This window comes from Phaseolus vulgaris, chromosome 9 (genome assembly GCF_051622355.1).
Source record: "Phaseolus vulgaris cultivar YP4 chromosome 9, ASM5162235v1, whole genome shotgun sequence".
NCBI lineage: Eukaryota > Viridiplantae > Streptophyta > Magnoliopsida > Fabales > Fabaceae > Phaseolus > Phaseolus vulgaris.
In genome coordinates, this window is record NC_143506.1 from 9,630,736 (window position 1) to 9,702,824 (window position 72,089).

Consider the following 72,089-nt stretch of genomic DNA (forward strand, 5'->3'; position numbering starts at 1 on the left):
TAGAAAAATGAGATAAAAATTGTAAAAGAAAATAAAAAAATAGTTAAAATTTCAATTTATATTTAATATATAAATTAAAATTTTAATCATGATTTTTTATAACCATTGAAAGAGATAAACTAAAAATGGGAAATGGATGCAGATGTTCCAAGAGATTCCCACACCAAATCTATTCAACTTTTAATTCACTTTAAACAATTCAATTAAATCTGTATCTATTATAACACAACTACGGCTACTCCCAACTTTCGTTTTTTTTATAAAACTGGTGGAATTTAACTATAATTACAAAAATGAGAAAAAAATTATTGTGAGATTGAATAAGTTAAGCACTCATCACATAATTTTAATCTTATATAAATACGATTTCATTTTCATTAATATTAAAACTGTGTCACTAGTATATTATTTTAATTGTTTTTTATTAACATTGTTATCCATGTACGATTATACTGTAATTTTTTAATAAGGTCGCTATATATCACGATACAATTTTAATATTAAATTTTATTATTATTAAAGTTATTTTGTTGATTATGATTTATTTGTTTTTTACATAAAATTGTGCTATTGGGACTCAACTTACCTAATTTTATAATAAACCATTTTTTTCATTCTCATAGTTAGAAATTAAAATTGAAAATTTTAGTGAAAAAAACTCAACTTTGTTGGACACTTTCATCAATTTGTTGTGCCATTTAGGACTTTCTTTTGTGATAGACATTGAAAGCAACTTATTCATTACAAGTTGGATTAAAAAAATTCAAATATTTTCGAACCGTTAATAATAATGAACCTTTTGGAAAAAGAAAGAAAAAGCCACAACTTCAATTGCGTGGGTCACTGCCACAGCAGTGATAAGACAGGTCCTTTGGGCCACTTAGAGGTTTTTATTTGTTTTATGTATTCAATCAGATTTATTATTCATTCTCACTTTCAAAATTCATAATATTTTAAATTGTAGTCATTAATTTTAATAATGCCATCTCAACACATTTAGGTTGAAATATTAATATAGTTTGTGATCCTTAGTTAGTTCTTCACTGAAAAGAATGAAAAAAATTATGGTTTCAAAGATCTTAACAACACGTTTAAATGTAAATGTAAATGTAAAATACAATTCGTTATATACTTCTCTTAGGTAGTGTAAGTAAATGTAAAATATAAGTCCTTATAAATTTAATTATTTTTTAAATCTATTTATATGATGATAATTTTTTTTTTAATGTTTACAAAACTTAAAGGAGTTCTTAAATAGTTATGGTAATATATTGAATAGGTAAAATTATTATATGATTTTTTTTTTTTAAATTTAGTTATAAAAGTTTAAAAAGATTAATAATTAATATAGGGGTAAACTTAAAATTTAAAAGTATAATAATAAGAAATAGTTATAACTTTTCCCAAGGAAAATTATTTTATATATTTACTAAAGTATAATAGTAAATTCATGTAATAATATTATATTTAAAAAAAACATATATAATTCTTATTTAACAAAAAAAATATTGAATATTAGAGGTACATGAGAAAGTACATGAATTATTTACGCTTGAATTGTTTTTTACTTTTTTTTCTTCGCTAAATGAAATTAAAATTAATGTCAACATTTTTAATAATTTAATTTTTTTTTCTCTCCTCATCTCGTACAAACAATTACAAAAATAATTAAATTAATAATAATTTATGTTTATTACACTACTTAAATCATTATTTATTTAATATAAACCAATTGATTCTAATATATTTTATTATTCAAAAATTCAAATCTTATTGTGTTTTCTATTATATTTTGTTACTTTTTTTTATAAATTTTTCTTCCCCTTTTAAAAAAGAATTCAAAGTAAACAAAACAAAACAAAAACGTCAGAATTTGGTTCAGAAAGCCGAATATCGATCAATTTTTTGAATTGTGCATTTTAGAATTTCAACTTTCGAAAGTTAAATTCTGAACTTACACAGTAATGAGATCTATCTTGGTAATTAAAGTTGAAAGGGTCTATTTTTTTTTTCTTTTAAAAAGTATATCTTGAAGAAAAAAAATGACATTTCTGGTTAATTACTTCAATTTGAAAATTTGTTATGATTATTACTGACTTCTGGATCCCAGGGTTTCATTTTTTTAGTTTCTTTTAAACATTGTTTTTCAGAAAGTATTATGAGTTAAAATATTTAAGTGTACTGGAACGCATTTTTTTATCTCTGTTTTATGTTTTTTATTTGCTCATAAAATTGTTTTATTTATTTTTTTCGCCTTTACTGGGCTCTGAGTTCGACTAAGTAAACTGGGCCTTATGTATGAGCACTCTTGGGTAAGATTAACTTAGGCAAATTCTTCCTCCATCCAATATTTTGAACCTGCACCCAACACAATTTTAAAATTCCGAAAATACTCTTCATTTTGGAAATTAAAATTCGAAATTTAAAATAATACATTACACAAAAATAGATCCGGAATTGCTTTTTGTGTTCCAAAAATAAAAATCCAGAAAAAAAATCAAAAACCCATTCTAGATAAAAAAACCCACAATACAAGAAGAAAAAATTAAAGACATTTTCGTCTTTTTCACTGGAATTGAGTGCATTTATATGGTGCTGCCATTAATTTAAGGGTAGGCAATTTCTTCGAGCACCATCATTTTTTGAAAATTCCAAAATTATTCTTGTTTTGGATTTGAAATTCAAAACTAAAAAAAGTACATTCCGGACAAAAAAAAATTTGGAATACAAAATTGAAAATGCATTTCGGATAAAAAATTTCATAATTTAAAAATGTGTTCCGAAAATTTAAATCCAAAATATTTCTAAATAAAAGATTCCTGAAGTAACACTCTCCTTTTTTTTAATGTTATTTTCATCATTTTAGAGGAACTTTTTGTCATTTTCAAAAGTAGTGCATGTTGGAATTGATATGGTACAAAGGAGAATTTGTCTTGGGTATTTTAATCTTTTTCACTCAGTAACCAAGGGGGTGGAGAACCAAAAGCCCAACCTAATTTTGGGTTTGAGCTACTCCAACCATTACATAAGTTGGGTTATGTTCTTCTAACACCTCCACACAAAACATGAAAATATTTTTTTATTCTTCTTGTATCACTTCCATATTTTGGATTACATAATCAGAATGGTATTCTGGATTATATAATCCAGAAGTTTGAATTTGAGAGTAACTTTCGGATTATGTAATCCATACACACATTTGAAAAAATACTTCCGGATTACATAATCCGAAGGCTAGAAAAGATTTTTGGATAATGTAATCCAAAATCTAATCATGCATTAGAAAAAAGACTTTTAGATTATGTAATCTGAAAGCTAATTACGAAGGTGAAAAATGATTTCTAGATTACATAATGCAAAATATTACAAAGGGACATTTTTGGAAAAACAAAAATTTATGGAGGTAGAAAAAGAATATATGGAGGTGCGGGAATAAACAGTCGTTGGGTTGTAAGGCTTTAATAAAGTTGGTTTGGGCTTATTTCCTGTATCTCCATAATATCTTACCGCACCCGTATTATTTTTAAAATGATATTTTACTCTTCATAATGGTAACTTTTGGATTACCTGTTTCAGTTCAGATCAAGTTTTATGGAACTTCTGGAACGTAATTTACAGAGAAGATTTTCTGAAAAATATTTCTAGAACAAGATTTTTGAAACATATGAGATGCATTATGATAAGTGTTTCTTAACAAGTTTTTTTTGGAATAAATTTTCCATAATAAATGAGATATTTTTCACAATGATCTTTTAAAAACAATTTTTTTAAAAAATTAGATTTCCAGAAAAGCATTCAATGAGGTGCTGGAAGAAAAAGCCGTTGGTTTGGTGTTTTATTTCAGCAAACGGGTCGAACTATTGGATCCATCAAACGGTATTTATACCTTAATACTAATTCACTTAACACCTACCTACAAATACTTTTTTTAAACCGTTATTCAGTACACTTTTTATTCGTTATTATCTCCTGAAGTCATGCATATGAATCACACAGTCTGATTCATCTTAATTTTGCTGTGATTTTTGTCTTTTACGAGTTTTTGAAGGATCTGTATTGAAATCATTTATTAAGGAAACAAAATTGACTTTAGTGCTGATCTTTCAATCATTATTTAACTAAAAGAAGAATTCATGGATCCAGAATTGATTTGAAGATAAAATAAAAATGTTCAATTATTGTATGAACTAGAGACTAAATTGAGGAGGCTAACTCTTCAAATTATTATATTTATCATTTTTGTTCTCGAATGGATTGAGACTAAGAGAATGATTATCTTCCTCTTCGGTTGAAAATTTTTGTACCTCTCCTCTTCATTGTCTCCTCCTTTCCTTCGCAAGTTCTCAGTTTTAGATGGTACCTGTAAAAGGCACTTTGACACTCAAGTTAGATATCGATATTCGGTACTCGTACAATTAATACGTGACGATGACGTACATTTTTCTCGAAATCTGTAACTATTTATATAATTATCATGAACTCTTTATTATTGGGTCGAATTATAATTTTAGATTATAATTAAAAGTGTATTATTTGGTCTTGTTAATTCGTGGTCAATCCTAACCAAATGCTGACACTTCCATCTATCTTTGGACTCAATCAGGTTTGAGCTACTAAGAATTCATATTTAGTTTTATTTGGGTGGCATGCTTCGAGAAGCAAGAAGCATGAAGTTTTGTAAGAAATTTATTTGGAAATTGACGTGGGGATGTTCCTTTTTGCGATGGGTGTGTATATTAAAATGTAAGTGTTTTGGTTAGAAATAAAAATAAGAGTGTTGAATTGGTTGGAGATGGCGACTGAAAAAGACAGAAAAACTAGATAAGCAAAAACATTAATTTTTTTTGGATTGGATTCGTTTATTCTATGACTTGGTGGTTTCAATTTTATCCCTTCACCACATCAAAAAAAGAAGAGATTATGACCCCTTTCAATGTTCCATCCCCTTTTTCATTTATAACTTTATCTCATACCAGAACCGTGTTAAAATCATATTATACAAAGCTCTATTTATAATTGCTTCAAATAATTATCAATCTATTTTCTCTTATACTCTTCTTAGATGATTCCATAACTCCTAAATTTTTGGAGTATTGGCCTTATCAAAACATCAATTTTGATGGTAATTGGATAACTGTAGAAGTAGTTTAAGAGACTAACATTATTGTTCCATTCTTTGATAGGAATAAAGCTTAAACTCTAAAATAATACATTACGCTTTTTTTTTCAATGAAGTTCTTATAAAAGAAATCAAATCATTACTTGATTTGTTATAGTGACAATTGGAGTTTATCCTATCTATTTTTATAAGATTAGAAGAGAGTTTAAAAATTCTTTTAAGTTTTAGAAATATCTATTTTTTTTCATGTAAAACAATATTTTTTCTTTAAACATTAAAGATTAGAAAAATCTTTACCCTTCTTCACTTTTAAAAGTAATCTTGATAAAGCAACAATATGATAAAGTTAATTGTTTTGTTAGGCTTCTATATTAATGATTGTCCAATGCTAATTCATATTAGATTTGATAAGTATGTAAATTTTGAAAATTTATCTATGTTGTGCACACTTATTTGGATTTAGTTTGAGATTTTAGTGAACAAGAGTTAAACAATTCTTTCATATTAGAAACATTTAGATTTAATGATCATATCGTTTATGTATGTTTTCACATTTTGACTTAATATTTTTTGGAAGTTTTTTAATTGATTTCACACTTAGTAACACGATGTTACCAGAATGTATCCGAAAACCCTATCCAGAGACAGCCTAATAACTTAAAAACAAATATAAAAAATGACAAACATATAACTTGGAACAACATAAACATAGTAGAAAAGAATAAATTAGGTGAAGTTCTATTTTTCTCTTAAAATAAGGTATTGATTTAAAATTTGTACAAAAGAAAGCTTAAAGAAAAGTTTTCAACTTAGTTTGAACTCTCTATCAATAGTAGAAAAGATTTATTGAAACTTAGTTTTTATCTCTTATCAAATGATTTTGAAATGAGACAATTATATTGATTTCAAAAAATTTGTTTTAATGGATTATAACTGCGTTTTAATGTTAATTTCACTAATTCATAAAATTAATCAATTAACTCAATATTTGAACAAATTAAAATGTAAGAGTCTAAAACATTCATAGAACTTAAGTGATTTTAATCTATTAAAAATTCGTTTTAACATATTAAAACAGAAAGTTCATAATTGTTCATGGTTTCAAGTGATTTTAATTGAATAAAATTAATCTAATTAATATCATGATGGGATCATCTTTGTGAAGAACAACTTCATTTAAATCATCACGAGATGATGACCTGATTGAGCAAGTCCTCTTAGAATGTTGTTCAGTGGAAAGTCTCATAGGGGAATGCAAGCATCACTTTCTTGTTGACCTTGTAGATCCCCTTCCCACGAAATCATCATAAAATGGATAGAAATCACATAAAATAGGAGTTTCATTGGCATTGATTTAGCTTCCTTATTGATCAAATGGAGGTAGTTTACCTTTTCTTTGACCCTCATCTTTAGTTTTAAGTTTGTTATTTATCCTCATTTTTTTCTTTCAACAATTTGTTAATTTTTCAAATCAAAGTCAATCAATTTTTTCGTGGCATGCCTATAAGCATGATAACACTTACGATGCATTTAATCATATTGAAATTGTTTCTCAAATATAGTTATTAATCTTAGACCCTTTGTAGTACACAATATAATGGTACTTATTATATATTTGATAACCACTCTCATTACTCTTAAGTAGAGTTGTCAATTTGACCCATGGCCCATGAGCTAATCCAACCAACTTTTAAAATAGACACCATTTTATTGCCCACCAAATTAGTGGGTTGAAAAATCCTCAACCATCAAATCCCTGACAAAAAGTGGGTTAGGGTCAAGGTCGACCCACTAGAAGACTTCAATTAACTCCCAAATACTTTTCGGGATTGAATGAGCTTAAAATATTATAAATTGAAAATTGATTCCTAAATAATTTATATTAATTATAAATTGGTTTTTACTTAATTTTTACTATTTACAACATAATTGAAAGGTCAGGGTCCAACCCAACTTGCCCGACTAGGTTGACCCAATCAAATTTGGGTTTGACTCAGCTTGACATTATGTGTCGTGGGTCTGATAGGTCATGTTTTATCCAAAATTAATAAGACCTGATTTGAACTTGGTTTGACATGGGCTCGAATCGACTTGGATCAAAGTGGACCTTACTCAACCAGGACTAATGTTACTCCACACGACCCAAGCTGATGTGGTTTGACTTGACTCTACAAGAAGTGAGATCGACTCTACTCAACTCGATGTGGAAATGACATGACTCGACTTGGCCAACATGGCTCCAACCCAACTCAGTCTGGCATGAGTCATCGTAGTCTTACCTGACTTACTCGAAATTAGACTCAATTAAAATTAGGCATATATTAAATACATATTCAGTTTAATATAAAAATTAAAATTGTATTTAAAAATATAATTTGTCCAATTTTAGATTTTTATTTTATTTTAAAATATTATATTAAATTAAACCATTTAAGAAAAAGAATCCCTTTTTCACATTGCTTTCCGTTTGAGTATTTAAAAATTTGAGTGGAAATAAAATTATGCTTTTTCCCATAATGTTTTTGTGCGTTTTAGAGTAAATGGATGATCCTGAATAATGTTTGTTGGGTCGTTAAGAAATGCTAACTTTTTTTCTGAAATTTATTATTTTCTCCATTGTTTATTAGTCTTGCTTTGCATAGTAAATGTGGGTCGTGAACAAGAAGCGAATTGAGGGAATGTAGGATTTTAGAGTGAAGTTAATTGTTTCACAAGCTATATTAAAATGAGTTCTGATAAAACTTTCTAATCAATTTTTTAATAGTATTTTTTATCTTTATAAAATATTTTAAGATAAAATATATAATCGTAAAGATAAAAAACATCAAATAAAGTGAAATGCGTTAATAAATAAAAAAATATAATATCTCTTATTTCAATAAGATTGAGGAATAATCAAAAGATCAAGCAATTCTCTAAAGAAAACTTTCATAATTAATCAAAAAGATATATGTGCATAAATAAATAATAAAGATGCATCAATGATAGTTCAAAACAAAATGAAAACAAAATACTTATATAAAAAATAATTAAAAAACAGAAAATATCAACAAAAATTTTAAACTATAGGACTTCAGGGTTTCAAATAATTGAAACTTTAAGAAAATTATCAAACTACAGCTAAATTGTAAATTTTCAATTTATGAGTATTGCTCTAAACAGTGAATAGTCCGTTAACCATGATAATTGTTGGAGATCCCACATTGACTAGAGATTAGAGCCTTTCATAATATATAAGTGGGTGCAAATCTCACCCCATTGAGCCGGTTTTATGGGGTTGAGTTAGCCTTAAAGTCCACTTCGTAATATGGTATCAGAGTCATTTCGAGTCTATCCTAACGAGTGTTTGAGTTGGGTTGGAGATCCCACATCGACTAGAGATTAGAGCCTTTCATATATATAAGTGGGAGCTAAAACCACTGGAAATAAAAAAAAAAAAACTAACATGATAATTTTTTTTTGTTTGCAGTGACTTGTTTTAGTAAATTAAATTTAAAGGATCTATTATTTATTTAGTGTATAGAGTTTTAAAATTGACAAGTTTAATGAGTATTATTTAATTTTGGCCTATTAAGAATGGAAGGGAATAACAACTATTTATACACTTTATCTACCTTCTAATCATCAAAATCCTCACAAAACTCTTCATACTCTCTGATATGAATAAATATCATATATTTTTAGTAATTACTGATTTGAGTGTGAGTTTTTAGGTGAATTTTTCTTCTTTTTTTATGGTCAGTCAATATCCAAAATTTCAATTTTTAGAGAAGACATCTTTATTTATCTTTGAAACTCTAACGCCATTTTTGAGGATTTTTTAGAAGGAATTCAAGTATTTATTCCCACGTCTTTTATTAGCATGCATGTAATTATTTATTACGGTGTGCTAAATTTAAGTGTATCTGTTTTTTAGTAAGTTACTAAGATTGTTATAAATGTGATGACTTAGAGTCTATATATTAAAAAGTTAATAAGTTACTTAGTAACTGATAAGCTAATTTATTATATAAATAAATTTTGTGTTTTAAATAAAAATATATTATTATTATACTTTTAGATTTTTTCTAAATAATTAAATTTTAATTAAAAACTTTTTATATATTTTTAAAAAAGTATATGTTTTTTATTTTAAAAGTCATTTTTATTTAAATTAGTTTATCTAATGCGTATTAATTAAAATTAATTTTTATTTATTTTTAACATTTTAAGTTTTTTTTTATCTTAGTTTAAAATGATACATTGAATTATTTTTACAATTTTTATTATATGTAGTTTTAATGTAAAGTAATGAAATGTTTAAACCGTATAAAAAATAAAAAATAACACAACAAATAATAATAGGTAAAATAAAATTAAAAATAATAAATAAATATATTAAAATATAAAATAATAAAATACTTTAATAAACTATAAATTATAAAATAGCTTAAGTAAATTCTATTTTCTAAATTATAAATTCCTAAATTAACTTACTTTGAAATATTTATGAAATATTAGTCAAACTCTAAACTAACAACTAATTTATTCACCTTGTCGTATAAACTCCTAATATCATTATGAATTTAAAAAACTTAGTAAATCATTGTATAAAGAGTATTTTGGTCCATTCTCTACCACATCAAATACTACTAAAAAAAGAAAGTTATAAAATAAAAATTATTTTTTAAAAAAAAATAATTAGTTGTTATAGTAACTAAATTAGTGACCATTTTATAGATTAAAAAAATTTTGGTTTCTAAATTAGTTTCTATTAATGTTAAATTATTTTTAAATTGATATTTAATTAACTACGAAGGTTTTGACTATTAAATTTAGAATCTTAATAATTGGTAGTTAAAACTTTTATATATAGTTAAATAATAATTAACTATTTTTTTTAAAATATTAATTTTTATTTTCTGATGATTTTCTTGTATTGTATTGATAGTTATTTGGCTCCCTTGTTAGGAAATAAAATGAGAACTCCGTTAAAAGGTTTAAGAAATGGTTGAAGAAAAGTCCAAATTCCCTGTTATCAATTGTGATTTGATTCGTCTAGTAAATCCATACATATTTTTTCTCTATTCTTTTATTTAGATTCTTCCCTCCTCCATTTATGTACATCCATACATATAATATATAACACAATATATATGTATATGTGTATATATAATATATAGTCAACTTTTCATATAAAAAATATTTTTAGTACATAAACGGTTAGAAAGATGGGATTAAAATCAATATATATATATATATACGTATTTAATATTTTATTTTCTATTTAACTTATAATTCTTTCACTCCAACCGACCTATTTATGTATGAGAGTGACAACTCTAATTGTAACTCTATTTTATAGTTAAATTGAACCTTAATATATGTTTAAGTGATACAAATACCAAATCACCAATGCTAACAATTTTCAACCCTTTATTTCTTATATAAAGTTAATGTAGGAATTGAAACAAGTTAATGATATATGATACTGAAATACTGAGTTAAAAATTTATACAATAATAATATAAGTCTTACTAATATTAATATTAATATTTGCTTGTGTACGTCAAATTCATAGGAGCTCTCGAATGCTTTAATTTTGTTCATTAAGTAAGTTTTTAAAAATTAATATTTGTGTACTGGTACTCGATCTTCCTGATTGAGACTCACCTAGTTGCTCGAGACCTGGTCTATCTGACCGAGACCATGGAAATCAGACCGAGTCCTGAAAGATTTGGTCGAGACCACGAAAACTTCGTCGAAACAAGGGAAATCGTTACAGTTTGTCTAACCGGCCGACCCATACATCCATTAACGCTCAAACCAAGGTCAGTGAAGTTAATCCGTCATTAAGGATTATGTAATACATTCATAAGTGAGATTCACTCCACTAATCAGACCCAATAAGGTAAGCCCATTAAAATAATATAAATAGCACACATCCCAAGGAAAAAGGTATGTCATTTATTACTGTACACCTACCTGAGTATCTATCACCCGCTTTACTGACTTGAGCGTCGGAGTGTCTTCCGCAGGTACCCCATTCGGTGTTCACCCGAGATCGAGAGTCGAAGGAGAAACGCGAAAACGAGGAGGACCCCTATCAAGCACTCAACAACCTGCCCGACTGAATGAGGAAGACGAAAACTTCAATAATTCTCTAAGTCTCATCTCCCTAACCGGAACAATTCGTGACACTGTAAAAATAACGTGAGATGTACTAGTATTTTTTTAACCTCATCTTGTACCTATTTATGTTTTTTATTTTAAAAGTCATTTTATTTAAATTAGTTTATCTAATGAGTATTAATTAAAATTAATTTTTATTTATTTTTAACATTTTAAGTTTTTTTTTATCTTAGTTTAAAATGTTACATTGAATTATTTTTACAATTTTTATTATATGTAGTTTTAATGTAAAGTAATGAAATGTTTAAACCGTATAAAAAATAAAAAATAACACAACAAATAATAATAGGTAAAATAAAATTAAAAATAATAAATAAATATATTAAAATATAAAATAATAAAATACTTTAATAAACTATAAATTATAAAATAGCTGAAGTAAATTCTAATTTCTAAATTGTAAATTCCTAAATTAACTTACTTTGAAATATTTATGAAATATTAGTCAAACTCTAAACTAACAACTAATTTATTCACCTTACCGTATAAACTCCTAATATCATTATGAATTTAAAAAAACTTAGTAAATCATTGTATAAAGAGTATTTTGTTTCCATTATCTGCTACATCAAATACCCACAATTTTCCTTTGTCTCCGTTAGGAAATGAAATGAGAATTCCGTTAAAGGGGTTTAAAAAATGGTTGAAGAAAAGTCCAAATTCCCTGTTATCAATTGTGATTTGATTGGTCTAGTAAATCCATACATATTTTTTCTATATTCTTTTATTTAGATTCTTCCTCCTCCATTTATGTACATCCATACATATAATATATAACACAATATATATGTATATGTGTATATATAATATATAATATATAGTCAACTTTTCATATAAAAAGTATTTTTAGTACATAAACGGTTAGAAAGATGGGATTAAAATCAATATATATATATATATATATACGTATTTAATATTTTATTTCCTATTTAACTTATAATTCTTTCACTCCAACCGACCTATTTATGTATGAGAGTGACAACTCTAATTGTAACTCTATTTTATAGTTAAATTGAACCTTAATATATATGTTTAAGTGATACAAATACCAAATCACCAATGCTAACAATTTTCAACCCATTATTTCTTATATAAAGTTAATGTAGGAATTGAAACAAGTTAATGATATATGATACTGAAATACTGAGTTAAAAATTTACATAATAATAATATAAGTCTTATTAATATTAATATTGATATTTGCTTGTGTACTTCAAATTCATTGCCAGCTCTGGAATGTTTTAACTTTGTTCATTAAGTTTTTAAAAATTAATATTTGTGGACTGGTATTCGGTCTTCTTAATCGAAACTCATTAAGTAGTTCGACACCTGATCTATCTGACCGAGATCAGGGAAATCTGGTTGAAACCACATAAACTTGGCCGAGAAGATCGAGATTAGGGAAGTCTGACCGAGACCTGAGAGACTTAGTCGAGACCACGAAAACTTGGCTGAGACTAGGGAAATCGCCACGATCGTCTTGACCGGCCGACTCATACATCCATTAACATCCAAACCAAGGTCAATGAAGCTAATCCGTCATTAAGAATTAGGTAATACATCCATAAGTGAGATTCACTCCACTAATAAGGCCCAGTAAGGTAAGTCCATTAAAATAATATAAATAACACACATTTTAAGGAAAAAAGTACGTCATTTATTACTGTACTACCTGAGTATCTATCACCCGCTTTACTTACTTGAGCTTCGAAGTGTCTTCCACAGGTATCCATTGATGTTTACTCGAGACCGAGAGTCAAAGGAGACGAGAATGATTCCTGTCAAACACTCGGCCACCTGTCAAAATAATGTGAGATGTAATAGTATTTTTTTAACCTCATCTTGTACCTATTTATTATTTTTATTTTCTTTATCCAAAAAGTTGTAAATAATATTTTATTTTTCAAGCCATCATAAACGCCTGCTCTTGCTTCAGTTGGAACGTGATGTCTCGAAAGGTTAAATCTGAAATGATCCATGGATGTTTTATTTGGTGGGAAGGATAGGATTGGTGAGGAAAGGACAGAAACAGATTTCATTGTTAATTTAAGAAGAAGAAAAGTATTATCATAAAAAAAGAGTAGTACTAATAATTAAGGATGTTTGAAAAACACATTTTTTGAATACCCACTTAAAATAAAAGCTTTTATCCTGTTCTGAAAACTTTCATTCCAAACTTAAACTTAGGCGCAAAGTCCATGTGCACCTTCTTTCTGCAACATCGACAACCTAATCATTAATTATTAGGAGACCCGAAAGAGAAGAAAAGAAAAGAGATCATAGGAGCAATCAGCGGCCATGTACGGTGGCTACTATTAATTAATACCAAAACCACCTTCAAATCAAACATTGAAATTCAACCTCATGACCACTCTCCCACTCAAACCCCACACCACTCTCCACCATGACCTTTTTCTTTTCTATTTTTATTTTCTTCTCCTCACACACTTTCCGCCGGCGGCCGCCGCGCAGCTTCCCAACGCGCTCACGCCACCGCCGCCGGACCGGCTATCGAGGCTGAAGTTCGACAAGTCCATGGCCATCGTTCTGGTGATCCTGGTGGCGGTGTTCTTCTTGCTTGGGTTCCTCTCCGTGTACACGCGCCAGTGCGCAGAGCGAAGGATGCGAGGGAGGTTCGACCTCTCCATCTCGATCGGGCGTCGGAACCGCGGTCTGGACCGCGAAATCATCGAGACCTTCCCCACCTTCGTCTACTCCACCGTGAAGAGCCTGAAGATAGGACTGGCCACGCTAGAATGCGCCGTGTGCCTGAGCGAGTTCGAGGAGGAGGAAACGCTGCGTTTGATACCCAAGTGCAGCCATGTGTTCCACCCCGAGTGCGTCGACGCGTGGCTGGCCAATCACTCCACCTGTCCCGTCTGTCGCGCCAACCTTCTCCCCAAACCCGACGACCCATCCTTTGTTTCCATCCAAATCCCGGATCCGGTTCAACCCGTTTTAAACTCCCCGGTCCAACCCGAATCCACGGATTCTCCGAAGCCGAATGATTTGATTAATCACAACCGTTCACCGTGGTCAAGGTCAACGGGTTTCAGCCTCGCCAGTTTGATTCCGCGATCTCACTCGACGGGTCACTCCCTGGTTCAACCGAGAGAGAATTGCGAGCGCTTCACTCTGCGTTTGCCCGAGGAAGTGCGGAACCAGCTCATGACTTCCACCACGCTGAGTCGCACCACGAGCTGCGGCTTGAACCTGGGTCTCACGCCCGAGAATAGTGGGAGGAGGGGTTACAGGACCAGAAGTGTTGGTAGCAGTCTTAGTGCTCACGTGAACAGAGGCGTGGGCAGCACCGGCAGCAGCCCTCACGTGAGGGGACACGACAGACGTTGGTTTTTTCAGAGCCCTCCCTCAAAGGACTCCATTAAGGAAGATGTCGGCGAACGTTCCTCGGATCGCCTTTTCTCGGAGGCCACAAAGGATAGTCATAATTAAATGTTTGGTTTGTAAGGTTCGGTGGATGAAGGTCGAAGATGATGATGATGATGTTGTTGATATCATTACTCTTCACTTTTTCCATTTACGGATTTACCAACCAGCATTGGTGCTTGCCAATGGAATTGCTCCTTTTACACATACACTTGTATGCATGTAAGTAACAGTAGTTTTTTATTTTTATGGTTTTAGAGTTTGGAATTTTTTGTGTTCTGGGTGGGGAAACAAATACAGAATTCTGAAACATTCATACTTTTTTTGTGTTCTGATCTTCTGCAGTTTATAATCATCTTCACTTTTGCAGTTGTAGTTAATGCCAACAAGTTTTAAAATTTTATTTGTAATATTTGTTTCAATCAACTCATGTTTTTATCGATGAGATCTCGCACGCCCTGTAGTTTTATATATGAACTGAAGTGGATCCAAATCGTTCTTCGTGCTGTGTGTCGTTTCTAGTATAAGTATCTCTTTTCTGCGCATATATAATGCCTGGAGTAATGTTCCGAAGAATTAATGTTGAATATTCCTCTATACTTTTTTTTTCCTAAGATTCTTTTCTAAATTTTTGATGAGTTTTGCTTATGTGTTTTAAGACTTTCAGTTCATTATTTTACTGTAAAAACTTATATTTTCATTATTTTCTATAGTTTAACTTTCATAATGATAAATTTATTTATCAAAAACGTTTTATTTTTTATTATAAAAGAATTAATTTTTTTGACTAAGTGTAATATTTACTGTGTGCTTTGGAATAATGACTTAAATTTGTAATTAAAAAGAGTTACTTTCGAATCTGATCATTTATAATTTGTGAATATTTTATAATAGTTTTTTTTCTTTACCGGCTTCATACAATTTTCTTTGATTTACAAACTGATCTTTTATATCAAAACAAAATTAATTATCTTAGAATTATCTTTAGATAAACTTATGGAAGAAAAAAACTAATTCTAATTATAATGGATCATAAAGGTAATTAATTATTAAAATAATATAAGTTTTACAATTGTTTCAAATCCTTCTTAGATGAAAAGTAACCATTGAAATAATATTTAATTTTAAAAATGTTAAATATACATTCAATGTTATTTTGTGATTAACAATTATAAGTGCACTTTTATTTTTTAAAGTATACCATTCTAGTTTAGAAGAGGCAAATAGAAAAAGAAAAGGTACATAGATAGAAAGAAAACACAAGGGATAAAGTAATAAATGTGATAATTAATGCAATAAAAATTAAAGATAAAAAAGTGAGATGAAAAATAAATAAAAGAAAAAGTGAGTGAAAATGGTAGTTTTTTCCTAATTATTTTTGGATTGAATAGCTATACAATCACTACTAGAAAATTATGACATAGAAACCAATTTTAGAGACCAAAAAATTATTAATTGTTATAGTGACTAAATTAGAGACCATTTTAGGAACTAAATAATTTTTTTGTTTTTAAATTAGTTTCTATTATTGTTAAATGATTTCTAAATTTGTATGTAATTAGAAACTAAGGTCTTTGCTATCAAATTTAGAATCTAAATAATTGGTAGTTAAAACATTGGTTGGTAATTAGATACCAATTTAAAAACCATTTAACAATAATAAAAACTAATTTAGAAATATTTTTTTTAGTTTATAAAATGCTCTCTAATTTAGTTACTATTACAATTTATTATTCGGGTCTTTAAAAATTAATTTTTATTTAATGATTTTCTTTTTAAATTTTATTGTAATTACAAATATAATTTTCTATGTTCTAGATGTTGTAATTACTTTATTTACAGTAATTGGAAAATATTAAGAGCATTCAAAAGGTCAACTATTTGTTTGCTTTTCACATGTAAGTTCCTTTTTCAAATTATACACACTTATCATATATAAGTATAACTCTCCTTTTTTGCTAATCTTTAAATACTCTTCAATTTTAATGTTTTGTATGCTTCAATGCAATTAAGATTTAAAATATATATATATATATATATATCAATTTTATAAAATTAAAATTAAACTTAAAATTCACTTTATAATTGTTAACAATAAGTTGAAGGTGATTTTACAAAGCAAACAATTATAAGGATGATTATTACATCTATAATTAATTTAACCAATAGTTTATTAAATTAAAAAAGTAAGACGACAATTACGTTACTTAATTTTTAACAATTACGTTACTTAATTTTTAACAATTACATCCCTATCTAATGAAAAATGTTTTATAGAATGATTAACAGGAAAGTCAGAAGTGAGAATGAACCTAGCCATATACATATTATTATATTAGAATGAAAAAATAATTATATAAAGACGTGTCACTCTTTTAACAGAATCATTGAATTGATCAAGTCATCACTTCTATCATTAAACCTGACGATAACAATGTGTTATACAATAAGTTTAAATATTGTAATATTTTATAAATAAGTATAAAGAACTCAAGAAATAAACTTGACTTTCCACTCTCGATTTTATATCTTCTCATTACAAATACCTACTTTGTTTTTCCTTTCCTTTTAATCTCTCACTTTCTTAGGAAAATTCTCCTTCTTGTTTATCTCTAGCACAAATACGGATACGAAAACGGACACACGGATATAAATACGGAGATATGTATAATCTCTAAAATGTAGGATACGGGGACACGAATCTATATATTATATAATTTTGAATTATATAAATTGAAAATAAATATTTATGTCCAAAAGTATGTTTCAGATTCTTTTGGGAGCAAAAAGATATTTTTATGACTGGTTCAAACGAATTTCTTCTTTATTTTTATAATCATAATAAAAATTTATACAATAAATTTGAGTTTTTAGGAAATTATTGTATTTATATTTTTAAAATTATGTTAGAACCGTGCTAGAATTTTCAAAAATCCAACAAATATTTTTTGAATTAAAAACTTCACCGATAAGTGTACTACGAGTGTCGTATGAGTGTCGACACCGATACGTGTGTCCGACACGGATACGTCAATTTAAGAGAAGTGTCTGAACCTCATAGCTTACACCTCTTATTTATACAGTAAAACATTAATTTGAATTTAAAGTATCTCTATGATCATATATAAGTTATTACACACAAGAATAATGTATGTTAATTAACAATGAATTAGCAATTGTCTCACAAATTTTGCCTTTTGTTTTCTTTTGATTTTGTAAAAAAAAATAATGCTTGGATTACATTGTTATTAATTTTCTCAAATAACTAAAATTGAGTTTAACTATGATGTTTATTTTCACCTTGTTAATAAAGTTGAATTTGTCACTATAAAAAAATCATTAAATAAAATTAATTTTAAATATTAAAATAATTAGTTATTATTTAATTAAATTAGAGACTATTTTATAAATTAAAAAAAATCATTGATGTATAAAGTAGTTTCTATTACTAATAAAAATTTATAAAATAGTTTTTAAATTGATATTTAATAATTAGTTATCAAAATTTTAGCTACTTACTACTTTATATTCTAAAATAATTTTAAAGAATAATTTAGAATCTAAAATATTAGAAAATATTAGTAGTTAAAACTTAGTTAACTAATTTAGATACCAATTTATAAATTATTTTAATTTTTTTATTAATAATAAAAATCACTTTTTTTTTATAAAAGTTTTCATGGCATCACTATGCAACTTGACATCCAAGCTAGGCTGACATCTCAATTAATTTAGTTTAATCAATATAATAACTAATTATTTCTTATCTCTAAATTTTGATTACTATTTAATTATTTTCTTGTTGTGGATATATCTCGGAGTTATTAAGTAACATTGAATTATTACGATTTTTTTTTGTAAATTTTTAACGATAACAACATTTAATTTAATGATCAAATTAAGGACAAATTTATGTCATAAAAAGATAATATAAATTATAAAAATTAAATTATGACAATATAAATGGATCTCCTTTGCTCTCTCTACAAATTAGCACATACTCTTTTTTTCAAACATTGGTTAATGAGATTTCATGATCTAATTGGTCCAAGTGGTGGCTTCATTTACATATTTGTTTCAATTCGCTTTATGTAACCATGAAAATGTGTAAGTTTAAAAAAATTGAAATAAGTAAATTGTTCATCGAGGAACAATTTTATCGTGAAGAAGTTGGACATATTGAAATACGATTTATGATTCTTTTATTTGTTTATAAAGTTAAATGAAGATATTATATAACATACGACTTTCACATTGGAATTAACTTTTTCTATTGCCAAATTGAAGTCTTTCCACGACTTCAGTTTTTCAGTTGCTTTTGTTGCTTGTTTATAAAAAAATAAATATCTAATATTTTTGTAATGACACTAACCTAATTTAAATTTAAAATTATTTTTAAAAATTTATAGTTGCCTAAGTTATACAAAATAATAAAAAATTAAAAAATTAAAATGTAAGATTTATTTTTTAATTTTCTAGTTTTTTTTCCAAAAAATATTGTATTTATATATTTTATTAAAGTATTATATTTTAATTATAATACTAGAAAAAAACTAAAATAAAAAGTACGAACTTGATTTTAAAAAAATTAAGAAATAAAATGAAAGTTAGTTTAATTTCACATGATTAAAAATAATAATAATCTCATAACACCTATTATTAAGTTCCTCTTAATACTTAATCTTCCTACTTCTTCCGTCTTAATTCATAAAAGGTACTTTTACCTTTCAATTATTTGGGAGTTCAAATTTTTAAAGGTATTCCTAAAGAAAACATTTGAGACCTATTATGGAAAAAATAAAACGAGCTTCCAAAAATGTAAAGGTAAAAATGTTGAGTATGATGAGTCATATTCAATTGGTTTACTATGACGTTGGAGGCATTATTGCATCTTCTTTTAATTGGGTTTATAAATGATCTCTTAGGGTTTTAAAAGTTATTGAATGATGGGTTTAAAATTTTATATGGACCAGTGATATATTACTTAAAAAGGTTTGGTAACAATTATTTGGCATAGAATTTGTACTTCCAGAAAAGAAAAAGGTGAGTGTTGGGTGCTAAATTTGTTAGAAGAGAATTAGGTCTCCTTAATTGGTTTAGATTGGGATTTCCTTTATATCTCCAATGTTTTGGTACCAGCTTCATTTACAAATTTAGTCATCAATTTTTGGTTTCATATTCTTCTTTTGTTCGGCTTTGTTTTAAAGGTTGGTTCTAGGTGATCATATATATATATATATGATGGTTTATTTAGAAGGGTGTTTTTATTGTGAACTATAAAGAGATATAAAAATAACTTAAGTGTATGAAAAATAATTGAAGATTTTTCTATACAAAACAAGAAAAAAAAACATTAAAAGTCTTAATTTCGTTTAAAAATAACTACTTAAAAAGTGAAGATGTTATATAAAAAATAATGTTATGCATATAAAATAGAAATTTTGAAAATATTTAATATTTAAAACAACTGAAAATATACATATATATATTTAATAACATAAAATTTGTAATTACGTAAGAATCTAAGAATTAAGCCTAAAAAATTGTTGATGCATTTTCATTACTAATCCCTTATTTGACAAAGGAGAGAGGGGAAATAATATTTGATGTTTGATTTAGGAAGCAAATAAAGAAAAAAAAATGGTGGAACTCATTCTATTATTTGTCACTTTTTTTTTATGTTTTATGAAATCTCTCGAATTTTCTAACTTTTAAGATATTTGTTAAAAATTATTATATTTTTACTTGTTCTTATATTTATTTTGGTAAATAATTAAATATTAAATTTAATTTCTGTTGGGTTATGGGTCTTGAGCCGACCCTTGGTCATTTAGGTAGAATACCGATGTAAATGGACGGAAATTTGGATTAATTAGCATTAATCAAGCATTAAAGAGAGAATCATAACGGCAGACACAAAGTTAAGACTGACTACATAGGTAAAACCTCACAGATAGACAGATCACAAATTAGGTTAAGAACACACTTGTTCTTTACTATCTTGAATATTCTGGGTTTAGGTCTCCAATTGGCCTGTCTAGAACAATTTCTGTCATATTTTGATTTTATAAAGTTATTTATTCTTTATTTTGATCTTACATATTTCCTTTTTATAAACGAAAAGTTGTGTTGGTGTTTGATGATTTAAAGAATTTGATGGTGAATTTGTTGAGGTTTGGAGGAACTGGCACGCATATCTTGTATAACATGTGAAGTGCGTTTTTAGGCAAAGAGGAAAGGAAGTTACGTATACAACTACATGTTCTTTTTGACTTTCTCTTTTTGGTCATTATTACTGTATTTGGGGAACTCTACGTTCACGACACTTGGGAACACCATTAGCACTCATTCTAATTATTCAACTAGTATAACTTTTCAAACATCACATTAATTAATCATAAGAAACCACATTAAATGCAAATCTAAACACTAATCGCAATACATTTTAATTTCACGACGAACAATATAAATGAACTGTGTTTCACACTTAAACATAAAATCTAAATCTAATACACCAAATATCATAATATTCCTATAATCAATTAACTAGTCGATAATCTATTCATCTCATATATACTCTAAATTTTAGGTGTAAAAGAAAAGTAAATTACGTGTTAAAATATATTGTTGAAGATCTGTTAAAAATAAATAAATTAAAAATAAAAATATTTTATAATATATAAATATGTATAATTTTATTTATTTATTTATAAATTAATTTTATAAGATTGAATTAAATTTAAATATATTTATTAATAATAATAATAATAATGTACTGTTAATGTAATATAGTCAAAGGTTGAGTGAAGTAGATATGGATGCCTTTTTTCCAAATTGAGTTTCCCTATACTTCCTCAATTAACGTTTGCTTATTCTCAGAATAAAAAGAAACAATGCACACTGTTAGTTCGTTACTTTCTCAATTTTTAAATACTTAATTCATGTTTTTCTTCGAATACTAATTTTATATCATAAATTACTTAATTATAATTAGTAATTAAAATTTAATTTCTAAGTATTGTATATTTACGTATTTCAAAAAATTAAAATTATTTTAATTTTTAATAATTTTTATTTTAAGTTTAATAAATCAATTTAATTTGTACACACAATAAAAAAAGTCGCAGCACGTGAAGCCACCTAAGGCCGGCCCAATCGAAAAGCAAACTCTTTAGTCCAAGATAGCTTCTTCCTGCACCTCCATGACTTTTTCTGCCACCCAATACTAAAAACGCATTTACTATTATACCCTTCAGTAAAAAAAATTTATTTTAACCCAATTCCAATTGTGTTTCACTGTTCCTCTCTCACTCTTCAGCTTTCACTCTCCACGCCGTAGCCACCCCCTCCCACCTCCTTCCAAGCTTTCTCCTTCTCTCCGTCTCCCTTTCTTCTCTCATTATCTCATCCTTTCTAAACTTCTCCTTCTCCATCATTCGCCAATGTCATTTTCATTCACAAGTTAGTAAGTTTAATTTTATTGATTTTGTGCATATTAGAAAGTGCTTGTGTGTTTGTGCTCATTCACAAAAATAAGCATTAGACTATGTATTCCGGTACATTTTAACAGCAAAATGTATTATGGATTATGTAATCCGTAAGTTAAATTTGAAGTTCTAAAATGACTTTCGGATTGCATAATCCATAAATCAAATTTTGAGAGTGAAATGAGTTTTGAATTGTGTACTTCGTAAGTCATATTTGAAGTTTCAAAATGACTTCTGGATTGTGTAATCTGTAAGCCAAATTTCAACATGAGTTATGGATTCTGTAATACGTAAGGCATATATCAAGTTCAAATTTGACTTTTGGATTGCGTAATCCATAGTTCATTTAGTACCAGATTACACAATCCGGAAGTGTGATTTTGCTACGTTCCAGATCCGATATACTTACGGTTTATCTAATCCAAAACACTCTTGTTTTATGCGTAAAGAACCGGATTATGTAATCTGGTGATCTAGCGACTTAGTAGAATGAGAAGCATTGTCGCCCGCACCAGCTCAAACAACACCTTAAGGAGCATGCACCACAACCACCACACCAAGCACCTTCCCTTTCACTTTGCACCACCACCACACCATGCACCTTCGTTTCACTCGCGGACAAAATGTGAAACAACTTTAATTTTTATCTTTTTACTGAAGGACAATTTTGGTATTTTAAAAGTTTATGTAGGTGTCCGAAGAAGTCATGGAGGTGCAAGAAGAAACTGTCTTAGTCCAATTATAAGTTTTGAGCACATGGCTAAGTTAAACTTTGACTATGCTTAGGCACTATTCCAAAAACCCCAATTGGAATCTCAAAAATTCCACTCAAGTCATCACCCTAGTTGATCTCACTATATATGTCTAAAATCTTTATGTCTTATTATCAATTTGTATGGATTTCATAAAGAAACTTAGGTAAAAAATTTGATCAAATCACACTCTAAAAGGTACGAGAAGTGGAATAAGAAAACACATAGAGAAAGAGAAAGAGGGGATATAAATTTCATTTGATAAAAAAAGTATATTATATGGAGAGAGAGAAAAAAAAAATTATATACGAAGAAAGAAAGAAAAAATGGAAAATCATAACAAAAGCATATTAGAGAAGCATGGTACATGCAATACATAAACTTCATGTAACATCATCCTGTAAACATATAATTGGATTATGCACAACCATGAGTTTATCCTTAAAAGTATGAAATAAAGCTTCAAAGAGAGGTTTGGTGAGAATGTTAACCTCTTGAAATATGGTAGGAAAATGAATGAATTGTAGCTACTTTTATTGAATATAATTACAAAAAAAAATGTAAATCAAGTTCAAAGTGTTTTGTTTTCGAGTGTATGCTAGGGTTGAACTCCAAGATTGTCTGAATAATTTTTTTTGTAACGAAAAAGACACACGAAGTTCATGAAGAAGATTTGTAACCCACTTGATTTTAGTCAAAATAGCAATAATACTATGATACTCGACTTATGTACTACTATGAGAAATCACTTTTTGTTTATGCGAAGTCCATGAGAAAAGATTTATTTTAAGGATTACACAGTAACCAGTTGTTGATTTTCTATCGTAGGGATCAGATCCCCAATCTACATCACTGAAGGCAATAACTATGAGTTCAGGGTGGTTGAATAGGTCAAAACCATGGTGTATGATGTCAACAAGGTAACTGAGAATTCTTTTAACAAAATTTTATTGATGTTCTTGAGGTTGATGAATATATTAGCAAATCTTGTTAACATAGTAGGCAATATCGGGACAAGAAATGAGTAAGATTGTAAAGAACCAACGATGGAACCACACACAGAAGAATCTTGAACAACATTTGTTCCATCATAAGTAAGACGAGAGCATAAAATCAATGGAGTCAATTAAGCCTTTGATCCAAGCATGCTGGCTTTTTGTAAGAGATCTTTGATATACTTTGTTTGAGATAAGTGAAGGCTAGCATCCTTGTTCCAAAAGACTTCTATGCCATGGAAATAATGTAAGTAACAAAGATCTTTTAGAGTGAAATGTTTGTTTAACATGGAAATAAGAGAATGAACCTGAAAAGATGAGCTACTTGTGATGATTATATCATTGACATAAAAAAGAACCAATAAAGAAGAGTGACCCCAAAATTTAATGGATAAGGAAGTGAATGTAAAATGAATAGAAGAGAGAAAGTTGTACTTAGCTTTTGAAACAAAAAAAATGGAGCTTGTTTGAGGTAGTATAAAGCCTTTTGTAATCTTCACACAATGTTAGAATCAACAGTTCCAAAACTTGGTGGTTGTTGCATATAAACTGTTTCTTTTAAGTCACCATAGAGAAAGACATTGTTGATGGCAATTTGATGAATTGACCACTTTGAAGAGAAGGCTAGTGTAAGATTAATGCAAATGATAATGGGTTTAACAACATGATTGGAAGTTTTTGCATAATTAATGTAGTAAATAAGGTTGTAAAACACGAAAAGTTGATTTCCTGATGCATGAATGGTCATTTTTGGTAAGGACTTATCCACATTGTGTTGCATAAGTTCTCCAAGACATAACAAAAACTTCTTGGATAATACCAAGGATCTCAGAACTAGCAAAAATTCTTAAAATCCTAAGAGTAAAAGAGTCAAAGATACCAAAAATATTAGAAAAAGAGAAAGAATGAAACAGTGAAAAAGAGTGAAAAATCGGCGAGAGATGTGTGTTATAAGAGCACTGCAGAAACACTTACTTATAGATGGAGGGGAAACCGCAAAACTGGTTGAGTGAAACCACATCTCATAGATGAGTTGTTGCGGAGAGAAAGGTAGGAGTGCATATGAAGGTAGCTCCATCAAGATCGACATCAAGATCCAGAGACATCGGAGGGAAGTAGGAGGTTGAGAACTGGTCATAGAGATTTTTGCATGTCATCCTTTTATATTTCCTCTGGAACGACTTCGGAGGATTGCGAGGCTTTTGCGATATCGATTTACAACAATTAAAACCCTCTATTTGATGAATTTTTTGTCAGCAAGTCTTGTTGTGTCATTGAAAGGTACCATCAACATTGAACTTTCTTTTGAAAACACATTTGTAGCTAATTACAGTTACGTGAGTGGAAAAGATAGTGAAAGTGCAAGTGTTGTTGGCAACGAGAGCCCTCAATTAATCTTTCATGGCATTGAATAAATAACGATAATGTAAAGGTTCTTTTATAGTGGTAGAAATATTATAAGAAGGATTCTAATAAGTTTATCTTATTGATTATGGTTAATAAATTCTCATCTTACAATTTTAGTAATTATATCGAATTGAAGGAGTTTGAAGCTAGCGTATAGTTTCCTTGAAACTAATGAGAATATTGAAAATGTGGAAAAGAAATGAGGAAGATGGATTTTTTATTTATTTTTTATTTTGTGTTTATTGCTTGCGCAAAAGATGAATAAGGCATTGAAAACTATCAATATTATGTAAAAGGTAAAAAAAAAAAAAAAGCTAACTGATATAAATTTTATTTGAAAAAACATATATTACATGCAGAAAAATAAAATTATATGCAAAACAAGAAGAAAAAACGTAAGAGAAATTGTGGTGTTATTAAGGATAGGTTTCAATCATGTAAAGATCCAATTAAAAGATTTTATTTTACAAAATATCAGCCTTAATATAGATAAATCTCATTAATGTTTCATCAGTATTGAATGGAATTTAAGAAGAGAATAAAATTTTATAAGAATAATCTTAAAATTTAACAATGAATATAGACTTAAAAGATTATTAGATACAAAATCAAGGTGCTCAGAAATAAGCATAGAAAAGATATACAAGATCGGGAAAAAAACATAAAAAAAAAAACTAAATTGAAACTTATTGTTGCTGGTTACTTTGAATGATGTAATTGAGATTCATTCTTCTTGGTTGGAAGAGAAACATAAGAAATATGCATGGTAGCCGCAATAGATAGAGTTCACCTAACACATGCACCTAAATTCAGAATCGAATTTGTAAATGTAGAAATGGGTGATTCGGTTTTCTTACTCTCTCAGCCATGTTTGGAGTGCATTTATAAGGAGAAATCACAGAGCAAAATGGTCCCCTTTCAATCCCGATCAATTGGAACCATTTTATTGTCCAAAAATATGTGAATAAATTATGGAAATGCTCATCATAAACTTGTTTGGGTAAAATGGTTCGTGAATACACCCCTCAGGTTAAACCAGAAAAGAGAATAACCCATGCCCTTCAAATGGTGAAATTAAAAAAGAAAATGAATAAAAGTCTCTGTTACAGAGAAAATGATGAAGAGGTGACAATGATGTTGAAAGAAATAGATAACTGGTTGCTTACCCGCGTAATCAATAGAAGGAAACAGCGGGGAAACAAATAATGACATAAGAGGTCTGAAATCCATATCCCACATTACTCAACAATATCATATCTAATTACAAAAGAGACAAGACAGCACCATCTTTTTCCACAATAAATAAATAAAAAAAATCGAATTATTGAACCGTATGCGATGCGAGTGAAGAGTGGTCTCTGACTCTGTCAAATTCAATTACTCAAACTCACAAAAACACAAAGATATAAATCATCCCATTTCTCTACGTTTCCTAACATTCATTATCCAAATGGCTCAGCAAAAGCGGTTCAAAACTTTGACCCAAAACCTCAAAGACAAAGCCTCGGTCATCGCCGCAGTACTATCCCCCAAGCGCCACGCATCCTCCGTCCGGGTACACGTGCTCCGCGCCACCACACACGCACTCACGGCGCCTCCCTCCGAGGAAACCATCGCCGCCGTACTCGCGGTGGGACAGGGCTCCGACCGCAACCCGCGCGCCTGCATCGACGCGATCATGGACCGTCTGCACCACACGCGCAGCGCCGCCGTGGCGCTCAAGTGCCTCTTCACGCTACACAACGTCGTCGTAAAGGGACCCTTCACGTTGAAGGACCAACTCTCGTGTTACCCTTCCTACGGCGGCCACAACTTTCTTAACCTCTCAACCTTTCGCAACGACTCGGACGTGGAATCGGTGGAACTGAGTTCGTGGGTGCGGTGGTACGCGGGCGTACTGGAACAGAGCCTCACGGTTTCCAGAGTCTTGGGGTATTACCTTAACGCCTCTCGCGAATCCCAAGAAAGTAAAAAGATTATCCTTTCGAACGCGTCGAATGCGGATTTGTTGTACAAGGTGGAGGCGCTGGTGGGTTTCGTCGAACAAATAAGCCACGTGCCTGATTCGCTGCACCTGCAGAAGAACGAGTTGGTGTACGAGGTTGTGCGGTTGGTGGGAGATGATTATAGGAACGTGCAGGTTGAGATTTTGTTGCGCGTGGAAGAACTTCTGGAGAGAATGGAGGATTTTGATGTGGGTGAGTTGAACGAGTTGGTGGGGTATTTAGGGAGATTGGAGGAGACTCAGGAGAAGTTGGTTCTTTTGTTCGTGAATAGGAAAAGGAACAATGGATTCTGGGATTTGGTTCAGAAGACTAAGGTCAAGGGAATGGCCAAGAAGAGGGAGATTGAAGGGAAGTGGCTCACGGTGGTTGTCAACACCGGCGCCGCCGAATTGACTCGCTCCACGAACCCGTTTCTTGACCCGGTTCAACTCACTCCGGTCCCACGGGTAGATTTTGCAACGGTAAGGTGACATATGGCAACGGTTACATTCAGTGGGTAATTCTTTTATCTTCTTTGTTTTTTTTTTTCATTTTTTTCCCTTCTATTTTCTGGGAATCCGCACCCAGCGTGCCCTTCCATTTGGAAGCTATACTTTTTCCATTCTTTTGTGCTGCTTTTTTTATTTCTTGTTTTCTTTTATTTGGAAGCAAGATCTTATTTTTTAGAATGATTAAAGTGAATAAACTATTAGGATCTTCATGTATAGCCATGTAAAAAGAGATTTCTGTGGAAAAAATAATAACGGATTCTGTTAACTTTTGATTTTTTCTACCCTTTTGTGCTGGCTATGATCTGTCTGTATTAGGTGTGGCTGCTAGATTATTTTATTCAAACAATACCATAAATGTGATAATTCACAATCTTTAAAAATAGCAATTTGTACAAAATTTATATTATTTTTCTTTATGAATACTTTTTTAACTCCAGAAATTAAGTTTATGGTGCGTAACTTTATAAATGATATTAAATAGTATGAAGATGGAATTTCAGTTCATATTGAAACATAACATGACACCGATAAATATGTATTTAGTTTTCGTCTCAATAATTGAAAGATAAAGATAAAAGGACAATCTATATGAAAGGAACGCAAGGTAAACAAAAGACAAATGTTACTTGATATCATATTTCATTTTACACTCCAATAAATATTAATATTTTAATTATTTAAAAAAATTATATTTTTTTTATTCATTAAATTTTATTTTTATTTTAACTTTTATTATAAATATTAATATATATTATGAGCGTAAGATACAAGAGTGCCAAAATATCTTACTCCTTAAAAAAACAAACAAGAATAAGAGTGAGACAGGACATTTGTACACTATGTAAAACAAATTTGTACACTACGTAAAACAAATGTATAGCTATTAAATTATTAAAATCAATAGTTATTATACACCTGATTTGTGTTTATTTAACATGATTATCAAATATATTTCATAAAAAAACTTGAAATCCCTTTTATATGATATTTCAAATTTGTAATAGTTTTCTTCGAAGAAAAAAAAATCTTAATTATATTTTTCCCTACTTGGTGAAACATAATTTTTTTAATTAACTTAGAATATAAATAAATGATTTCTGAAGTATATTTTTAATATATATATATATATATATATATATATTCCTTTTCTTTTTCCTTTCATTTTCACAAATCTCTCTTTCAGACAGTCAATATTCAAATTGATTATTTTGAAATTTTCTATGTAATTTAAAATTCCTTAATTTTAATTACTATATTTTATAAAAACAATTTTTCAATTAAATAAATTAAAATGCAAGCCAATATAATCTTAAAGTTCTCGCAAAAATTTAACATATTGTTACAACTATTTTCATCTAATCAATTTGTATACATTATATTTTAACATGCATATATATATATATATGCGAAGTTCAAGTTAAAAATTTAATATCATGGTAAAATATTTTCTTTCCTTTAGTGTGTTGCTTTATTACTTATTACATTTCTTTTGTATATTTTTTTTATTGGAATAACATTTATACAAAATTTAAAAACTAGTTTTCGTAACATATTTATATTCTAATATATATTTCGAAAAATACTTTTCATACACTACAAAAAAAAAATTATTAAATAAAAATCAATTTTAAAGACCAAAATAATTAGGTACTATTTGATTAAATTAGAGACTCTTTTATAAATTTTTTAAAAATTATTAATATCTAAAGTCATTTTTATTATTAATAAATTATTATAAAATAATTTTTAAATTGGTATGTAACCATTAATTACTAAGATTTTAACTACTTATTATTTTATATTCTAAATTAGTCTCTATTAGTATTTTAGAAACCAATTTAAAATCTAAAATATTAGTCATTAAAACTTAGGTAGCTAATTTAGATATAAATTTAGAAATCATTTTATAAATTTTTATTAATAATAGAAATCACTTTAGATATGAATAATTTTTTAGTCTCTAAATTTGTATTTAATTTAGTAAATATAGTGAATAATTATTTTTATCTCTAAATTTAGTTACTATTTAATGGTTTTCTTGTAGTGATAACGTATTTTTTATATTTATAGAAATTAATTTTCACAAAAATTTTATTTTTTGGATTTTTATAATATAAAAAATAATTAGGCTAATTTTCATTGTTATGAAAAATTATATTACGTATCTAGTTTTGACGATTTATTAGAATATATTTATATTACAAAAATCAATTACAATAAAATTCAGAAAGGTAGGATATAAAAAAAATTAGTGTTACTGGTTGCGAAGAGAGAAAAAAAAGGGGTGGTGAAAAGAACAGCGCAGGTTTTATTCCTTTTCATCCAGACTTTTTGAGGGAGCCTGAATTGAACATAATTTCACCCTGGAAGAATGTTTCAATACAAAATTGCTATGTAGAATTTCTAAATTCCTAAATGCAGTTCCTTTTTGTTTTTATTATTTTCTTTGAGATTTATGTTTTTGAACAATATGCTAAATTTTTTGGAATTGTTCTATAAGATTTTATTTATTTTTCTTAAACCAACGCTCATTAACTAAACCTTTGAAAATACTCAAAATCTCAATAAATTAGTTTGGGGTAACTTGTATAATCAATATTAATTATATGAAAAATAAATTGACAAGAAATCATTTCATAAAAACGTAGGAAAGAGAGGGGAATTAAGCACAAATATGAGACAACATATTTATTTAAAAAATAATTATCAAAATAAACAATAATTAGTTGAATGTAGAATAACTAGAAGATAGAATTTTAAATAATTTTCATGTGATAGATCACATTATAGTTACATCATACCTCGAGAAATTACATGAAATATACAAAGTTGAGTGCAACTATCATCCAAAAAATTTAAACTCAGTGAAATAGTAAACTAAATTTAAATAATGTGAAATAACAAACATCCAAGTTGATGCTACATTTATCAGCTATACGAGTATCAAACAAATAAACAAAAACAAAACAATAGCACTAGTGCAAAATATCATTCTTCATAATTTCTAATTAAATAATGTATGTGAGTACTGGATTTTATTTGGGTAATTATTTTTTGAAAATATTTTAAATGAAAAAGAGCAATGAATATCTAACTAAAAAAACACATTTACCCACACTAAAGTTCCATATATAAATTAAAATTACAAATTGATTATATATGGAAAAAATTTCGTAGGTAAATTTTTATCGTAACGAATTAGGATTCGTAGTTATTACATATGGATATGCGTATGAGATACTTCTTTCAGGTAATTTTTACATACCATCTAGCATCATTGGCTATTACATATAAAATATCATTCATAGTTATTTTTTACCTCCAATCTAGCATCCATGAGTAATACTCATCACTTCATATATGTACCTACCAAATCATATGTGGGTATCTATCATTTATCTATTGCCAAAAATTTATGTGTAAGTATCCATGCAAGGAATTTGCTAAATTACCAAGAGAGATACATTGGTTGGTAATATTACCTACACATATACAAATTCATTATCTTGATGATTTTCTTTGTGATTGTTTTAACTATATATATACAAAATATCTAAATCTAACTTACTTAAAAGAAAATGGTGTATAATTTCAATTTAGTAATTCAACTATCATTTCCATTGGCCCTAACACAATTCATGACTAGAACAATTCCTAAATTAACTATTTTGATAAATATTTTTATAAATAAACTTAATTTATTTCATATATTTAAAATCAACTCAAACATTTTAACTTTTGCACAAACTCTTTCATCTAATTTTTCTAAAAGCAAACAAGATGCAACTAGCAAAATATCCTTTTCTACATATCCTTGCTAAGTACCATATTGTTATAAAAATACAAGGGCAACATTCAACAATAGTTTTTTTTTTCATACCATCATTTCATAAATAACCAATGTAAATAAAAATCTTGTTTAAGATACCAATCAAAAGTAATAGTAGTTAAACAGTTGTGAGTAAGAAAGAATTTCGGTATATTTGACAATGAGGTTTCAACAATAACCACCTTAAGGTCATATTTAACAAGAGAAATATCAACTTTTAAATTTCTAACTCACATTCTTTAACTCAATGACACTATCAATTGAAGTTTGATTCAACACTATTGTGGTCATAAAAAATGGAGTTTGATTTAGTGATTTAGTATTTAGGACGAAGTGATTTGAGAATTTTGGAATAAAGATTTAAAAATAAAAATACTAGTGAAAATTTAGGAGCAAAACTTTTGGAGAAGTGTTAAAGATTTGGAAATTTGTATTCATAAATAATTGAATGTAATACTTTTTAATTTATTTATATTTTATTTTATCTATGAACTAAATAATATTAGTATATATAATGTTTTCTTACCCCTACCCATATGGAGGTAATGGTTAACCTACTTTTCCATATTCCTTTTTTCTGTCAACAGTGATATTGCCTATATAGCTATTCTGTGGATAATTGTTCATAAAAAATCATAATGTTTGTCACAAAATATGAAAGAAATAAAAAAGCAAAATAGTCATGAAAATCCAAATTCAGTCTTCTAATAAATACAGTCAGAAAATAAAAGGACAATAAAAAAATTGAAGTAAAATGACAATAGGTAGAACAAGTCATGCATAAAAGACAAAAGTAAGTTAACAAAAGCTAAATGAATTTGACTTCTGTAACCTTTGAGTGGCTTTTGGTTCAAGGTTTGGTTAAATGAGTGATTTAAAAGAGTTATTTTCTCAACTAATTTCATTTGAACTGCCAAATAACAAGGGAACTTTTTTCACCTTCAAATAAAACAAAAAGAATATTAGAAACAGTGAATCAAAGATATGATGAGGGGATAAATCGATCACGAGCCCCGTCACTTCCTGTCATAATATTCTTCCCCTCTTAAATTGTACATGTTGTACATCTCAGTATACGTTTCTTTCACAATTTATTGCAGCTTATATGCCATTTATTCCATCTCAAACTCTTTTCAAAAGTTGAATATGAACAATTCTTCCCAAAAATCAAATACGAACTCAGTAATTTATCAATTTGAATATATAGGAACATAGATTATACTGCATAAGTCAGTGTACATACCTACAACATAACTCTTACTTACCAACAATATTATATTATGAGATAAAACTCTAAATATATGATTGAAAAACAGTAACTTAAAATGATAATATTTTAAATTTTTTCTAAGAATAATACGTTCATAGAATACAACAAGTTGGTGTCTGTTAAAAGAATAATTGTGCATTGAAGGCAAAACTCACACCCGAAATTGGTGAATGAACAAAATGGATTGTTAATTGGAGATTTGCAGTGCGGCATTGGAGTTAGATCTGGTCCACTTACTTACACGAAACCGAGCTTTGTTCGCCTGCAAAATGCAATGAAAATAAAATATTAGAACATGCATGCATACGCCATTGATGATACCAGGCAGAGCTTTCAACTTGAGATATATATATAAATATATATATATACCTCCATTTCCCAATCACATCGTGCTGTTATTATGATGAGTATCAACGTTTGAAGTGCTGTGCCACCGAAGATCATACCAGTCCATATACCCTGCCATGAACAGCATCAGATTAAGGGTTGAAAGGAAGTTAATTAAGAAGTATTGAAGATTATTTTTGCAGTTACCGCAACACCAGTTTTGAAGACCCATCCCATGATAATTCCGAGTGGGAGTCCGATGAGGTAATAGCTTCCTATGTTTATGTATGCTACGTATGCTTGCCATCCCGAACCAACAGCCACTCCTACAATATTATCATCACAACTTCCATTTAACTATCTAATCAATTTAAATTTACCTTCACTCACAACTTTTCACTAATTAAAACATAAGAATAAGAATGATAAAAGAGTGGCAATGATATGTAATAAATGAGGAGGAGGAGGAGGAGGATGTGTGATCACTATCAAGTATAGGAAACAACGAGGATAAATCACATCATGTCCGGTTTGTGTTCTCAGTTATTGTTGGAGATCCCACATCGACTAGAGATTAGAGTCTTTCATTGTATATAAGTGGGTGCAAACCTCACCTTATCGAGCCGGTTTTATGGGGTTGAGTTAGGCTTAAAGTCCACTTCGTAATATGGTATCAGAGCCATTTCGAACCTATCCTAGCGAGTGTTTGTGTTAGTTCCACGCACCACTATCGGACCACTTGACGATCCCACATCGTCTAGAGACATCGTCTAGAGATTAGAGCCTTTCTTTATATATAAGTGGGTGCAGACCTCAACCCTAAGTTATAGTTTTTCTCCTTCATTTGCTCTTGTTGCCTAGTGTACTTGATTCCCTCGCCTTTGTTGCCATTTAACGTAATTTTCGTCACTACTGCTACCTGTTTTTTTCTCTATATTGTCACCCATCTTGTTTTCTCCTCTGTCTTCATATAATTGAGCTTGTGATGTAAAATAAAATAATAATAACATATAATTTAATTATTATTACAAACACCATCTCCTTATCTCACACGTATAATAACAGTTAACATTACAATGTTCCGTTAGCGTATAAAAACCGTAATCGTTAATCAAATTCCTTTTTATGAAGGATGATGTAGAACTATTGTTAAAAGTATGTTTGCAGATCTTTCAAACTAGAAAAAATATGTCATATTCAATGTTGACAGGCACATGTAAGTTCTGTGCACATATAATATTTGGATCAGTGATTCTCTGAAACTCTGAAAAGTAAAAGCACTAGTTTGACAATTTAATAAACTTATATTTTAATTTTTAACTTCAAATATTATTATGTTATTATAAAAGGATGTGAAATGCAAGTAAGTTACTGTTTGTCAAAGAATCTTTATTCTGATATTTAATATGTTTCAGTTAGCTGTAGCTGCGTTGGAATTTTAGGTTCCCCCTACCTTTTGTGTGAAACTTAGATGTATATGTGTGGAGAGTGAGATAGTGTATATTATTAAGTGAGAGATAATGATAAGAAAAATAAGTACCTGACAAAATAGGCTGAACACTATTGAGAAGAATTGTGAGGGCTAAGAGGAATGACATGTTATGAACGGCTTCTATTACAGAAGAGCTGGTGGTGAATATGTATGCCAAATACTCATGGAATATCATTATCAGCACGCATAAAACAACTCCAATCACAATTGACTGTGCTACTGACACTTGCGTTGCAAACTTTGCTCCTTTTGCATTCCCTGCACCTAGCTCGTTTGCCACCCTTACTCTGCCATTTAGTTCACACAAAAGATACGTATCCTTCAATTATTATCATAAAAAATTAAACCGTAAATAAAAGGAATCATCAAGAAGATGATGAACAAGATACAAAAGAGTGGTAATTATACTTACACATGCAACAATAATTCAAACTTTAGGGCCGAAAAGAGATAAATTAAGACTACTTTGCTGAAGTAAAGATAAAGGTAATGATAGGACCAAACGGAGGAAAAATAAGACTACTTTATTGAAGTAATGATAAGTAAGACTAAGGTACTATATTAGGAAAAAACGTTTTTGTTTTCAGAAAGTTGGTGTGAAGTATGAGAATATCAAGAAAATAAAATGATTATCTAGTTAAAAAAAAGGTGTAAAATGGACCGTAAATTCTAAATTTGTGGTAATTAAGAAGGAAAATGGAATGGAGAAGATACCCTGTGCCGGCGAAAAAAGCCAGTGGAATCATCATCTCCCACCCATTAATGGTCATACTGCAAAACAAAATACATTTAGTATTTGAAATAGGAAAAGGAATAGAAGAAAATGAAGGGAAAGAAAGAGCTGAAGAAGTTACCATACAGACAAGGCATCAATGGCGATGGTGGCATTCTCCAACTGGCCAGTCATAAGGACAAGTATTCTGTAGTACCAATTCTCCAAGCTGCATGCGTCAACAACAACAACAACATACATTTAACACACCCGTATTAATTTATAGTTATGAAGAAGAAAGAGATGAGAAGGGAATACCATAACATGACCCCAGAAGCAGAAGAGAGTTTGAGGAATTCCCAGAGTCCAGAAAAGGCTTCAACGGAGAAACCAGTCCAAGTTAAAGGGCATCCACCATAGGCAGTATAAGCATACATGCCAAGAACCAAAACCCACCATGATATGTCCAAAGAAATAGCTGCGCCATAAAGTCCAAAATCCCACACATACACCAAGAGCCAACTAGTCACCACATTCACCACCAAACCCACCAGGGACACCCACGCAATAACCGCCGTCTTCAGCTGGCACTGTAGGAACCTTTGCAGAGGGAACTGAAACGCAAAACTGAAGTGCAGAGGAATCAGCCACACCGCCACCACACCGCTCCACTCCGCCACATCCTCCGGCTGCCCAAGAAATTTCAGAAGGGGCGTTGCGAATACATAAAACGGCAACAGCAGGAAACAGCACAGGAACAGAACAATCCACGACCTCTGCATGTATATTCCCAACATGTGGTATCTCTTCGCCCCAAACGCTTGCCCGCACAGTGTCTCCAACGCACTCGCCATCCCCAGCTGTATAATTACCAAATCACTTTTAAACAATATTAAAACATCATCATTAAATTCACATATTCAATATGATCTACGTTTTTTTTGATATTTTTTTGGAAGCTAATGATTCTGATGATGATGATAACAAAGGGAATGTGATTTTACCAAAAAATGAAATGGGTTAGGGAGGACTTACGAGGAGGCCGAAATTGAAGCCAACGATGACGGTGTTTGCTATAGAAATGGCGGCGAGTTCGACATCACCCAAGTGGCCGGCGAAGGCTTGGGTGACAACGTTCATGTTGAACATGGCGAGGCGGCTGAAGATGGAGGGCCCCACAATTATCCATAGCTTCCTCGTTTCGAGCCAGAGTTTGTTACCAAAACTTTGTTCCTCGTACGGTTGTTCGTGTTGTTGTTCTGCATGAATAACCGCATCTTCTGGTTGTAGAAGAGCTTCCGCAAGTGTTTTTGCTCTTTCGTCGTCTCCTTTGAAGCTCTCCATGACCCTCCAGAGGAACAGAGTAGAACGTAAAGTAAATAACGCTATTCTACATTCATCTTCTTCCCTCTTTTCTATATGTACCTCTGCAACTCCCTTAAGGGTGATGTTAGGTTGAAGCTGCAAACATTGACGGTTGAATCGAATAAATTCATATTTTAATTATATTTATTTTATTTTTTAATTTAAAATATTATTATGATAAATTGTCATGTGATTTGCTTTCAGTGTCAAATTAACATCTTTGTTTTCTTTATTTCATGTCATCAGTTATAGTGTCACACTTGTATTTCTCTTCTACTTTATATCTTTTATTTTTCCTCTTAATCATTAAGAATTAAGAAATAGACATGAATGAACAATCCAAACTGGAGACAAGAGTAGTATAATTTAACATTCAATACTTCAAATTATATCTACCTTATGTTTATTATTTTATAAAAATACTCCTATCACTCAAAGGTGTAATTTGGAGCAAAGAAATGTAAAAAAATATTTTTCTTGGAGACAAAAGCCTTACTTTTTAACATTGTCGTCTTCTTTTTATGCATCATTTCTACGATGGTATCAAGAAAAAGAGATCCATGGAATCCACGTATGTTGATATCAAATACAATATTATTTTTTTCTGAAATAAATATACGTAAAAATAAAAGTATAAGACGTCGGTGAGGAACGCGAATTTATTGCACCAAAATTTTTAACACAACATCACATTATTAAATTATTTATTTATTTATTCCAAAATTAAAAAATAAATAAAATCTCTTAAGGTTTCAATTTTGGTTAGAAGTTTGTCTTTTCTTTAATAAGAGTGGAACCTATAATAACTCCCTGAGGCCACAGAGTGCCAAGTACCATGGCCCATGGATGACACGCTGCAGTTCCTTTCTGACATTTTGTATTTAAAGGATGCTCAGAACATTGACAATTATTATAATATTTTTATTTAATAAAATTATGTTACTTAAAACTTTTTCAATGCATCCCATAATTTTATAATTTTTCTTGTTGGAATAAGATAATTATTATCTTTTTCGATTGCTCCGTCTATTTTTTTTTTCTAGTAATAGTCATCTTGTCTTTATATATATATATATATATATATATATATATATATATATATATATTTTAATTTTAGAAATAATATTTATAAAATTCACTTTCACAATTAAATAAGAATTCGATATTCGACACTAGATATTATTAATATCTGATTTTTGAAATCTATGTCTATTTATATAATTATTATAGATCATATATTATTGGATCGGATTAAAAATTTAAATCATTATTAAGAATATATTATTTAATATTTAATTGTTAATTAGTATCATTAATTCTTTATTTGAGTGTAATAATTTTCATCGTGTCCTATGAACTCGACCGGTACAATTATCTATAATAAAATTTTGATCTAATAAAAAATGTTAGAAACATTCTTTCATTTATAAAATTTATTAACTCACAAATATGATTAAATTTATTCTCGAGATCCAAAATTAGATATATTTTAAATATTTATAAGGTTAACATTTCGACCCGAACCAACTAAGCAAAAATAATTATTATTATCATTAATAAAGAATTAGCATTAATAATATAAAAAATATTATGATATAAGTGATAAAGTGTAAGTACACCTTATCAGCATATTATTTATATAGTGTAATTTTCTATATTTTTTATTATTTAGTTTATCTACACCACATCTAGAATACTTTTCATATACGAAACGAGTTTAGGGTGCTCTATCCCCTGAATTTGTGCAATTTAAATAATATATAATATATGAAAATTAAAATAAATTATATTTTGAAATTAAATAATAATATTTTTTAATAAAGAGACATATAATAGGATATAAACTACTATTATTTATACCTATATATATAAAGAAAATTATTCATTATAATCGTGTTTGATTCTACTCTTATTTAATACATATCATTTTATTACTACAATGAAATGTTTTATCATTTCATATGAATAACTTAAAAATAAAATAAACTTATTTGATAAAATTATTATTCTTTTGTCACTTTCAATCACTCTCTTCACTCCAATAAAACAACTATATTATTTGATAAAACTATTATTCTTTTGTATCTATCATCAAGTTAATCATAACCTTAATGTGTCAATGGAAGAAGAGAAAAAGCTTGAAGAAGAAGAGAGACTTAAACTAGGAAAAAAAAGTTGTTTAATTAATTTATCATTTTTCTTTTACATGTTAATTTTTGTTTTTCAATTTCGACTCATTCAAAATTAATTTTGTATGTATGTTAAATTTTTATTATTGTGAAAGTTGTAATATAATTATATAAAAAATTGAGTTGTCAACGTATATTACTCAAATAATAAATGTAAATAAAAATGAAAAGATTTATTTCAATATATCTTAAGGGAAGAAAAATTGTATTTAGGTAATGATACATTGATAACTCTCATTTTTTATACAATCACATTACAACACTAAATACTATTATTTTAATATTTTTCATATAATTTAGTTACAAATTTATCTTTTATTATTTATATTTATTTATAAACCATTACATTAAGAGTTATATACCACTCTAAATTCTAAATCTTGTAAAACTATCATTTTCATTATATTTATTATATTTTGACTAGTGAGAGTGAGCGACAACTTTTTAAAAATTCCATGACAATGGGAAAGGAAAAAGTTGATTTGATACCAATCAAGTGTTTTAAATAAAATATAAATTAAATTATTAAATATAAAAATAATAAAACAAGTTATAGAATTGGAGGAAAAAAAATTAGGTGACAATATCTCACAATAATCTTTTTCAATTAAAAAATTGCTTTTGTAATGAGGTTTTGGGTGTCAATATCGCACTACCCTGAAATAAAATAACAAATAAGTTAAAAAAATAACATGAAATATGTTAAAGAATAATATATTAATTGTTCTAAATTTTACTTGTCAGCGTGTGTTAAATAGGAATATGTTCTAAATTTCACTACAAAGAAAATAGAATATCTAAGTCGGATAAAAAGTTTATACAAAACTTAAAAAGTTTATAATAATGAAAAATAGTTTCAATTTTGTATTCTAAGTGTTTACTCTAAAAACATGCTCAATAATAGAACAATGTCTGTTAATACGAAGGGAGGCTACAAGTGACAAAAAGAGAAATTGATATAATATTAATTATAAATTACATGTGCTAATATGTTGATAAGTAATTATGATTTAGAATACTTTTTCTTCTAATGTATAATCAATCAATTAAAATATTATTTACACTTAACATCGGTTTAATCGACTCTATGGAAATTAAATTAATATTTATTTATTGGATGTTAATTTAAAACAATTTTTTAATAGTTATTTTATTTGGTTAAAAATATGATTACTTTGTAAAAACGTGATTTCTCTATTTTGTTTTAAGAATGTGGTAATTGGAAGAAGAAGAAAAAACTTGTATAAGGAAGTAGTTAATTTGATTCCAAAATAAGCCTAAAAAATCCATACATTAAAAGGCAAAACCTAATTAAAATTCATCCAATATAAGACACCACCTTAAATGAAGGTAATGTGTAGAAACAATTCCATATAAGGCACAAACTAATAGAAATACATAATATGCCTCATTGTTAGGATAGAGAATGGAATGTCATCTTCATATTTTGCATCCATTTTCCAAAATTGTGAGACAAGGAATGTGTTTCTTTATAACAAAATATAGTGGAAATTAACAAAATACACGTAAGCATATTTAGTTATATAAATATTTTATAAGTTTTTATTTATCACGAAAATCATGAAATAAAAATCAATTTTTAGAGACAAAAAATAATTAGTTGCTATAGGACTAAATTAGAGATATTTTAAAGATTAAAAAATATTTTGTTTCTAAATTAGTTTCTATTATTGTTAAATGGTTTTTAAATTAGTGTCTAATTAGCACAAAGGTTTTTGCTACTAAATTTAGAATTTAAATAATTGGTAGGAAAAACTTTATTGTTAATTAGACACCAATTCAGAAACCAAAATGTGTTTAGTATCTAAAATGGTTTCTAATTTAGTCAGCAACTAATTATTTTTTGGTTCTAAAAATGCTTTTTATTTCATGATTTTCTTTTAGTATATTAATTAATGTCTCTAATAGAATAAATTAAAATAAATACTCTATTTACATATTAAATTATTCTATTATAATTAATAATTAAAACGTAATCTGTAAGTTTAAACTACAATTTAAAAAAACAATATTTTCAATTATTTTTTATTTTAATTTTTAATTTAAAAAATGGGACATTAAGGTCATTAAATACCTATTTCACCTTTGTTATTGGTTGCATGTTGCTTCCTCTTCAATAAGAATTTGAACTTTCTGAACCTGCAAACAAAAGAAACCAATCTTTCATCAGAGAAACGAAAACAGTGTATATTACTTCAAAGTTTCTATTTACAGCACATATTATAGACTCGTTTTTTAAGTAGACGAGTTAATTTTGTTGGATGAAAATGAAACAAAACCGTTTCATTTCATTATACCTCTTTTTCCCAATCATATTTCATCGTAATTGTAGCCAATATCAATGTTTGAACCACTGTTCCACTCATCATTCCACTCCACATTGCCTACACCAAAAATAAATATTCACAACCAAACATTGCCTTCACTCTCAACTCTTCATATTTCCCTCGCAAGGTCACCCTAATTTACTTCATCTACATCAATAATTGACCCATGATAAAGTGTAGGATATGGTACACTTACAACAACATTAGAAGGAAGCAACCACCCAAGGAGAACCCCCAGAGGTATTCCAACCAAGTAGTAACTGCCAATGTTTATATATGCCACCACTGCTTGTCGACCACATCCAACTGCCACCCCTGAAGACCAACAGATACCAGCAAAAGCGACAATGTCAAATTGAAATTTGAGTTGAGTGCTTATATTACAAGGTGTGTTGGATGCTTTCTCACCCGAAAGAACTGGTTGAATGCAATTAAGAAGAACAGTAAAAGCTAACAACATTGCCAGGTCATTGACCATTTGGATAACGGATGAGCTCGATGTAAATATCAAGGCGAGATTCTTGTTGAAGAACACGATTACCAGCCAAAATATAAATCCCACCACTACAGTATTTACCACAGAAACCACAGTTGCAAATTTTGCACCTTTTGCATTGCCTGCGCCAAGCTCGTTTGCTACACGAACCCTGAGTTGAAGAATGACATGATTAAAGGGGTGAAAAATTAGCTGGTTTTTTTATCCAGGGGAGTTCTTTTTTCACATAAACAGATGATTTTTTTTCTTTTATGGTTATTTGCCTATACATAGTATTGAAGAAATCTTATTTGAGATTATAACATGACTTCTAGAAACTGGTTAGCTGTTACATCGTACTACAACCTCTACCAAGACGTCCAAGACAAGCTGATGTTTCAATGCACTGAATAAAAGCATATACTTCTACAGTTTCCCTTGAACTTGATCAATGTCTCCAATAAAATCAGAAGATTTTTTAACAAGTTCCATTTAAACTAACGGAAAGTGGGTATGTTTTAGATTCAAATATTGGAAATCTTGAAAACTTCCAAAGATACCTGTGGACTGTTTGTTGAAGATAAGAAACACGTTGTAAGCTTTGGGAAGCTTTTAAATTCGTCTTCTTAATGCTTAAATTACAAAACTTGAGGCAGGAATGTCAATCTGTCATTCTCTCGTCCTTTAGTATCAGGTTCCTTATTTTCCTTATGCTTCAGTTTTTCAACAAAAAATGTGTATGTTCATATGACTATAATCGCCTACAGTTCAACTAATGCAAGTGATGTTTCAAGACTGCAGTAAATTACATACTGAGTTGATAAACTGACTGAATGTTTTGGGGAGATTACAACAATTTGGAGACCTAATAACACGTTTACAGAAGGCAGAATTAATTATCAGAATATGGTAGGTCTTAATAAAATTTAAGGGAAAGAAAACAATGCTACTCTAGAAAATTCACACCAAAATTAAATGATAAATCAAGATCTATGAATTACCACAATAATTTTTAACAACTTTCCATCTTTTGATAGAAACATGTCAGCAACTAAGTGGAGAGCAACGGCAGTGCAAAAACAAAGTATAAACCCTATAGAATGATCATATTACAAAACTCACTCTGATAAAGCAAATCAAAGTTCAAAATGTTATCAGACCATAGTCTGGTCAGAATCAATCAAAAAAGCACACGAAGATCGTTTTGTATGGATTTGCAGGGTTCTGCTTCTGGGCATCAATTACATTTGACTACACATCACGAAATACTCAACCTCACCCTACCCCTTAGCTAACTAATTTTTCAATTTAGTTAAACATTTCCCCTTACCAAAAATCAATAATATACCTCAATTAAGGAGAGTAAGAAAGAGGACTTACAACCAGTGACTTACCCGGTTGCACCCAAAAATGCAAGCGGTACCATGGATTCCCAACCAAATATCGTCACACTGCCATGCCAGGTTTGACTTTAGTTCAGCAAAAATCCAATAAACCAATATAGGACTAAACTAGAAAGAAAAAACTACGAAAGCACAAATTACCAAACTGAAAGAGCATCAATTGCAATCTCAGTGTTATGCATATATCCAGAGACTATAAGCAACAGTCGGTAATAGAAATTCTCTAACCTGCAAAGTCACATTAACAACACTAATACGCACATCAACCTCAACGTTCAGAACCAAATATCATTTACAGAAATGTACCTAGATATTGTCCTTTTTCACACAAATTTCTAATGAACACTAACACAAGAAAATAAAAGACAATTTATCAAATTTCTTGCTTATGTGAAAGTAAACTTGTTCAACTCAGTTCTTGAAACACTTACACGGGTTAATTGTAATTTATAACATAATTTAATCTACTTCCGATTCTAGCCAAAGATATTGACAGACTCCAGAAGTATTTAAAGTCTCTTTTCCTCCTACCTCCTACAGGGGAATGTTTGAAACTATTGATAGGCATAAAATCGGTTAATAGAGGACTTCTTTTTCAGGTAGCTGTAGTCGGATCCTCTCTGGGCACAACAAGACCTGAGGCTACACTTTCTTATTTACTTTTAGCAGAGAGTTTAATACCAAAAGTTAAAGAGAGAAATAAGTTAAGAAACACTAACGCAAGCATGACCCCAGAAGCCAAAGAGAGTTTAAAGAATTCCCAGAGACCAACAAAAGCTTCAGCAGAAAAACCAGTCCACGAATACGGGCACCCACCGAAGAGTGTATAACCAAGCATTCCCAAAACCGAGAGCCACCACGAGAAACCAATGGAAAGTGCAGTGCCAACGATCCCAACTCTCATCCTATAAACAAGAACCAAACTCACCAAAACATGAATCGCAAGAGCCACCCCTGAAACCCAAGCGACGATACCGGTCTTTAACTGGCACTGCAGGAACCGCTGCAATGTGAACTGAAACGGGAAACTGAGGTGAAACGGGATCAACCAGACCGCCACCAGCCCCGCCTGTTCCGCCACCGCGACGGGCTGCCCCACCAACTTCAGCAGCGGCGTCGCGAACACGAACAACGGCAGCATCAGAATCGAGGACAGGGACAGAACAACCCACGAGCGTTGCAGATAAACGCCCAACATGCGGTGGTTTCCGGCGCCGTAGGCCTGGCCGCATAGCGTCTCCAGCGCACTCGCCATACCCAACTAGAAAAGGAACATCGCAATGAAGACAATGTTGGTTGATAAGAGTGAAAATGAAAAGGGAGTGGCTAGTACCATGAAGCCGAAGGTGATGGAGATGAGGACGGTGCAAGCGATGGAAATGGCGGCGAGATCGAGGTCGGCAAGGTGGCCGGCGAAGGACTGGGTGACGACGGTGATGGAGAACATGGCTAGACGGGTAAAGATCGAAGGGGCGGCGATTTGCCATAGTTTCTTGGATTCAGAACATGATCGGTGGAAGAGAGAGTGAGTGTGAGTGTTGGATCCGTTGTGCGATGTTGACTTTATCAGAGCATGAGTCTCTTCGTTGCAAATATTCTCCATACACTAATAACCGGTATTTTTGTTACTATTTTTAGCAAGTACAAGACATCCTCTGGTTTCACTGAACTGAAAGTGAGAACTGAGGAAGAGAACTATGAAGCCTTTTGTCAGACATTGGACAAGACAACGACATAAAGTACTTATTCACTATGAATTTGTTGATTTTGGCTTAATCTCAAGTCCCACATCGGTGAGTTCATTGTTTGGGAAGAAGGTTTCAGGGTTATAAATTAAACTCTTCTCCTTCACTGTTATATATCCCAAATTGTAATATCTTCCCTCATAATAATAAAAGTGAGTTGTTTTTGTTGTGCTCGGAGATTAGGCTAAACAGGCCGAACTCCATTAACAATTTTCGGGTGTGTTTTTTCCTCTTTATCTCTTTTATTATTCCGCTTTATTTATTCAATATTATTTGTCGGGTAGCTCTATTAAGGTTTTGTTTTAGTGAGAAAATTACCCGTTTTTCCCAACAGATTTCACTATGATTTTATTTTGAGTGACTAAAAAGATACCTAAAGCAACTTCAATCATTCACTTTAAAGATAACTCATACAACATTTGGAATTCAGTCACCAATTTTTTCTTTCATTTTTTTGGTAAAGTCCTGCTACTAAGGATTTTTTTTTCAATTTTTTTGTGTGTTTTTTTATTTAAATTGAACGTTTGTTATTTTATGTTCTAATTTTTTTTTCAACTTGTGCTTGCTAACATGTTTTACAATTATTTACTGAAGTTGGACTTGTTAGCACGACTTTTTTTTATTATTATTGAAATTGTCTTTCCTAGTATGTTTTTTTTTAAATTTCCTTATTGTTTATTTTTTTGTGTTTTTAATTTTATAAATTTAGATAATGTCATTATTTATTATTTATATTATAATTGAATGTATTTTGGATAATTTAAAATATTAATATAGTCAAATATATCTAAATTATTTTTAAAATAATAGTTAAATATTGTTAATTTAATTAATTAATGTTAATTGAATGTAATTTTGAAAAATTTAAAGCAATGCTATCTTGAAATAAGATTAATTGAAATGAAAGGAGAAATAAATATCTCAGGAATTATTTATCATTGTCGTGACTAATATTTTTTATTGGAACATTCATTCGGATAATAATAATAACATTTTTTTTATTACTTCAACCTAATTGTTGGTATTCTTAATTATTTATAATACATGTGATGATTAGGAATGAAGAATAGACTTGTATAAGTTAACCAGTAATCTTTGAATAAAATTGAACTTCGTAAGTCTGTAGACTATAAAGTGGGTCAACATATGTTAACAATTGTAAGTGGAAAAGTGGAACAATGACAGGTAATCGAAGATCTTGAAATACTCCACAATCACACCACTAATCATTTAATTTAATTATGTATGACATTGGTCATCGACCAAGTTGGGAAGTCGTTATCTCCTAAACATCAAATTCTAAATTCTAATGTATTCCTACAAACCCGTTAAACTTAGATAAGCTTCATAAAGGCAAAATGACAAAAAGAACTTATAGATATTGACCACAATATTATGAAAAATGGATCGTCATCTAGAATAATTGAGATAATCACCTTATTCAAGGAAACCAATTCAAAAGAAATGACCATTTGTATAACGCTACAAAATATATATGTAATGGTACATCTAATGTACTATCCAATACATAACATCTTAGCAAACATTTATGTCAAATATGTAAGTTCATTTTCTATTGCATTTCGTTATGTAATTTTTAGTTAAATCCAACTAACCATTACTTTTCCAACAATATGACATGTCCAAATACCTTGAACAACCATAACTCCAACCACAATAGGTGAGGGGAGGGCTATCAGTTTTTGGGAGGACAGTTGGTTGAGTTGTGGAGCGTTGAAGAGTGTTTTCCCGAGAATTTTCTCTCTTAGTGTGGCAAAAGGTGCAAAGGTAGTTGAACTAGGGAATTGGATTAATGGTGTTTGGGTGTGGCACTTTGAATGGCGTAGACCCTTTTTTGAATGAGAGAAACCTTTGGTGGAGCAGTTACTGTAAGGGGCGAAGTTGGAATCGGGAAAGGCAGATTGCTGGATTTGGAAGGCTGGGGGTTTCATACTTTTACAGTTAACTCAGCCTATTTTCAGATTAGGAAGGATAGAGTTTGGGAGGTTTCTCCAATTTACAGTAAGTTGTGGAGGTGCAAAGCTTTGTCTTCCGCTCTGGTCACTGCTTGGAGGGTGATGGAGAATAAGATTGCTATTAAGGTAAATTTGGAAAGGCGAGGGGTGGTGGTAGAGAATCTGGTGTGTGGTTTCTGTGGGAAGGTGGAAGAGTCGTCCAGTCATCTGTTTTCAGTCTGCGAGTTTACCTGGCGGGTGTGGTGTCTTTGTTTTGAGTGGCTAGGAGTGTCGTTTGTTATTCACAAGGACCCTTTGGTAAACTTCCAACAATTCAGGTTGTGTTCGGCTTCTAATGTGGTTAATGACGTTTGGGGGACGATTTGGGTTGGTGTTGTGAGTGGAATTTGGAGACATAGGAACACAGTGACCTTCGACAGGGGTGTGGTAGATGTGCTCGAAGTATTCGCACTGGTACAGGTAAATGTTTGGTCTTGGATTTTTGCAAAGTCTTGTTGTAATTCCTTTACATACTCCAACTGGGTTTTGAACCCAGTGGATTGTATGAGGCTGGTTGTTTAATACTTTCTCGAGTTTGGTTTGGTTGTTCCTTATTTAAGTTGGAAGGTGTTCCTTAGTTGAAGGTTGGTAAGACGCTAGCCCTTTATGTATAAGGGTTGGACCACCCCTGAAGTGGTTCCCATTTATTTATTTTTTATTGTTGATAAAAAAAAAAAACTCCAACCACTAGATCAACATATTGGATTTTCTTCTACTACTGAACAATTTCAATTACGATTTTAATTTTCGACCACCTCCAATGTTCAGATACATGGATAACATTCACACCATGCTTGGTCAATCATCATTTCAACTTATTTTTTTTTCAATTCCATCAAATAATATATTTTTCAATTCTTTGACCACATCGTTCTCATAATACAATCTAATATCATCTATGATTTTTTATCGATCAATCATGTTTTCACAAACTTTCGATAATGAAAGTGGAGGCGATGAAGAGCAATATGATCGCAATGAACATGGAGCAACAATCATCTTACTCTTCTATCGAACATGGAGTACATAAAAGATAGATAAGACAACTTAAAAAGCCACCTTATGACACATATTCTCATAAATAAATGTTTTTTTTTCTTATTAACCATATTTTCCTTATCATTTCAATTAATCTTATTTCAATGGTAATATATATTTTAATGACACTCCTTTAAATTTTTCAAAATTGCATTCAAATTTAACTCACTTTTAGAACAAATAATTTAAATATATTGACTATATTAATACTTTAAATTATGCAAAATACATTCAATTAGTATATAAATAAATAATTAATTACATTATATAAATTTATAAAAATTTAAAACATAAAAAATTAAATAAATAATAAATAAATGAAAAAAAAAAACATGATAGAATACACAATTTCAAAAAGAAAATTAAAGATCGTGCTAACAAGCATAACTTAAAAAAAATTGTAAACATGCAACCAAACAAGACTTCAACAAAATACAGAAGAAAAATTACAAAACATCCAAGGTTTTTAAAAAACACCAAATTCAGATGAGATAAAAAAATCATCATCTAAATTGTACTTACCCAATTGTTAATTTTCTTAAAATCCATCCATTTGTGACCTTTACAACAAAAACTACAACACACTTGTATGAAAAAGCTCAAGATGCGTATAATTCTATCCTTACCTATTATTTATACATTATACACATATGGACTTAATCCTTGCTCTAGTGTTTTTTCAACAACACTTTAAATGTATTTTTTTTATGCAATAATGAAATTATTGTGTTTCATATTCCCACTATACCAAGTTGCATTAAGGTTTTATATTTCATGGATGTAAAGTATGAATTTACGAATCCTCGTTTATGACTAGCCGAATTTGTTGGTAAGTTATCATTTTTATATATCATTTACTAGTGATTTTCATTATTAATGATGTAATATTGTATAAAAAATTAAATTTTTAATCTATTTCAATTTTATCTACCAAAAATTTGTCTGTTAGTGTTGTATGCCATTATTACATTTGTACCTCATGTCTATATTAATACATTATAATTTTTTCAAATAACACAAAAACTATATCTAACAGAAGTTAATTCCACATGAAAGTCATTCGTGTATGATGATTATGATAGAACAATTATTTTCGTGTTTTATATTCATTGTTTACATAATTTGTTGTATCTTTGAGGGAACATCATCAACATATTTAATTTTAATAGAAATTTGATTATTTAGTAACTATAATATATATATATATATATATATATATATATATATATATATATATATATATATTGTATCGTATCGTTACGGATGTTTAACATACTGGTTGACTTCATAAGAAGTATAAAATAAAAATATATTAATGTAGATTAAATTGTACGAAAAACTAAATAATATGAATGTTAATCATGATATATGTTTTAATTTCAAACCAATAATACAAAGAGTTGAAGAAGATGTGATAAATATGCACAACAATAAAAATAAGTATATATTATTATTATCATATTTATTACATTTATATACTAAAGTTCTTACTTTAAGTGTATAATTTTTTTAGATGCACTTCCACTGAGAGTCATAAGTGCAAAAAAATTATCACAAACAAAAAAAAATTGTATTTTCATTAAAAAAATTATTATTATAAATATTAATATTTATTGTGAGTATAACACGGGTAAAGAATGTCAAAATATCATAACCTCAAAAGAAATTATCCGAATCAACCGGTAGAAGATAATATTGCCGATAAAAAAAAACGGTAGAAGATAGTATATTTTAACCTCTTATTTATTTATTTATTTATATATATATATATATATATATATATATATATATATATATATAAACTGTGTTGGTACAAGATTTCCTTATAAATAGTTATAGATGACATAGTAATTAGATTTGGCAAATAACGAATATTGTGTATTATATATAGTGGTTGATGTTGGTGTACGTTATTAACAGTATGAAAGCAAAGCAAGTTGCATGCACGTGGGAAGATTTCTGAAAGTGTCTTGTGAGTTAAGCATAATATGAAATTATATAATTTGGGTTTTGGTGGTGATTACACGGAACTCACTCATCTTTTACTTTGAATTTCATTGAAAACATGTTTCTTCTGGTGGTGCTTCCTGGGGTGGGTTTAACTTCCTCTACTTGTTTAAAACAATATGAAAGATATTCTCTACCTTTGTCTTCTGCTTTAATCTATTTGTTGTTGTCCACTATCACAGAATATTAACACAGTATTACTTGAGTATATGGCATTTTTTAATGCCCAATTTACGTCACTATATTGAGTTGGCGGCGGAAGTAAATAAAACCTATAGCCAAATTAATATGAACAAACCTTAATCCATGAAGCTTCCCCAAACAACACATTCATAGGTTTGATGGGGAACAAAAATGTTTGATACTGTCAATGGAAATTCGTTAAAGGCTATTGACATGTCATAAACTGGTTTTTTAATCACCTTTCTAACCATCTAATTGCACCTTTTAATCACCTTTTATATACACACACACACACTAATGCCTAGTTTCTATATAATTGATATATCTGTCTAAACAAAAACAAAACCATCTGATATGATATGATAACAAATTAATATGCCTCGTCGGATAATGATTTGGACAAGATTTAAAGAAGTAGTGGAATATTGAGGAATATCCTGAACAACTGAATGAAAAAATAAAATAGATAAATTTTAAACCGTTTTTTTATCAACTAAAAAATAATAATTAATCTTAAAATTATTTTTCTTTAATTATTTTAAAATAAAGAGAATTTATTTAATTATTTATTGTATTAATTAAATAAATAAATAAAAATATTTATTAAAGAGTAAAATTATCCAATTAAAAGATGACATTGAGAAGTTGAGAAATGGTATCTAGATAATATAAAAATACTTTTACACATATGTTTCCTAAATCCCAGTCTTTTCTATCATCAAAAGATATGAGCTAATGAAAACTACACCTATATATTAACATTTTAGCAAGTTGCTGTGTTTCCTTCTCTTCTAACCAGTTTTATCCATGAAACTCAATCCAATCCGTAGAAAAGGAATTCATATTACATAAAGACTGACGCAAGTGTGATTCATTGTTGATACAAAAAAATTACTGAATAGTTTTTTTAATTTTGAAATTTGTTGTTGCAACGTTATTTAATCCAAAAAATGACGTATAGATATAGTTTGAAGAGAGTGAAGAAGAATGGTGTAGACTTAAGGTTGCCATGGTCTTTAAATATAGGATCCATTGTAGAAAGAAAGAGTATCATCATTCTCTTATCTCAACTTTACAACATGACTCCTCCATATTCTCCACCACCATCTTCACCCCATTATCCATACTATTCTCCTCCTCCTCCTTCTCCTCCACCACCACCACATTGCAACATGACAAACTACACAAAACCCCTTCCACCACCACCACCACCTCCAAATTGTAACACCAGCAAACCTCCTCCTCCCATTCCCTATAACTGTTCATGTATTACCCCTCCTTATAATACTACTCCTCCTCCTCCTCCTCCCACTCCCTCTCCTCCACCCAACGGTCCTCCTATTTATATTGTCAAGTACAACTACAAAGCTGTTATAGCAGTTTCCGTTTCTTTAGGGGGCTTCTTGGTCGCTTTTCTCCTCCTTGCCGTTGTATTACTTGCAAAACTAAAAAAGAAGACCCTCCACTATCCTCCACCTTCGCCACCACCTTCTCCACCATCTTCACCACCTTCACCACCACCACCAACTTCACCTCCACATCAATATGCCCCAGTTTACCACCAACCACCACCAACTGCGACCACTTCCTATCAATCCATTCAGATTCAAGAAGCGGGTGCTGCTCATTCTGGTGGTGACCCATCTTCTGAACCTGTCCCAGTCTCTCATGATCATGGCCATCACAGCTATGGCTAATAGTTAATTAATTCATCATTGTCGTGGTTTCACCTAATTTTTATGACACATAATATACTACTGTAAATTCTTTCTCGTACAACTTAGACATGTGTCGTGAACATTAGAGGGAACTTTGATAATGAGACAGCATGCAATTGTCTCATACGTTCTCATTAAGTTGAAGTAGTCGTTGTTCTTGTTTGTTTGCTTCAAGCTTTTCCATTTATTTGGGAGATAAGTTTATGATTTAGCATGTGTATGGTTTTGTATTTCATTGTTTTCTTTTGAAATAAAACGTAGTAGGGAAACCTCACTTCTACATAGATATTGGTTTGTAGGTCGAGGTTTCTCTCATTGTGTGTGTGAACACTGCATGTCATGTCAGTGAATAAAAATTATTCTGTTTGAGGGAACTTTTTCTCTTCATTTTTCACCTTAAACTTGATGCCCTAAATTTGTTTTACCTTTATAAGGAATAAGATTCTTTATTTTTTTTTATCAATAATAAAGTTTAAATAAATACGAATCACTTAGAGCCTTCTGATCCTTCCACAAATAGTTTTTATGTTATTTTTATATAAACAAATTACACTATTAAAAACTCATTTAATAAAAACTAATTTTGTAGGAAAAATATTATTAATTTATATAGTGACTAAATTAGACACTATTTTGATGAATAAAAAAATTATTAGTATCTAAATTATTTTCTATTATTGATAAATAGTTTTTAAATTAGTATCTAATTAGTTAGTTAAGTTTTAACAACCAATACTTAGATTCTAAAGTTGATATCTAAAACTTTGGTATCTAGTTAGATACCAGTTTAAAAATTATGTATTAATAATATAAACTAATTTAAATACCAATATTTTTTTTTCTAAATTAGTATCTATTGTTAATATAGCAAATAATTATTTTTTATCTCTAAAATTAGTTTTTATTTGATTTTGTTGTAGTGATTAAAAATAGAGTAATTCTTACAATTGTTATAAATTGGTGTATTTTAATGTGAAGTAACTTTTTTAAAATAATAAACTTTTTTACATTTTAATAATATTATATTATAATAAATAATAATTTTTTTAAACTGTTATCAAATGAAACTAGTGTGAATGTATATTTTTTTATTATAAACAATGTGTGATGTTAATTATCGGGGGTTGTAATAGAATGCAATTGACTTTGCATTTGCAATTGGTGTAATTTAGAAATTAAATTCCTTACACGTCAACTTCTATATATAACGTCTCGGTATTATTTCATTGACTCATCTTCGTACACAAAAAAATATAAGAAAACTTTTCAGAATCATTATAAAAAATAAATTAAAACGTAGCTAAGAACAAAAATATCACGTGTACAATACTTTGCTATTTTTAAATTCTTAAATTTAATCATTTTATTTAAATTTTTATTAGAATGTTATTATTTCAAAAAAAATTACTTTTCATATTTTCAAACTTTTATATTTTTATTTATTTATTTTCCTCGTTGTTTTTTTTTCGAACCTTCAAGTTGATGCTTATTAATAAACCAGAAAAGTAATAAATTATAAAATACTTCGATTATTATTATTATTATTATTATTATTATTATTATTATTATTATTATTATTATTATTATTATTATTATTATATATATATATATGTGTGTGTGTGTGTATTGTAGATGAAATGAATTCTACACATTCATATTCCTCCTTTGTTGATATTATGAACAGTTTCCTAGTTATACTACATTAAAAAAACAACTTAAAAAAAATAAGAAAAATATACATTATTAGATAAATGAACATTAATAAAATAAATGTAAGGCAGTAATAAAATGAATATGTATATATATAGTATTAAATTTAGAAGAAAAAAAATCTACCTGATAAATTAGTCAAAAGCTTCTTCTTTTTTTAGTCAAAAGATATGTATTATAATTATAATTATAATTTATGTCCTACATTATTATATGGGTTACAAGAACTCGCAAGATCATAAAACATAATTAAAAAATAATTGAATTGTGAAATGAACTTTGTATTGAACTATGGAAGTTTCTTCATGCACCTTTACGTTTTTTCTTCCCGCACCCCAAAACCCTAAAACACACTATCCATATTCTTTCTTAAAACCCTAAAACACATTACTTATACTCTTTCTAAAAATCCTAAAACACACTACCCATACTCTTTCTACTTCTTCCCTACCTAAAACACACTACCCATACTCTTTCTACTTCTTCCCTACGCACACCACAAACCTATATTTCCTATATTATTTGTCTTTCTTTGCACATCGCGACTTCATCTCATCACATCACAAAGGACCCATGAAGTGCGTTTTGCTTGGTGGTGTTTTGATTATATTTTTGGAGGCTTGGTGGTGGTTTGGTGGTGTCTCTTCATCTCCTTCCTATTGTTTTTGTTTTTCGGATCGTGATTCCACAACATAGTCCTGAATTGAGTAATCCAAAATTTTCCTGAATGAGTGTGTCTAGAAGTTATCTGGATTTAAATGCATTCTGAATCCACCAATCTGTAGCCAAAAATATGCATTTTGAATCCATCAATCTATAACTAAAAAATTGCTTCTGGATACAGCAAATCTGTAAGTGAACAAACTTCTTCCAGAAAACCCCCTCATTCGGAAAACATAAAGCTTTACTTACGGGACGACAAATCATATTCTCACTTCCGTATTGATCCATCCGTAACACAATCTTGGATCCCAATCTTCAAGAACCTAAAAACACAATAACTACCCAACCTCTTAAAATATTTTAATTCTTACCTTTAAAAGTTATCCAACACTTCGACAATGCAACTCACTCCTCCACCTTGCTTTGCGTAACTAAAATGAGTCTCTATTAGTGCCACCAATGAACGAAGAAGAAGAACGGTGAAAAAACAACTCATCCATGATGCCCTTTTCAAATAAAATAGGCTAATTTGGGAATTATAAAATTATGGGGATGCAAAAAGAAAAACGTAGGAGTGCGGGAAAAAACTGGACTAAACTATTTTATGATCTATGCTTTGGGCCGGAAGGTTCAATTTTTGGGCAGTTTCTTCCTGCACCCCTACATTTTTCTTCCTGCACCCCACAATGTTATGCAAAGACCAAATTGTCTCTATTATTCTTTAAAAACCCTAAAATGCACTTGAACTATATTTATTTTTTGCATTATGGATTGTGGAATCTGGAAAAATTTCGGATTGGCACTTCCGGTAAAATTTCGGATCCACCAATCCGTAATTCAAAATATGCATCATTCAAAAAAAGCATTCCGGATCCACCAATTCGTAACAGAAATATGCATTATGGATTCTAAAATCCGTAATTTAAGAAAAAATCATTCTGGATCCAAGAATCCGTAATATAATTAAACTTCCAGATTCAGCAATCCAGAAATCAATAATTTATGCAAAAATTGCTTCCAGAACACCCCCTCATCCGGAAAAAAAAAATTCAGTTCTGGATTGCTGAATCCGTAGCACATTCCCAGATTCCTATTTTCGGTAACCACGGTGTCCTTTTTCAAATAAAATATTAAGGCCAATTTCGGGATTTAGAAAATTGTGAGGGTGCAGGAAGAAAAATATAGGGGTGCAGGAAGAAGAAGCCCAATTTTTGAAAGGGATATTTGACACTTTTGTTAGGCTTTTGCTTCCTGCACTTCCCATTTTGCAACCTGCACCCCTACATTTGGGTAAAATTATTATACTGTATAACAGAATTTTGTGGATAAATATATAGTAGTGAGTATGAAGAGGAAGATGTTAGTGTCGTAAAGTCTTATTACCTTTAATTCCTAATAATTGGAATAATCAACTCTTTCTTTCATTCCAAAAAGCGTTTTATTTGTTAAAGATAGTTACATTAAACTATGTACTGTTACAAACCTGTGATATTGTTAGGCTCAAGATTTACTAATTTTTTTCTATCTCATGGTTATGAGTATCATGTTTATTTATATTTCACACATCTTTATGTGTTGTGTGAGAAAAAAATGTGGCATTTGTTGTTGATGACAGTTGTAGCCTATACTAAAATTTATGGTCATTTTCCAAGACTTCAACCGTGGAAAGGATCATGAAGAATTTACGTATTGAAATCACTTAATTAAGGAGATCTTTGGAAGAATCTAGGTACTTTTTCGTCTAATATTTTATTGAAATCATATTTTTTTGTCATAGTGATATGGAGTTTCTAGTGATAATGCAGAAAAGTTGTAGAAGATGGAGAGAGACTTTTGGTTCAAAATGTAATCTCCTATTTCATCAACATATGAAATAACATTTCCTTAATAACAACTCTTTTTCTTACTAACTTGGTTTCTCTCTAACTTGCCAAAAGTTATAGGACTTTTTCATAGAAATTGTACTGTTCTGAATTAGGTAGGTATTTGGCCGAGCTCATTAAGGGTCCATTTGGGAAAGGTGACAGCGTAAGAGCTTAATCGGAGTGTAATCGCAGGTGGAGCCCCCTCATCCCCAGAAGATCGGTTTGCTGAAACCTGGAGGTCATTCCTAAGCACCTCATCCACTAGCTGATTGATCACCAGAAAGGAATTCGAGAAAAGCTCATCCATACTCCGACCGACTTCGAACCGGCGAGAACAGAAATAAAGAAGTTTTTTTTATTCAAATTGACATTTATCAATGTAGCAACCACTGGAGTTGGAAATGCCAAAAGAATGCTACCATGAAAGCCTTAATTTAATTGACTCAAATACATGCTTAAATAATCTTCCAAAACATTGAGATGATTCATCTTAAATTTCATTTTCCCATGTAACAATTCACCTTTGTTGATGTAAATGTACTATACTTTATTGTTGTTGTTTCGACATATTAAGCACAATCGCTAAAATTTTCAACAATTGATTAACTTTAATTGTAGTGTTTGAAGGGTATATAGTTATCATTGCATAAATATTTTTATAGATGAAATATAACTGTAATAAACTTATTAAATTTGTATACATGAATTAATTTATAAAAGTTATTTTATGTGGTTTCTTCAAAAAAACAAACACTTAAGCATAAATATCCAATAACAAGAATGTTGTCAAATTCCTTTAATAAATGTTGTTGAAGCAACAATCTAATATCTAAACAACATCAAATTATTTTTTGATTACTAAAATTTCTAAATTAATTAAAATTTTAAATAAATATAAATCCTAAATTATATAATGTCTTATTTAAATAAAAATATGAAATAAATAAATTTCTAATCAAGGACAAATTCTAAATTTTTTAATGTCCTCCCTAATTGAAATTCAAAATAAATAAATTTTTGAATTATTCAAAATCATAATAAATATAAAGTCTAAATTATTTAATGTCCTAGTTAATGAAAATCACAAATAAATAAAATTTATAAATCATTCAAAATCTTAAATAAAAACAAATCCTAAATTATTTTATCTCCTACATAAATAAAGATATAAAAAAAATAAAAATGTAAAATAATAATTTTTTTTAATTTTTTCAAAATTCTAAATAAATACAAATCTTAAATTTTTATATTGTCTACTTACATAAAAATCTAAAATAAATAAAATTTCAAAGTTTTTCAACATCCTAAACCAATACAGATCCTAAATTATTTGTTGTTATACTTATATAAAATTGTGAAATAAATAAAATTATTCAAAATCTTAAATAAATACAAATCTTCAACATCTTGATAAAATAAATTAAATTATTTAATGTCTTATATAAATGAAAGTCTGAAATAAATAATTTTTTTAAAATTATTCAAAATCTTAAATAAAGGCAAATCTTAAATTATTTTTTGTCCTACTCAAATAAAAATCTAAAATAAATAAAATTTTCAAGTTTTTTAAAATCCTAAAAAGATACAAATCCTAAACTATTTTATTTTATACTTAAATAAAAATATTAAATAAATAAAATATATAAGTTTTAAAAAATATTAAATAAATATAAATCCTAAATTATTAATTTTTTTACATAAAAACAAAACCTAAATTAAAAGAATGAAATAAATAAATTCCTAAATTATTTAAAATTATAATAAATATAAATTTTAAATTATTTAATGTCTTATTTAAATGAAAGTCTAAAAAAATTAAAAATTTTAAATTATTCAAAATCCTAAATAAACACAAATTCTAAATTATTTTTTGTTCTACTCAAATAAAAATCTAAAATAAATTAATTTCTAAGTTTTCTAAAACCCTAAAAAAAACTACAAATTCTAAATTATTTTATTTTCTACTTAAACAAAAATATAAAATAAATAAAATTTCCAAGTTTTACAATATTTTAAATAAATAAAATCTTAAATTATTAAAAATTCTAAATAAATACATATATTAAATTATAAAATTTTCTACTTCAATAAAAATTTAAAATAAATAAATTTCTTAAATTATTCAAAATCATAAATAAATACAAATCTAAGTTATTTAATATCCTACTTATATGAAAAATATGAAATAAATAAAATTCTTAAATTTTACAAAATTTTAAATAAATACAAATCCTAATGTATTTAATGTTCTCCTTAAATAAAATAAAAATATGAAATATATAAATTTATAAATTTATAAATTATTCAAAATAATATTAAATAAAAATTTTAAATTATTTAATATTCTACTTAAATGAAAGTCTAAAATAAATAAATTCCTAAATTATTTCAAATATTAATAAATACAAATTATTAACTATTTAATGTCATATTTAAATGAAAGTCTCAAATAAATAAAATTTATGAATCATTCAAAATCGAAAATAAAGACAATTTTTTATTATTTGATGTCCTACTTAAATAAAAATACAAAATAAATAAAAATTCAAAGTTTTTAAAAATTCTAAATAAATACATATCTTAAATTATTTTATTTTCAACTTAAATAAAAATCCAAAATATATAAATTTTTAAAAATGTTAAAAATTATAAATAAATTCATATTCTAAATTATTTATTGCTCTACTGAAATAAATAAAATTCTTAAATTATATAAAATATTAAATAAATATAAATCATAAATTATTTAATGTCTTACTCCAATAAACTTTTCCAATAAAAATATATAAAATCTTAAATAAATACAAATTCTAAATTATGTAATGTCCTATTTAAATAAAAATTTGAAATAAATAAATTATTAAAAAATACATAAATTCTAAATTATTTTTTTCCTACTCAATTAAATATCTAAAATAAATAAAATTTCTTAGTTTTTTAATATCCGAAATAAATACAAATGCTAAATTATTTTATTTTCTATATAATAAAAATATAAAACAAATAAATTTCGAACTTTTTCAAAAATTTAAAAATAAATATAAATTCTAAATTATTTAATCTTCTACTTAAATAAAAATATGAAATAAATAAAATTTCTAAATTATTCAAAATATTTAGTAAATATAAATATTAAATTATTTAATGTTGTACTTAAATTAAAATGTGAAATATATTAAACTCTTAAATTTAAAAAAAAAATTAAATAAATATAAATCTTAAATTATTAAATAAATTTAAATAAATACAAATCTTAAATTATATAAGGTCCTACTTAAATAAAAATTTAAAATAAATAATTTTCTTAAATTATTCAAAATCAGAATTCCTAATTAAATAAAAATACAAAATAAATAAAATTCTTAAACTTTACAAAAATATTAAATAAATACAGATTCTAAATTATTTAATGTCCTACTTAAATAAAAATATGAAATATATAAATTTCTAAATTATTCAAAATAATAATAAATAAAAATTCTAAATTATTTAATATTCTACTTAAATGAAAGTCTAAAATAAATAAATTCCTAAATAATTTCAAATATTAATAAATACAAATTCTTAACTATTTAATGTAATACTTAAATGAAATTCTCAAATAAATAAAATTTATAAATCATTCAAAATTGTAAATAAACACAAATGTTATATTATTTTATGTCCTACTTAAATAAAAATACAAAATAAATAAAATTTTAAAGTTGTTCAAAAATTTAAATAAATAAAAATTCTAAATTAATTTTTTTTCTACTCAAATAAAAATCTAAAAAATATAAAATATTTAAGATTTTGAAAATCCTAAATAAATATAAATTCTATATTATTTATTGTTCTACTGAAATAAATAAAATTCTTAAATTATTTAAAATATTAAGTATATATAAAACATAAAGTATTTAATGTCTTACTCCAATACAATTTTAAAATAAATATATATATATATATATATATATATATATATATATATATAAAATCTTAAATAAATACAAATTCTAAATTATTTAATGTCCTATTTAAATAAAAAATTGAAATATATACTTTTTAAATTATTCAAAAATACATAAATTCTAAATTATTTTTTGTCTTACTCAATTAAAAATCTAAAATAAATTAAATTCTAAGTTTTTTTATATCCTAAATAAATACAAATGCTAAGTTATGTATTTTCTATTTAATAAATAATATAAAACAAATAAATTTCACAGTTTTCAAAATTTTAAATAAATATAAATTCTAAATTATTTAATCTTCTACTTAAATAAAAATATAAAATGAATAAAATTTTAAATTATTTTAAATATTTAGTAAATACAAATGCTAAATTATTTAATGTTGTACTTAAATTAAAATGTGAAATAAATAAAGCTCTTAAATTTTAGAAAATCTCATTTAAATATGAATCATGAATTATTTAATGTTTTACTTAACTAATATTTGAAATAAAAAAAATTCTTAGATGATTCAAAATTATAATTAATTACATATCCTAAATTATTTAATGTCATAGTTTAATAAAAATTTGAAAAAAAATACAAGGTTTAATAACTATTTTGATTGGAAAAAGTTTTTTAAAATTGTAATTTAATTTCAAATTTTTTTAAAAAATTAATTTCATCTAACAGTTTTTAAAGATAATTCAATGATCACAACAAATACGTAAAATTGATAAAAAATACTTTAAAAAAATTCATGTAATTGCATTCAAACACAAAGGAAATTGCATCGAACTTTTTAAAAAAACTTTGAAATCATATTGAATTTTTTGAAACAATTGACGACAAAATTGCACTTTTCTAAAATATTGGGACAAAATGGGTAGTACACCTAAAGAAAAATCCTAAATTATTTAATCAACTATTTCAATAAAAATTATTAAGTTGTTTAATATCCTATTATAATAAAATAAATTAAAACATATATAATTCTAATTCTTCTTTAGGACGAGTTTAACACTTATTCGGAATGAGATAGCAAATTGAGTCCATGTCACTTTTGCGAGGTGAGCTAAATTGGGGAACGGATCAATTTGTATTGTCACCCTAGCTCAAACATATGTTTTTCCATTTTCATGTTTATATCATGATTTCTTGTATTATTAAAAATGTATTGACTTATTTTTTTTTAATGTGGTTAACATTAAAAACAACGAACTTACAACAAAATATTATTATTTACCATGTTTAATTGCATTTATCATTTTTTTAAAAAAAAAATTGTGAATTTCATATTTATTAATTTCAATTATACTTTTTACATTTACTTTTTATTTCTTTTAACTATTTTAAATTCTTAATAATTAGAGGACTTATATTTGTGTTTTGTAATACCAAATTTAACATAATACAAAAATAATTAAAAATAATAATTTTTATAGTATTATAATTTAAAATTGAGACTTTTTTGAACTCCTTGCACGGGTCACTTACTAATAATCGTTACAAAAGAAGAAGCCAAGGAAAATGCTATAGAGGAAGAAAAAGAAAGAAAAAAATATTGCCTTTAGACATTCTAGAAGGTATTATATACATTTTTTAAAGTTTGTTCCGCAATGAATTTAATGTGCAACTCTTAAATAAAAAGGAAGCACCTCTCTCATTTTAGATTTTGGACGGCAGTAATTCTTTTTTACTATAATACAATTTTGAGATTTTTTTTTCAACTCATATATGTTTTTTTTTCATCATAAATATGAAAATTCTTTTATGAAAAAATTACTTTTGAAAATAAACTTCATGATTATATAATTTTATAATTTGAAAGTAAACCTAAACCAACTTCTACTTGACTTTAAGTAAACCTAACATCTATCATATTAATTGAGACTCAATCAGACTTAAATTTTGTCCAACTTCACATTTTCTATGTTTGAACCCATTTTATTAATGTGGCTCCAACTCGACCTAACATAGACTCAATTCGGCCTGACTTAACCTAAACTTGATCAAACCTGGGTCCATCTCAACCCAACTTGACATGGTGTTAGTCTTCTCTAAGCACAACCCAACTTTGCTTGCCTTTGATTTAGATTTTGACTGAGTAAATGTTTTTAATATGTATACTGATTTTTTAAAGTCATTTTTCACTTTTATTTTTAAGTAAGATTTTTTACTTTAGAAAAGATTCATGGGTTAACCTTAACCTATGAGAATTTTGTTGTCATTTGACCCTGTAAGTTTTTCTGTGTTTCTTTCTGCACCCTTATATTTTTTGGAATACACACAAATTATCCTTGGGCTTTTATTTGAAAGCACAACTTCCATGTTCATGAATACCTTTTCCGGAACATATTTTTTACTCCAGAATGATAAATCTGGAATTCAAAAACTTGTGTTTTAGAAAGGGTATTTCATACTGTGTTTTTCCTCTTCCGAATTTCCTATTCAACTATGAGATATTTTTTCCATTCACATATACATACAATGAGAACAATTCTCAGCCCAAAGTTTAAAGAGGAAAAGAAAAATGTTTAGAATCCTATGAAATAAGAAGAATAGAAGAGCTAATTCAGGTGGTAACATACAAGAGTGATGAAGTAAAATCCAATTATGGTGAAATAACAGGACAACATTATGAAAAAAGTCATGAAAAAGTCAAAGCAGTGGCCCAGTGAGTATGCATCTGGACTCAATGTTTGCTCTCCATTTCCATTATATAAATCTTGTTGAGACCCACATCTCTACCTTTACCATCTTGTATGTATTCATGAAGATGTGAATCAAGCATAAGGAAATGAAAGTGCAGAATTGGAAGTCTTCACTAAATGATAACCTTCGAGGCTTTTCATTTTCCCACAAATTATGGATTATCTGATAAAGATCTCACATCAACTAGAGATGAGGACAATTTATTGTGCAAACCTCATCCTCATGAACCAATTTTATGGAGTTGAGTTAGACTTAAAGTCAACTTCGTAACATTATCGATTTTTTTCAAAGAAAAAAAAATGCATCTTACATTTCTTCTTCCACGAACAACACTTCCCAAACCATCCAATGCAACTGAAATGCACACAAGTTTGTCTACGTCCACTAAGAGCCCACAAATTCACCAAAATTGCAAGGATTCCTCATCACCACTTGTTGTGAACAATGTCAACAAAACTTGCAAAGAAGAAGGAGGGACGTCCTGTGCTGCACCAGGGTTTTTAAAACATCCCAGGATGAAATGCCAAAAATATCCTTGCAACTTTGATTTCAAAGAGAGCACTGTGTAGTTTGGTTTTTGGTAGTGCTTCATTTTAATGGAGGTGGAGACAAAGGTGAGCTCCAACAGTGTAATTTCATCTATATTAAACAGCGAAGGTTGGAAATTGATACAGTGGATAAAGCAAAAGAGCCACCTTTTGACTTTATGAGTTTTTTATGTTGTGGAGAAAGCAAAACCCACCTTTTACTCTCTGTTTTTTTGGGCTTCGCTCCATGTGTGTCAGGATTAAAGACAATAAAAGTGTGTCCAAGGTCAGAAAAGATATATATAAACATTTAAAAATCAGAAAACTCTTGGAATTTTGACTGCATTACACTTTTGGTATAAATTACCTTTTCAATCTAAAAAATATTATTCACACTTTGTGTATAAAATTCACTTTCCATTTCTCTATCATAAAAGTTAATAAATTTATCGTAGGGAAATTTTATATGATAAAAGTCAATATACCTAATTTATTTTCTCCAATTCAAAATGTCCTTTAGATGTTCTCCGGTTTTGCGAGAGCGAAGGGATGAGAAACAAACAAACACATAATTGCATCGTCTCTGTCGTCTGATCCACACTGAAATAAAAAATTATACATGTCGATCATATCTCCTATATAAACCCTTCGTCCCTTCTTATTGTCACTTTCTGTGTCTCCACCGTTACAACAGCTGTAATCAAACACTTAATCTGTTGCTCCTTGCCAAACAATAACTCAACTAATGCACATTTTCTTTTCATTTAAACTCAATTCACTTTTTCGATTACTAATTTATTAACCATTAAATATCTCTATACATAACAAACACTATTAATATATATATATAATACATTTTTAATTTTGTATATAATACATACTCTATTATCAACTAATATTCTTTTAGAGACAAAAAAAATATTCTCTAATGCTAGATGGATGACTAATCAGGATTACTTATCCAATTCTTATCTCGCGAACAAATACAGTGCAAGGAGTTGTACCTACACGTCAAAAAAGCAAAAAAGAAAAACTGAGGAATATTTAACAAAAAGTACTTATTATAATAAACGAAAAAGTTTTCTTTTCACACTTAGGAAAAACTACTCCCACTTAGCAAACAACTTTAATAATATAATAATATATATTATGATTTTATATTAAAAAAATAAATGAATTTTCCATGGTGTAAGAATATGATCATCACTTTTAATTTTTTTAATAACTATAACTCATTTTTTTATTTAGCAATTTGATTTATATTGTTTTAAATAACTTAATGTCAAATCAAAAGAGTTAGCATTGTTTAATATAACAACCCTATCGGTGAGCATCGACATATGTAACATTGGAGAAGTTCTATCATTTACAACAGTAGAGAAGAACAAGAAGAAATAGAACTGCAGAGAGATGGCCGAAGGAAGCGAAGGAGAGAAAAACAGAACCATGAAACGGCTTCTTCTCATTATAAATTGTCTCTTGCTCGCCGTCGGAACCACCGGCGGCCCCCTCGTAATGCGTCTCTACTTCCTCCGTGGCGGCAACCGCGTCTGGCTTTCCTGCTTCCTCGAGACAGCCGGCTTCCCGTTAATGGTACCCCCCCTCATCCTCTCCTACCTCCGCCGCCGCCGCGGTGCGGTGGCGGCGGGAACCGCCAAACCCAGGCTGGTCTCGATGAACATCCCTCTCCTCGCGGCCTCCGCCTTCATCGGAGTCCTCACCGGCCTCGACGACTACCTCTACGCCTACGGCGTAGCGCGCCTCCCCGTGTCCACGTCAGCCCTCATAATCGCCACACAGCTCGGCTTCACCGCGTTCTTCGCGTTCCTACTGGTGCGCCAGAAGTTCACCTCGTACTCCGTGAACGCCGTGGTTTTGCTGACAATCGGCGCCGTGGTGCTGGCGCTCCACGCCAGCGGAGACCGCCCCCACGGCGAGTCGGTGAAGGCCTACGTGATGGGGTTCGTGATGACAGTAATCGCTGCAGCATTGTACGGGTTCGTGTTACCGCTGGTGGAGTTGGTGTACAAAAAATGCAAACAACCTATTACCTATTCTCTAGTGATGGAGATTCAGTTCGTGTTGTGCTTCTCCGCCACCCTCTTTTGCGGCATCGGCATGATTGTTAACAACGACTTTAAGGTAGTTAAGAATATTTGAGTGAGAAAAATAGAGTTATAATTTGGTTATTAAATTATTGTGAATTTGTGACAGGCGATTCCGATTGAAGCTAAAAAGTTCAAGCACGGCGAAGTTAATTACTACACTGTGCTGGTGGCGAGTGCAATTTTATGGCAAGCTTTTTTCTTGGGAGCTATTGGGGTTATTTTCTGTGCCTCGTCTTTGCTATCTGGTATTTTGATTGCGGTGTTGCTGCCCGTAACGGAAGTGTTGGCGGTTATTTTATACCGAGAGAAGTTTAAGGCGGAGAAGGGTGTTTCTCTGTTGCTGTCGCTCTGGGGCATGGTGTCTTACTTCTATGGGGAGATTAAACATGATAAGAAAATGAAGAAAAGGAAGAGCAGTGACATAGAAGCAACAGAGATGCCTCGTACTCCTGAACTGGGAATTATTGAAAGATGAGAACTGTGAGGAAACGAGGGAGAGCACGATGGTATAGATTCTTCACTGTGTCGGTTGTGGTTTCTCTCATAAAAGTGTGGTCACAAAAGAAGTCAATATTAAATAAGAATCTTATCATTGTGCGACCACCCTTCAGTGTCCTACATCCATTTTATTCCTGTTCAAATGTTTTCTACAAGTTTCATTCAACTCAATTAGGCGTCATGTTGTTTTGTTTTGGTTGATAGAAATAGTATACGATTTCTTATTATAATAATATATTTTAATATATTAATTTTGAAAAAAAAAATCGTATATGCGAAATATGATTTCAATTTAAAAATCTTATTTCACAAATACATTGTAAATATTATAATGTATTATAATATGTAATAATATATCAACTTTTAAAACAATATATAATAATTTTAATATACATTTTTAATATTTAAAATAAAACTAAAAATAATAGAAAATTAGATAAATTTAATTTACTATTATAATTTTTTTTTTATATAATTAAATAAATTTAGGTTTTTATAAAATACTTTTTTAACTAAATAAGTTTTCAGAAAATATTTTTTATTATATATAATTAAAGAATGACTGAATTTTTATTATATAATTAAATATAATTTTTTTGTTTTTAATATATTAAAATTATTTTGAATTTTTTAGACATTAAAGACACTCGTTTCCAAGGAAGAGCACTTATCAAGTTTCACAAATTCTCCAATTGGTGCATGCTCACATTTGTGGACTAATCAAACTCATCTCTACTAGTAAGAAACAGTATTTGATTACCTTCACTCATGACTTTAGTAGAAAAATATGGGTTTATTTTTTAATACAGAAATCAAAAAGCATTTGTTGTTTTTAAAAACTTTAAGACTCATGTTGAGAAGGAAACAAACTCGTTTATTAGAGCCTTACATATTGATCGAGGACGAGAGTTTATTAGAACCAATTTTTGTGATGTAAATGGTATACGAAGACAATGGACAACCGCATACACATCATAAAAGAGAGTTGTGGAACGAAAAAATAGAACTATTATGAATATGGTTCGTAGTATGATCTCCAAAAAGAAACTTTCAAAGAGTTTCTAACCTGAAATAGTCAATTGGACGGTTCATGTATTGAATCAAAGTCCAACATTGGCACTGAAAAAATAAGACTAAAAAAGAAGCTAGGAGTGGATTCAAGTCTTCATTTGATCATTTTAGAGTTTTTTTGGATGTATCTCTTGTGTTCATGTGCTTGACAGTAAAAGGCAAAGTATTAATTGTAAGTGTTTACGTTGATGATCTTATTTTTACTAGAAATGATTAATTGATGTTTATAGAGTTTAAAAAATTCAGGAGGCATGAGTTTGACATGACATATCTTGGTAAGATGAGGTATTTCTTTGGTCTTGAAGTTTTGCAAAGATATGATGATGTTTTTATTAGTCCAAAGAAGTGTGCATTGGAGGTGTTGAAACAGATTGGAATGGACAAAAGTAATAATTATGTTCATAATCCTATTGTCCCTTACTGCAATCAAACTTTCAAGGAATCTAGTAATACATGGTCGTAGTAAGCACATAAATGTGTGTTTCCATTTCCTTCAAGAGCTCGTAAAGGCTGATATCATAAAGTTGGTGCATTGTAGCACACCTAAATAATTGGCTAATGTGATGACTAAACCACTAAAATTGGATGTTTTCTTGAAGCAATATAGATGTTAAGTTGTTTTAATGGTTTGTTACTACTGAATAAGAAAATTTATTTGATTGAGTCATACCATGTTATTAGGATTTGTTAGACTTATATTATTTGTACTGGTATGAACTGAACGGTCAATACCATGGCTCGGCTTCCACAACCGGGTCGAACGAACGACACACGCCCATGTGGGCCGACCGATATCTTCAGTTCAATTATCCTGAATCAAGGTCAGTAAAGCTAAATCATCAATAAGAATTAGGTAATACATCTAAGCACGATCTATCTCACTAATCTGACCCAACAAGGTAAGTCCATTAAAATAATATAAATAACGCAAATTTCAAGAAGTAGGTACATCATTTATTATTGTGCTTTGGCAATGAGTGTTGAATCCCCTTTTGCTGACTTGAGCGTCGAAGTGCCTTTTACAAGTATCACATTCGGTATTCTCTAGAAAATTGAGTGATCGAGCAACTAAGACCGAAGGAGTAGCGACAAACTTAGAAGAGGAAGTTGGAGCATCAACCAACCATCAAATAAGAAGGTGGAAGACGAAGCTCATCAATAGTTCTCTAGGTTTCATCTCCCTAGCAGTAACATTGTTATTTCTTATTTTCATTCTATTTTGTAAACTATATAATAGCTAAGTTTATTTTTCAATAAACAAATGAATTTTTCCCAAATTCCTTTTTATTCCATAATTTGTTCTGTTTTTAAGGGTCATCGTAAAGTTATAAGACGATGCGATTTAGTATTAGGAATTCATTTTGATCCAGGCAAAAGTTACAAATTTTCCAAATTGATTAATCAAATACAATAATAAAACAACATTATGAGTTTCACACGATATGACAATATTTGAGATTATTAGTTCTTGCTTTAAAAACTTTATCTGTTTTCTAACTGAGACAAGACAGAGGAATAATTATTAAATGGTCCAAGAAAAAAGTAAAGTCACTCTCTCCTTAGATTTTTCCATTAAGAATGATTATAAAAGGTACTCTTAATTTTTCTTTAGATTCTTATTTTCATCTGATTTTCTTTATACTGTTTTCATATGAGAATGCAAATTATTGAACTTAACAAGTAACGGGAAACTGATATCTCCAAAGCTTTTGGATCCATTATTTGTCTGTTGGTGACCGTTTGTTGGTTTCTAAAATTAGTTGTTCATCATGCTTCTAAGTGACTGTATTCGATTACTATATCTTGACCTAGTTTTAGTTATTCTAAAAAGGAAAAGAAAAAATAATTCAATTTTTCTATAATAAAAGAACCTATACAAAAGATAAATTGATCTTAATTGTAGAAAAGTCTAATTGATCTTAATTGCCCCTAGTACCTCACATTTTAATCATGCCACCTCACCATTCACAAAATGAAAAAAATAAAATTAACCATTAGAATCTAATTGAATTCCAACTAAACTATTAAAAAAACCATAAATAATTATTACAACATATCCTATAAATAGAAGACAGAAGCTACACATTGGACACAAGGAAAACATTGAGAGAGATAAAAGAGAAAAAAAAAAAACTAAAATATGTTTTAAATATACGTTCAGCACAACATTTAATAAAAAATACAAATTAGTTTAAATGTTTGAAATGAAATACAAGCACCGCATTAATAAACTAGGACAATATACACGTTAACCCTTGCATAAAATTATAACATTTTTAATTGATTGACAAAATTTATTAATATTTATTATTTATTATATTATTTTTTAGTTATTTGAAAGAATTTGTACTATAAATGTTATTTTATAATTATTAAATAAATTTGTGTGAAGTTTAGTTTAAAAAATTCAAATTAACTGAAAAAACCCTAGACTTTGCTAATACCATAAAAAAGAATTCTAAATAAGCACTTTTGTTGGATTTACATTCGATAGTATTTTAACCATCTCCATATTCTTCTATATTAAGTTTATTAATAGTGATGTTTAAGGCTTAAAAGTTTCACTCATTTATTTGTTTTAGTAAAGATGAAACTCTTCAATAAAAATTGTAGGAAGGAGTTCGAGAAGTTTTTTTGAAATACTAATTCGAGAATGATAAATTTTTTAATATCCCTTCATTGTTCAGTGGAAATTATTTACATATCTTTATTAAATATCTTGAATAAATATTATATATATATATAATATATCTGAAAAAAAAATCACATTCAATTTTTTAATTAAGTAATAAATATCTTTTTAATATTAAAGGAGATACAGTTAGCTTGTTTTATTTTGCTTGTAGTTGTTTTGTAATTATAACATGAAAACAATTAACACGACATTTTTTGACATAAATAATAATAATATCTTTGTTTTTTTAATTTAAGATTTTAAATTTTATCTTTCGGGAAAACACGTATTCTTGTATTTTTAAACTCTAATTTCAAACAACATTTGTAAATATAGTACCTTTGTGATAGTGTAAATAACATTTTTCTTGTTTTCAAATATAAATACAATTTAACTACTTTTATTTTTGTTCCTACTAGGGAGATGGACCTAGAGAACTATTGAAGTCTTCTTCTTCTTCCTTTGGTCGGTGGGTGATAAGCTGAGATTTCTCTCGTCCTCCTGCTTCTCCTTCGACACTCGGTCTCGGGTGAACACCGGATGGTGGGGGTACCTGCAAAAGTACTCCGACGCTCAAGTCAGTAAAGCGGGCGGTCAACTCTCAGGTAGGTGAACAGTAATAAATGACATACCTTATTCATTGGGATGCGTGCTATTTATATTATTCTCATGGGCCTACCTTGTTGGGTCCGTTTATCGGAGTGGATATCGCTTAGACTTGTATTACCTAATTCTTAATGACGGATTAACTTCACTGACCTTGGTTTGAGCATTAACGGTAATATGGGTCGGTCGTCGGCCGGGATTCCATGGTCTCGGTCGTCTCGGCCAAGTCTCTAAGGTCTCGGTCAGGTTTTCCTGGTCACGATCGAGTAGGCCGTCGGCCTCGGCCTCTCGGCCAAGTCTATTAGGTCTCGGCCAAGGTTCTCTGGTTTCGGTCGGGTAGATCAGGTCTCGGGCAGTCAAGTGGGTCTCGATCAGGGAGACGAGGGGTCGGTCTTGCCCATACCGGTACAATTTTTTTTTATTATATTCTCTTAAATATTATAATTTTAATTATATTTAATCTTTGTTTATTTTTTATTTTTTTTTTATAGCAAAACTTTTTTTTCTTATATATATACGAAGGTAGTAATAACGTCACGGTCCGTTTCCTTTTTGTCTCATTCGGTTTCTCAAAAATGATAATAGGTAAAACAATCTCTAACTAGTTTTATTTCATTATGTACTTTTTCTCTTAATATATTATAATTTTAATTAATGTTTGACTTTGGTTATTATTTTTTATGGTAAGGACATTTAGGAAGAATATTAAGAAGTTAATAAAGGGATGCTAACTATTTTCTTAACATGTTATTTTGGATGAAGTTAATTTCTTTTTTCTGATATAAAAATGAAGGTACCGTTATTTTTTACACTTAGGTTGTTGCTGGTGATAACAATTTTAAACTCTCTTACTATACTAAATGCAAATATTTGTCTTATTATTGCTTATGATAACAAATTTAAACTCTTTCACTATACTAAATGCTCAATTTTGTCTTATTGTATTCTACTAATCTCTTCAAGTTTTGGGGTGATATATATTTGAGTAAATTTCCCAAATACCTCCTAAAGTTTCTTCCAATTATATTCAGTATTCTTTTTAACATCTCCATTGTTTTAAAAATATTAAATTGTTTATTTTTTTATATTATATATATATATATATATAATCGAGATCTTGTGAGTAAATCTATAGCCAGTCCACATATTGATATATTATAATTATTAGTATTTTTATTATGATTACTATTATTAATCTTATTAATAATAATGATAATAATATTAATATTATTACTAATATTGTTAATAATAACAAATAATAATATTAATAAAAATAATATAAAAAAATTATATGTATATAATAATGAGTAAGTAACTCAAAATAACTAAATTTCTACTCATGCAAATCTTCACTCCAGCCTCTTCAAAATAAGTTATATGAGACAATTCCCTTACGGAATGAGTAAAACTTAAAAAAGTCTAAATTTAGGATCTAATTGAAATAACTTTCCTTACTTTAATTTATCTTATAAATGAAATGAAATGTTAAAGCATAACACCACATCAGCTTCTTAACCAAACCAAGATTTTAACCTTAGTAAAGAAAACATTTTTCTGAAGCCTATTTTCTAACTAAACCATGCATGTTCTCAACTTGAGAAAAGAAAAAGAGAATGAGAAAGAAAGTGTATACTCACTTTTAGAACCAAAGGAGAGAATAAATTATTACTCTCTCGAAAAAAATGCGTGTGTTGATAAGTTGACTAATTTTTGATTTATTCATAGAATTTTTTTTCCATCGGTATAATAGACTACCATTTAGTTTGTTTTTATAATTTTTTATGAATAT

The 72,089-nt window shown here is 28.8% G+C and overlaps 5 protein-coding genes across 7 annotated transcripts; 3 read left to right on the top strand and 2 right to left on the bottom strand.

Annotated features, from left to right (window-relative positions):
- The first annotated feature begins 13,368 nt into the window (after positions 1–13,368).
- On the top strand, positions 13,369–15,052 carry LOC137821887 (RING-H2 finger protein ATL38). Its single transcript, XM_068626681.2, has one exon. The coding sequence runs from the start codon at positions 13,655–13,657 to the stop codon at positions 14,741–14,743; it is 1,089 nt and encodes a 362-aa protein (XP_068482782.1). The 5' UTR covers positions 13,369–13,654; the 3' UTR covers positions 14,744–15,052.
- An 11,404-nt stretch (positions 15,053–26,456) lies between these two features.
- LOC137820333 (putative clathrin assembly protein At4g40080) lies at positions 26,457–28,080 on the top strand. The gene has a single exon (XM_068624364.1). The coding sequence runs from the start codon at positions 26,769–26,771 to the stop codon at positions 27,792–27,794; it is 1,026 nt and encodes a 341-aa protein (XP_068480465.1). The 5' UTR covers positions 26,457–26,768; the 3' UTR covers positions 27,795–28,080.
- Positions 28,081–32,830: 4,750 nt separating this feature from the next.
- Positions 32,831–37,018, bottom strand: LOC137820335 (protein DETOXIFICATION 27). Its single transcript, XM_068624365.1, has 8 exons — positions 36,481–37,018; positions 35,764–36,305; positions 35,588–35,674; positions 35,448–35,504; positions 34,782–35,020; positions 33,449–33,567; positions 33,284–33,373; positions 32,831–33,176 (listed from the first exon to the last, which is right to left on the bottom strand). Exons 1-8 carry the CDS (start codon positions 36,787–36,789, stop codon positions 33,102–33,104), a joined length of 1,518 nt encoding a protein of 505 aa, XP_068480466.1. The 5' UTR covers positions 36,790–37,018; the 3' UTR covers positions 32,831–33,101.
- A 2,619-nt stretch (positions 37,019–39,637) lies between these two features.
- LOC137822004 (protein DETOXIFICATION 27) lies at positions 39,638–44,939 on the bottom strand. Of its 3 annotated transcripts, XM_090295933.1 has the most exons (9): positions 44,559–44,938; positions 43,945–44,486; positions 43,367–43,453; positions 43,217–43,273; positions 41,756–41,994; positions 41,544–41,662; positions 41,318–41,404; positions 41,095–41,159; positions 39,638–39,656 (listed from the first exon to the last, which is right to left on the bottom strand). In XM_090295933.1, the coding sequence occupies exons 1-8, from the start codon at positions 44,826–44,828 to the stop codon at positions 41,109–41,111; spliced, it is 1,452 nt and encodes a 483-aa protein (XP_090152059.1). In that variant the 5' UTR covers positions 44,829–44,938; the 3' UTR covers positions 39,638–39,656; positions 41,095–41,108. The 3 variants fall into 3 exon arrangements, with proteins under 3 accessions (XP_090152059.1, XP_068482977.1, XP_090152060.1); XM_068626876.2 differs by lacking the exons at positions 39,638–39,656; positions 41,318–41,404 and having other exon boundaries at positions 41,089–41,159; XM_090295934.1 differs by lacking the exons at positions 39,638–39,656; positions 41,095–41,159; positions 41,318–41,404; positions 41,544–41,662 and having other exon boundaries at positions 41,871–41,994; positions 43,203–43,273; positions 44,559–44,939.
- A 19,729-nt stretch (positions 44,940–64,668) lies between these two features.
- On the top strand, positions 64,669–66,054 carry LOC137822513 (purine permease 1). Its single transcript, XM_068627410.2, has 2 exons — positions 64,669–65,485; positions 65,558–66,054. Exons 1-2 carry the CDS (start codon positions 64,754–64,756, stop codon positions 65,924–65,926), a joined length of 1,101 nt encoding a protein of 366 aa, XP_068483511.1. The 5' UTR covers positions 64,669–64,753; the 3' UTR covers positions 65,927–66,054.
- Positions 66,055–72,089: the final 6,035 nt, after the last annotated feature.

Excerpts from the sequence above, each read along its gene's own strand:
- LOC137822513 (XM_068627410.2), top strand. The coding sequence starts at position 64,754 with ATGGCCGAAGGAAGCGAAGGAGAGAAAAACAGAACCATGAAACGGCTT. Across the intron at positions 65,486-65,557 it reads TTGTTAACAACGACTTTAAG|GCGATTCCGATTGAAGCTAA; the intron begins GTAGTTAAGAAT and ends AATTTGTGACAG.
- LOC137820333 (XM_068624364.1), top strand. The coding sequence starts at position 26,769 with ATGGCTCAGCAAAAGCGGTTCAAAACTTTGACCCAAAACCTCAAAGAC.
- LOC137820335 (XM_068624365.1), bottom strand. The coding sequence starts at position 36,789 with ATGGAGAGCTTCAAAGGAGACGACGAAAGAGCAAAAACACTTGCGGAA. Across the intron at positions 36,306-36,480 it reads GCTTCAATTTCGGCCTCCTC|CTGGGGATGGCGAGTGCGTT; the intron begins GTAAGTCCTCCC and ends GTAATTATACAG. Across the intron at positions 35,675-35,763 it reads GCTTCTGGGGTCATGTTATG|CTTGGAGAATTGGTACTACA; the intron begins GTATTCCCTTCT and ends TGACGCATGCAG.
- LOC137822004 (XM_090295933.1), bottom strand. The coding sequence starts at position 44,828 with ATGGAGAATATTTGCAACGAAGAGACTCATGCTCTGATAAAGTCAACA. Across the intron at positions 41,663-41,755 it reads CATTCAACCAGTTCTTTCGG|GGGTGGCAGTTGGATGTGGT; the intron begins GTGAGAAAGCAT and ends GTTGGTCTTCAG. Across the intron at positions 41,405-41,543 it reads TGCTTCCTTCTAATGTTGTT|GCAATGTGGAGTGGAATGAT; the intron begins GTAAGTGTACCA and ends TTTTTGGTGTAG.
- LOC137821887 (XM_068626681.2), top strand. The coding sequence starts at position 13,655 with ATGACCACTCTCCCACTCAAACCCCACACCACTCTCCACCATGACCTT.